At 33.6% G+C, this 72,089-nt stretch overlaps 1 protein-coding gene across 4 annotated transcripts; it reads right to left on the reverse strand.

Moving 5' to 3' along the window:
* Positions 1-14,320: 14,320 nt before the first annotated feature.
* Positions 14,321-55,443, reverse strand: LOC149570356 (lysine-specific demethylase JMJ27-like). Of its 4 annotated transcripts, XR_016362928.1 has the most exons (15): positions 53,988-55,443; positions 50,268-50,404; positions 49,650-49,755; positions 49,440-49,572; positions 49,299-49,359; positions 48,359-49,112; positions 41,584-41,913; positions 40,459-41,145; positions 40,274-40,346; positions 40,094-40,179; positions 36,130-36,202; positions 15,098-15,217; positions 14,897-15,011; positions 14,691-14,817; positions 14,321-14,549 (listed from the first exon to the last, which is right to left on the reverse strand). XR_016362928.1 is itself a non-coding variant. In XM_089823001.1 (13 exons), the coding sequence occupies exons 1-12, from the start codon at positions 54,942-54,944 to the stop codon at positions 14,931-14,933; spliced, it is 3,525 nt and encodes a 1,174-aa protein (XP_089679127.1). In that variant the 5' UTR covers positions 54,945-55,443; the 3' UTR covers positions 14,321-14,817; positions 14,897-14,930. The 4 variants fall into 4 exon arrangements, 1 of the variants encoding a protein (XP_089679127.1); XR_016362926.1 differs by lacking the exon at positions 36,130-36,202; XR_016362927.1 differs by having other exon boundaries at positions 14,321-14,817.
* Positions 55,444-72,089: the final 16,646 nt, after the last annotated feature.

Here is a 72,089-nt window from a genome sequence, read left to right on the forward strand (position 1 = left end):
CATATGGACATATGTTCCTTTTTACCAATGTTCTAAAGACCGAACAAGAAATGTCCTCAAGCTAGATAGGCTACCAGCATAAATAGGATTCCCAGAATCTACTGCAATAACATCTAAAAAGGCTTCTTCTGTAGCAGTAAGGTCTGTTAATGTAAACATAAAAGGGTGGACATATGCAGTGGTAAGTGCGGTGAGCATCAAGGAGTCAAGCAAAAGATTCATGCAGTTTGATAAAAATCGAGAGGCCACTTCTCAGTAGAGGGCATTGGGATTTAAGGAGAACCAATCCCGACCAGTCAAAGTCTTTACTGCAGCCTCAACATGATCGTAGGAGATATTGAAAACCTTGCCCAGCTTTTCTTTATCATACTATTTGGATCTCTTCTCTCCCAGAAGCAACGTGGTAGCTGAATTCTCTAATTGTCCGCCATGCTATCTCTATTGAAAGAGCTACGCGAAGGAAGCATACATTTCTCTCTACACACTACTCAAAAGCTTCCTTCTCTTTGTTCTTCTTTTACTTCAAATTCCACAAGGATAGAGGCAATCCGACATCATTGACCTTGTTCTCCAGACTTATAGGAGAAATTCTATTCACTTTCATGCTCTTTGCATTCTCATTTGGCTCAAGTCACATAAAAATGGTGTCAAGCTTAACATAAGGAAAATGCTTGGAATGCACAAATCTAGAATTATAATTGCCACCCCTCCATTTCCAAAACTACTGCTTTCGCCTCCAAAGCTCCTGCCGTGGAATTCTATGAGTTGTTCCTTACTATGATCTAGAGTAGGGTGCAATACGATAGTCCCACCTTCTTCCCCGATTTCATCATCCAAATGGCATTCTAAGGCCAATTCTTGTAGCCTTCGCAAGTATTGGAGATGCCCATCAATCAAATATCTATGTGTTCATTGGCATTTTATCAAATGGTTATCTTGCTATCTTGTCCTTGTTCAGGAACTTGCCTCTTCGAGTGTTTGACCAATTAGCATTTAAAGATTGGTGTTATTAATGAGGCCACAAATTGAATATCTTAACTCGACACCCCTCATCTCAACTTAAATCCTTTCTAGTGGACGCATTATAGCATTTTGATTCATTTCATCTCCTCTGTGTGTGGGCTCTTAGTAGATCACAAAAGGCATTTTGTATGATCATTCCTGAAGCAACTGTGCCCCTGTGTTTTATGTAACTTTCCATGATAATAATATGTCATTGAGACAAAGACACAACCTATTCATTTCCATTGATCTTATCATTGCTTTTGGATTTCCTTTGAATTTCACCGATCACATCAATCTTATCAATGAAGTTTGTCTTGGCTTGAATTACCTTGGTGGATTTCTCCTATGAGCTGCTTTTCCATAGACATTTCAATGGTCTTGACATTTTGTGAATCCATGAATTAGCGTAGAGCAAACATGGCATCTAAATCTACTAAGATCTGCAGTACATTAAAACGTAGAAATTTCATTTTTGCATACTTTTCCACCATTGTCTCAATGAACCACCTCCCAGGTACAAAAATTCAATTGCAATATACGAATATGCAGACACTGATAAAAACACAAGGAGGAAAACCCATGAATCCTGAATCGATGGGAATATTGATTTTCTGTAGCATTTTGACAGTTATATTATATTCATTTTGGACATCACCCACTGTTTTCTATTCGAATCTGAAGGTGAGATACGGGCCTGATCATTTTGTCAAACACTTAACTGCATTCTCCACCCCCAACTCGTTGAGTTATTTGTTCAAACTATGGTTGCATTGTGTCAAACACTTGAGATGCAACCTCTACTGCAAACTTTCTCTTCCTGTGGCCTTCTCATGTGTTTTATCTGTGACTTTATGGACTCAAAAACAACTCACTTGCCTTTAAATTCACCATGGCTGACCTGCGAATGCTTTCTCTACAAATAAAACAATCTTTCAAATTTTATCAATGAACTTTATTTCCAGCCAGCAGTTGTTTTAACAGGTAGGTTTTGGGTTGGGGAGTTCGGGTTAGGATTAGGTTAAAAAGTTGGAGTACGGGGAGAGAGAGTATTTTGGTATGTAGAGAGAGAAAAAGTGAAACTCAAACCCAAAACTAAAACCCGTACTTCTCTCTAAAGGTTGGAGTACATGGAGAGAGAGGATTGTGAAAAGGAGAATGAGACTCTAACTCAAACCTTGTACTTCTCTCTAAAAATTTTAGTACATAGAGAGAGAGAAGTACAGGGAGAGAGAAAAGTTTAATTTTTCTATGACTAATCTCTCTCTCTCTCTCTCTCTCTCTCTCTCTCTCTCTCTCTCTCTCTCTCTCTCTCTCTCTCTCTCTCTGATTAATTAATATAACTAAAACCCCGTGTAAAATGTTTGGGTAACAAGATGTAAAGATGACAAAAATTTGGTCTAACCTGGTCAACCCTCCACTTATATACACTAAGAAAAACCTTCAAACTCACAAAGAATGCATATGAAAACAACCCCCAATAGGGTGAAAAAAACTCAATTTTGATGAAGCATCAAAAGGAATCTGGGCATAGTAGAAATAAGTTGCATCTTACATACTGATACTGGAAATTGGATAGTTAAATGTTGAAAACCTATAGGGAAAGTGTCAAATAACATAGCCGAACTAGAAGCTCTTAAAGAAGGGCTAAAACTAAGTTTGGAATGTGGCATTCGAAAACTTGATATCGAAGGTGATTCCCAAATTATTCTCAATGCCTTGAGAAAACAATCTACCCCCAACTAGTGCATCAACTCCAAATTGGAAACAATTTTGCCTCTATTAGATATATTCGAAGAAATTAGAATCCAACACATTTATAGAGAGAGAAACAAAGACGCCGATCTTTTAGCCAATATTGGTGTGAATGGAATAGATTCCAAGATTGAACATTGAGTCCTTAGTAGTTAATCTTATTTTTCTGGTTCATTTCCCTATTCGGTTTCTTGTTTGGTTGATTTATTTTCCTTGATTCTCTTCTTTTATTTCGATCTCATTTGAGCTTTCTTTTACCTATATCTATAGCTCTTGTATAGCGAGACTAGACTTATTCCCTTTTATTAACTTTTGTTCTTTTTAGCCTTCTTAAGTATGACTCCCATTCTAATCATTAAAGGTTTCTTTTTTAGGCATGTATCCCCATTATTAGTCTCCCCCTCTCTCACTCCTTGCTTGGAGTCTAATAGGACTTTCTTCAATGATGCATTTTTCTCTGTCCATGACATTAGCATATTCTAGATGCTTTGAGGATTATCTAGGATTCATAGAAAGTAAGTTGAATTGTCACTACTTCTTTCACTCTCCTACCCCAACACCTAGCATCTTGTATTTTATCAGTGACAAATGTGTTCAGGCTTAGTACTATTAGTTAGGATGAAGTCTTCAATTAGCTTGTTTTGTACATTTGAAGTGTGTACCATGGGTTTTAGAGGTTCGATGAAGCCAAAACGATGGAATAAATTGCTCAATCTGATGGATGATATGACCAGGGTAGCCATTATTAGAGTTTTAGGAGAAAAATCCTTTAACTATGATTTTACCTAGCGTACCAACAACTCCATAGTAGGCTCCTTTATTTCATGTTTTGCGAAAGCCTAGATAGTCCATTGGGATATCATTCGACTTTGCTACAATGTGTTTTATCGTACATGGTTAGATGCTCTAGAAGAAGCAATTCTTGGTATAGATGAGAATTTGAAGATCCCTTTTGTTTAGGACTATATTTCTCACCCTCGCAACAACTTTTCCCATGCCATCGTTCCTAGATGCCCCATTTTATGTATTAGAGACTAGAATTGGTTTAATAAAGAATGGCCAAAGATGCAAGCCAATGCTACATTTATGCTAAGGTGGAGAGGCATTGTGGAGGACTAGGGAAAAGAATGGATTCTCAATTATCTCAAAATCTTTGACTCCTACATTGAACTAGGGATTGATTTCTCTGACCTTGACAAATTGGATTTTTCTTTGCCAAATTTCAACAAGTCCATCCGAGAGAAATTGGCCTTCATCCTATCTCCTGGAGCTCAACCAGTGGAATTCGATGAGCTTGACGACCTCATCATGGTTTATTGGAAACTTGAAGATCAATCTTCTTAGGTTTGAGTCGCTCTTGTATATCTTTTGTATCTAGGAATTTTTTTTATGCTACCTTATGGTTAGGTATTTCTTCGTCTGGGAAGCTACTTCCTTTAGCTATGGGTCCTCAAGTGGTTTTTGGCTCCCTTTTGCTCTGTTTTGTTTCGTCTCTCCGGTATCACTCTGCATATATGTAATCTTTTATGCAAATATATATAATTATGATATTTTTAGATTTAACTCCTTTGGTGTCACTTTTTTTTATGGTTGAAAGTTGATGTAGTTTCAGAATTTTAAGTTATTTCACCCTGACTCAATACTAGTAGTTTCTATAATTCTAAAGAAGATTTTATCAAAACTTAAAAATTAGACATTAACCCTAACAAGCATAATCACATTTTAGCATTGAAAGATCACCCAATGTTTTACTCGTAACTTGACAATGTATATTGGTATTTATCATTTATCATAATCTAGAATTTGTTGGCCTTTGTATAATCATCGCTTCAAGCCTTTATTATTGTCATCCATTCATTTATACAACTGTATATTATTCCTGTGATTACAATCTGGGTACAAACTTTATTGATCTTCTCTTTTTTCATGGATTAGTGGCTCCCCCAGTCCTTGCAATTTTACATTTCTTTAACTTTATCTAGCATTAGGAAAGGGGATTGAAAAGCCTCTCTATCTAAAGACTGATCGGACTCCTCTGCAAGCAACTCCAATACATCAGGCATTATGAGTTGATTAGTCTTCTTGGATTTCTTGTGATTGTTGAACATGGGTCCCTTGACTCTTTTATGATAATTGGTACTATTTTTCTCCCATTGGTATGATTGTGGTCAAACCTTCCAAATAATGGTATCTAAATGGACATTCCTATCACACTTGATTCCTGTAAGATGACCTTCCTTATGTTTCACTTGATCACACATTTGATTCTTATTAGGATAAACAACAACAATAACCTTGTGCATTTTTTGTGCACATATTCTCTAATAGGTCCAAACACTGAGTGTACTACTCCAACATTGACACTTATGTGAAGAGGGATTCTCTCAATGATTGTCACAACTAAGTTCCTTATCTCTATATTTTTCAAACTCCGAATAATAAATAATTCCTTGAGGTCTTGATTCATTGGTGTGATAAGATACCATCTCTATGATATTGTATGCCTCTTCTACGTAGTGTGTTGCATCATGAGCTTATATTATTTTAACCACCTTAGGAGAAAACATCTCTTTGGATACTTTTATCTCATTCGATAATGGTTTATGGCTAGAAAGAAAGGATAATTCACTATTAACAAATCCATTGTCTAAATTATCATGACATTGATCAAGAGTAATGTTTTCATCAAACTTATCAATCTTTAAAATCTATTTGAAAATATCAATACCAATACTTTCCTCATTCAATTGTGATAAAGTGGTGTCACCCAATATCTTCTCCCTAGCAGCAATTCCTATATCATAAATATTATAATTTCCATTTAGCACAAGATGAATTTCAATGTTATGATATAAAATTTGCAACCTTCACAGTGGAAAACTTTCTACTAACTTGTGATGATGACCAACTTCAGTAATCATTTTGTCATCTTTCACAAGATAATCATAAATCTTATTACTTAGTAAATGCATTAGAGAAAGACACAAATAAGTTTATACCTTGAATTTTATCAACATGTGTTTCCTCTTTAATGACCAATGATGGACAAATAGGAACATCTTCTCCACATAGGAAGTTGTCATCTAAAGAATCAAGACATCACGTGGGATTAAAAAGAGTATGAGATTCACCTTGATCTATATTATCTTTATCTTCAATCATATGTTGTATACTTTTTTTACAAACATCTAATATATCTTCTTCAATCTCATTGGGATCAAGATGATTGAAGACTTTCTCCTAAGTTCAAATTTTTTCATAATGATGACCTAATATATCAGCATGACCTTATTTTTCCTTAGATGTCATTTCCTTACAATCTTTTTGAATAGTCATAACTACCTCAATTTCTTTCATCAATACAATTTTCTAAGGTATCCATTCTAACATTTTGATTGGGAGATGTTATGCTATCAATAAAAAAAATGCACACTAGTTTTCTTTCTCAATTTCTTGCAATGTTTGAAGTAAAGAAAGATGCACTATGTTAGGATCAAGGTATACATTACCATAGAAGCTTTTCAAAAACTTGACATGATTAGGGTCGCTAAGAGCTCAATTCTATTAAACAACACATGCAGGTATTGGATTACTTTCTTGATCACTATTATTTGACCTTGATTCGTACAAATCATACTTCTAAACAAAGTCTTCTTTATCTTTGCATGTAGAACTTTCTAACAAGGATTCTTGTTTTTGAGAAAAAAAATGATCATCTTGGTCATCCCCTTCATCCAATCTTTTGCAGAGTATAAAGCAAAGACGGATGATTTTTTTTTTTTGGATCAAGTCATGCATGAACATAAAATTTCTCAAGGAAGTCGACCTGTATAGGTTCATCAGGATCTTAATTCTTTCAATAAGGAAATTCTTCACGTCAATGTCACTGTCGCTATCACTTTCTACCTTTCCTTTGTACCAAACCATTATCTAGAACATTAATCTTCAAAGTGTTGCCAATAAGTAATCTTTTGAAGCGAGTTGTCAACCTTCATTCCAAGGAAGGTACATTATAATTTATGAGGAGCAATATGTATTGGCCTTGGATCCCTAGCAATGTCGCCAAAACCCTATTGGTCAATAGATTTGTCACTACAAGTGCTTCTCTGAAAATGACCTTGTATGCACAAGGAGCAGTGGCAATTGTGTCAACAATAAGATATATTAAAGCTTGATCGCTATCAAACTACAACCTTACTCTACATTTGAGAGGGGAACTCCCTTGTATGATTAGAATATTTGTATTTTTTTGTACTTGACATATGAAAGTACAAAAAGCAGCCAAAACAACACTAAACGAGATAATAGCATAAATCTCAACTGTAGACATACAAATACTTTAGATTCAAAATTGATGATGATAATTACAAAGGGGTTTCCAACATGTGATACAATTATGAAAAAGTAAGAATAACAAACCTTGGCATATGAAAAGAAAAGCTATTTGTGAACACATTTGTGACCTACGACTAAATGCATTCATTATCATCTCTTCAGAAACATGTAAGTTCAAAAACTTTGTTATACATATTGAAAGCCAAAAATATCTTTTGAAATTTCTCCATAGCCCTTGGTGCAAAAAGTGTCACCTTCTCACCCTCGCCTCCCACTCATTACATTAACAAAGATTTGTATTTATAGATCTCAGCATAACTAACTTTCCGAGTTCATATCTACCGAAGTTAAAGCTAGAGGTTGCTATTCATATCTTTTCAACCTCACTATAATTTTTTACAAAGTCAAAGTCAAAATCTTAATTTAGAGAACAATAAGTGACACACTTCACCAAAATGAGAACTCAAAATATGTGATTTCAAAGATAAACATGCGATTGGTCTTGTTGAAGTACTCTTCCATTATTTGTACTTGTGATCACCGTGTCATCTAGCCATTTGAGAACTTTAAACAAATATCCTCCATCGTCTTTGCCAAAAAGCATCCATTCACATATAACTTTCTTTCAATTACACATAATGCGCGAGCTTTCCCGAATATGGCACGAGCTTAGTATGAAATGGTTGATATATCCAAGGAACCGTGGGTATCAAGTTTCATCATTAAAATCGCCTACGGATGTCCAGTGGTTTTAGTTAGGTCGTACTCCATATTTACTTGCATTTCCTCCATGTTATTAACAGTTTTAATGACATTTTGTCAATCAATTCAACTCCATCGTTTATGACTCTTCATTCCATATCAGTTTCTCCATATATAATATCCAATAAAGATCTCAAGGAAATGTTAGAATGTATTTGACAGTGCTATTGAGCTTCCATTGCAGCCCATGAGGTAACGACCTTCATGTTATTTTTCTATAATTTGTGTGCATACATAATGCATCTCTATAGCGCCCCGGCAATTTTGATAGTGTTGTATTATGTTGTTCATAAAATTTTACACCAGACACGATATGGAAATTCACTCTGATGAGAAGTTACAAAACTAGAATACCAAAAACGTATACGAAGTTAAAGAAAAATCCAACGGTGCAATGAGATGTTACGACCCCTATACCGAGACCCCATTTGATTGTCAAGAAAAGAATGCAAGTGCGGTCCATCAGGGTATCATTAATCTCACAAAATATCAATTATATTAGAAATTTCTGCTAAGATACTCCAAGGACTTTTTAAAGAAGTTGATGAGTAATATGAACATGGGTTGATTGCAACATTATCGGGTTTGAAAAGTTTTTAAATTTTTCTTTTATATTTCTGGAGCCACTTCGAAGGATATAGTTTGGGCACAGGCCTGCAATCATTACAATCTCCGAAATGATTTCTCCCCAACGCGCACAGATATTCTTCACACGTGATTCAACATATCAAGTGTGTTAACCGTGAAGTGTCAACAAGGATTTTTTTTTACAATTCATACTCTTATTTACCATTTGAGAATTGCTCGCATATTTCTACAATTACAATCTGCTATGAAAGGTTGTGAATTGATTTTATAGTTGTCAATGTGCATTTTCTTCAGAAGTTTGTCAAGCTTCAATATCATAACCATTCTGCAAGTCCCCTTCAAAATTCTCAATGACATTGTCGTCAAGGGATTGATTGCCTATTGCGTTTTACCTTTGAAGTTCCACAACTCGGTTATTAGGCAATACACAAAATGACAAATTATCTTGAATGGATTTGATTTGTGCCAGCTTCCAACTTGTGACGATGCAACAAGAAGCAAAGTTAAAATCACTGTAGTTGCTAACTGAGGATTTGCACCATCATCTTCACCTTCTTGAAGCTCTGCAGCACGCTTATGAACTCTGAGAACGCTTTCCAAGTCAGGAGATATTGTTGCATTATCAACACGTCGTTTTAGAGCTTCTTTGTTGGCTCGAAAGATACTAGCAATTAGAGTAGAGACTGGTGTTACCCTGCCGATTGAATTTGCATAAAGTCTTCTCCATTGAATCATTAATGAATTAGTCTTCTTGCAGAACACGCAACTATCATTTCACTTTCTGTAGTTATTGGTTCCTTGAAATCTAAATTTCCAAAACCAAACGAAAAGAAGGACAAGGTTGGGGTTTGAGTTTGGGTTTTCAATTTCAAAAATTAAGATCTTAACTAAATTTTTAGAAATCTTAAGGTTTGATCAAAAATAGAGAGAAGTCGGAATCCTAATTCTTAATCTCGGTAACTTAGTATCTTAACATTTGATGAAAATAGAGAAAAGTTTGAATCCTAATTCTTAATCTTGGTTTACATTTGATAAAAATAGAGAAAAGTTTGAATCTTAATTCTTAATTTTGGTTTAGTTAAGATCTTGACCATTTTATTTAGTTAACTTCTTGACATTTTTAACAAAAGTTAATATTTAATTTTTTTATTTTAAAAACTAGCATCCCAACTTCAAATTTGCACTTTCGACTCAGAATTCTGATTTTATCAATTCAAAATATAGGACAAAGCTGGGCACAAGTCGAAGACAATCAACTCACAAAACCAATGAAATTTTGACTAGTTATTAGCCATTTTAACGGCGAAAGTTCAGTGTAAGTTTATAGCCGCAGAACTTAAAAAGATAGATTTTTAGCAAATTTGACTTGAAATTGCAAGTAATTAAAGAGAAGGAAATGAACTTTAAAAAGGTGAATTCACTTAATATGAATGAAAAAAATTGAAATTTTCACTAGATTGAATTCGAGGTCAACAGGGCTAAATCATTTTTCAAAAAAAATCATATCCGCAATTATCTTTCTAGATCGTTTAAAGTTATGTTATTTTTGAAGGCCTCTGAGTAATTTGATATTCATTTTATTCGCACTATGGTTTCACAATGAGAAATGGAGACTTCTCTGCAATTTGTTTTTGCTCAAATAGGTCTGTTTTCTGATTTAGGTTTAGGGTTTGTGCATAAAATGGATGTAGTGAATGCGTGTGCTCTGCAAAAGTCAAAATGATCTGATACGACTGAGGTAAAATTAAATGTGCATATGTTTCATATGTACATATTGTATGTTCGTTAATCCAAAAACTTCGTGAAATTGCACATATTATATTAATGTTTTAAGAAATAAATGGGACTCGTGAATCTACTAGGACGGAGCAAAGATAAACTATTATGACCCTCTCTTATCTGTGCAGAGTAGGTGGTAAAGATTGTCAGAGAACGAAATAGATTTGTGGTCCCATGGTTTACATCCTGGCTATGTAGACAACAAAATAGATGCAAGTGCTTAAAACCTTTGAACTTTTGGACATCAATCAACGCATAATATTTGTCCAAATTTCACAAGCCATGACAAGATCTGCATAAAGAAACGGAGACTTTGGAATAGAATTTGAACATCAATCAACGCATCATATTTGTCTTAATTTGAATGCACAAATCGGTATGAATGGTTTGTCTTGGCACAACTAGGGGTGCTAAACATTGATATCAGAAATGCTTTTTCCAAATTTGTTTGCAGAATGTGTAAACCAATCACGGCACGTACATTGCTCTTGCAAAGTGCTACGAATCTTTTGGTCTCATAGAAAGTGTTCGTAACACAATGTGCTCAGAAATTGATTGGATGAAAATTGTTTAGAAACTCGATGGAAGTACAAAGATATTATGTTTCCAAAGTATGAAATGGGAAATTCTTTTGTTCAAAGAATTTTTTTCTCCAATGCCGATAAAATAAAGCGTTGACCTAGTTTTTAACATTAGAGGTAAATATGATACTCACGAGAAAATAAAGAGACAAAAGCGTCAGGGTGCTTTTGAAAAAATTAGTTTAGGTTTGCATGGTCTTTCAATTTCCAAATTATGGAACCAAGGGCAGAATATACATCTTCTCACAATGAATTCTAGATGAATCAAATGATTCCAAGTTCCAACCATATTCCAAAAACTACTATACGAATTCAAAACTTTCGTACTGATTATTTAATTCCACCAAAGAAAAAGAACCTAAACGAATTTTGAAAAGATTTTAAGCTTAAAGGCCATGACCTCCTGTCAAAAAAGATAGAATGAAATTAGCAATGATCGTTACTAGTATACCAAATAGAGCTCTCGTTCAAGAAAAAGGTTAAGTTTTGCATTTAATAATCCAAACAATGGCAGAATTGTCACTTTTAATAACAATTTGAAAATATAAGACAAACGATAAGGGACAAGGTATACAACAAAACGGACCAAAGAAGCATTAGGGTAACAACAACAAAAAATGACAATTACAAATTAATAATTATTATTAAGATAGCTGAAAATATTCTATAGTAATTTTGAATTTAATCAATTATAAAATGTGTAAAAACAAAACAACGTTGTTGTTTGTGCAATACAAAAACTTCGAATAAATAGTAAATCTGCAAATCAACAAAGAAGACAAAAGCAAATCAACAAAGAAGAGAAAACGCAACAAGGCTTGAATAAATTATAAACCTGCAGATCAAAAAAAAGACAGGAATCAACAAAGAAGAGAACAAGCAACAAAAAACAGAGCCACAAAGTTCATGTAAAAATGAGCATTAAAAAACTATCAATCAGTTGATAAAGAGAGTAATAAATGTTTGAACAAGTATTGACGGCTGTGAAAACTTAAAAGTACAAGGGAAAAAATTAAAATAAATGAATCGATGATTTTAATAATGTCCGTGAGGCCAAAGCAGCCTATGGAACCTACAAGACAAAGACAAGCACCCCCACATGATAAAAACATTAGGTCTTTTGGAGTTTCTTTTTAAGTCTGCCCTTTGACAGTGAATATTGACCACTAAATTTGATGTCCTATTCTTCCTCAAAATGTGTATCTAAATTGCTATTTTCAAGAATATCCTGATACCTGGAGCAGATGTCACTGTATGCCAGGCACTCCATAAGAAAGTGTCACTCAGTCTCCACTACTCCCATGTTGCAAAACAAACATATTATCTCCTCCCATTCTTCCTTCGGTATTGTCCATCTGCCCATTTCGACCTAAGTTGCGCTATGAGCATCTTAGCTCTCCATTTGATATTTGCTCCTATGTATGCTTTCTCCTCACAGGATCTTGTTGGGCTAAGTTCTTTGATATAATAGTCTTCTTTGTGCCCATTTTGTTTTGACTATATGCAACTCCTGAATTTTCCTTCACGAACTTCTTTATGTCAACATTGTTAGTCGGACATTCATGAATACTAATATTCCATTAGCATAATAACCGAATCATTGCTGATGCCTTTAATGGGAAGATGCTCTTTTTTGCCAATAGGATCTCATAGGGAATCGTGGTTTTAATTTTGAGACAGCTGATGATTAAATGCCTTTGGATTCTTTCCAACTGTCTCCATTTCTGATCCAACATGCTGCTGCCCCAAATCTCACATCCATAGAGGATCACAAGGGTAACTAACAAGCCAAAGAGTAGTTTTTTTGTTTTCCAATCCCATAATTCCTCATTCCTGCATTCATTTGTAAGGAGTATAGCACTTTCCATCCTCGAATTTGTTTTGCTCGACAAGTTTCCCAACTAAGCTTTGTTATTTAAATCTACCCCGAGGTACTTGTACTCGTCCACCATCTCTAATGGGTTGTCATTGAAAAGAAAAATGTTTTGCTTCCTCTTACCTCTTTTCAAAGAGAAAATCATCACCTTGGTTATGCTAGGGTTCACCTACATCCCTATCACCTGAAGGCCTCAACCACCTTAAAGTGTTCCCTTAGACCATCCATAGTATTAGCAATCAAAATGAGGCCATCCGCATAAAGAAGCAACTTAATCATGTACTTAGCCACCTGAACCCCATCACCATTGTCCTTGTCTAGACATTCCACTAATTTATCAATATATAATCCAAACAAGGTTGGTGAAAGGGGGCAACCCTGTTTGACCCCAATATCGCTACCAAATCTATCTGACATCCCTTCCATAGTGCTGATTTCAACAATACCTGCTCATATAATCTATGTGTCACAGCCCTAAGTTCAGTAGGAATTTTCAGCTCTTCCATTCTACACCAAAGTCTGTCACGTGGCACCGTGTCAAAGACCTTTTTAAAGTCAACTAAGAAGCAAAAGGCCTCTTCTCCCTGCGTGTTCCAAATCATTTCAACCAAGAATCTTAGCGCTACCCCATGATCTATAGTGGAGTGTTTTGGTCTGAAACCTGCCTGCCCCTTAGCTCTTTTACCTTCTGATTCAACCCACTTGCTGATCTTGCATTCTACCATGGCACCAAAGTTGATGCATTTTACCATTCATGCAGGGTATCACTGACATTATTCTTGAGTGGTGATGAACACCAAATGGCCTCTTAACTCCAATTTAGACAGGCTAGAAATAAGATTATAATCAGCAAAAATATAAGTGTAACAATTATATTAAAGAGCAACATTGACATTTTGAAGCACAAGCTGAAGCAACGTTAACTCTTCAACCTTCCTATATGATAAAAAAAGAAAAAGAAAAATAAAACCATCATGTTCAAATAAATAAACATAAAAGAAACTTGACTTTGATTCTCCCATCTTGACAATATGTCAAGACAACGTGGGCTTAAGACTGCCATCTCCAAAATAAATTGCCAATTAAGAAGTATGTAGTAGCATGTTGGGAGTGCTGCTATTTTTGTGTCAAGAATCGTATTTGAGTAACTTTGTTTAATTTGAACATTCTGAAATAGCACTATGAAATAATTAACACCAAAGTTAAAATAATTTACACCAAAGTCATCAGAAATCATCTCAGAAAGCCATTGATTCAAAGGCTGTGACAGATTATCGGATACTTTTTCAGCTTTCTTCCTACAAAAAAACCATATAAAGCAATGCCTCGAATTTATTGATATGGCGTGATACTAATTTGAAACCAGTAATGCCAAAACCTAAAAATGCATTTGTAAGTTGCAACATGACGATGACGAAATTCCACGACTCTGAGAAATTAATGCTTTATTACAAGGGGACAGTAATTGTAATTGTTTCGGTCACTGCAAAGTGAAATACCTATTTGATGTATCAGAAGCTTACCAAATCTCCCCGACTACCACCCAGAAACTCTTCCCACAAGGCATTTCACAAGGGAATTGGTTTTCCATTTAACTTAAAACATATATAAATCTTAACTTTTTAATTTGAATAACCAAACAAAAATTTAAGCTTTTTAATTTGAATACCAAAACAAAAATTTAAGCTTACAATCGTTATCAATCACCCTGATTCTGCCTGCAAGCTTTCTATAATACAAGGATATATTTTCTACAGCGAATGAGACATGGATTGTAATTTAATGAATTGGCAAAGAGATTGCCCATTAGGTTTTCATAGAAATTTCAGGGGGCTGATGATACTTTCCCGTATGGAAAATCCAATTATCCTCTGCAATAAGTTCATAGGATGGGATCACCAAGTGATTATAAACCGCAAAATTTGAGTTGACAGGTAGTAGCTTGACAAAAAGACGATAAACATAAATTAAATTTTCTGAAGGTTTACATGCAAGCAACTAATTGTTCTTACACAAAAGCTTTGTTCTTTCATCTGTTTTAGAGACACCTGAGTTCACATTTTGAATCCACTCTTCCCAAGAATTCCTACATATGCCATAACCGCACCATATCTGTAGACGCTTGTATTGGTAAGGCCCCTGAAACCGAATGTCAATGAGAAAAATGATGATACTCAATACAAATTCAAATAGCCAAAAATTAGATTATGCTGCTTACATCATTGTTATGATAATCTGCGTCCAAAGCGACATCATGTGTCATTTGAATCCATTGTCAACTTGTTAATTTCTCGTACAGCAGCACTAACAGCATATAAAGTCATTTTCTTAACCTGATCCAACATTGAACTACATTAACAATAAGAAAGAACACTTAATAAAAATGATTATATAAAACCTGTTCCAGCTAGGAAATCACCTCTAACTTATCTTCCTTGGCCCTATGACTCTTTGGCAGCAAGCGGAATTCCTCTGTCAAACGCACACACTGTTGTACATTTTCGGGTGAGACAAAATCCATTGCTACCTTTATACATGACTGCAAAAACAGTGTATGTAATCAGAAAATATGTCAAATTTTAAAAAGAACTAAATTCTAACATGAATAAAATAACCATTCAAAATGAGTCTTAAAATGAATGGAAAGGAATATAAATATCATTTGAAGAAGCTTAAAATTTTAAGATGAACAATTGTGCCCGTGAGAGTAGAAATGGAAGGCAAAGGCTACTAAAGTAATTAATGACTAGTCATATATTTGGTATTATGATCTAGCTAATTTCCTGTTTCTCAGGGTCCGGGTTGTCTCAATTCAAAATATTTTGGTGCTCTCCCCTGTATGTTATTCTCAAATGTTAATGCAAAAAAGAAAATCCTCAAAATTTATGACATTTTGATTTTTTTATTTGCGTACAATACTGTTCTTTGAGCATATCACTCATTTTTTTTAAATAAACATTGGCCTTAATAATGTGTTTCTGCTATCAAAATCAGCCATAAAATGAACAGATGTAACTGGCCAAACTAATCCAAAAAGTGACTATAATGCATATCCCAAACCCAGTTTGTACAAAACATTGAATATGACGTATCCAGACTAAACAAGTATAGCACAATGTTCCAACCATCAAACATCATATTTCTTGTAAGATATTTCTAGCTGCATTTTTTTAAGGAAAGATATAATACACATTTGAACTGCTACATCCATCATACAATCAGAATTTTTTTTAAAATACTGAAGAATAATTTCAGGATAAATTATAAGTTGTTGGGATGAAAATTACAAATCAGCATTGGAAAGTCACCCCTGATAGAGAAGGAGAAGAGGCTGAGAGGATAATAACATTTCATGGGGTGCACTCACATTGTCTCAATCTCCAACTTCATGATAGTACAAGATAGCTTGGTTTATTACGAACCCAAACATTAATTCAAAGAACACAATCTCTTATGAAAAACAGACATATAATGACTTCAAAAAGCAAAGAAAAGCACAAGTATTTTTACAATTTTTACAGATCAGATTAAAAAATGTAACTAAAGAATGTGTTTTGACTCGACTGATAAAAAAAGGTCAACCGACCAATTAAAAATTAGTTACATGCTAGTATGTGTAAACTACCTTATTTCTATTTTTCGTAGAGCAAAACAGCATCATGCATTTATCTCCGTGTCAATCTTTTAAAGCATATATCAATATATAGGATTTCATTTATAAACAATGTATTAACCATAGCAGCTATTAGAATAATATTTACATATTTAAGTAGATATTGGTTAATAATGTACCATTAAGTCGAGTTAGTTTCTAAATTAGTCTTCAGTTATCCTTAGTTTCTAAATTAGACTTCAGTTATCTATCATAGCTTAAGGAAACATTGTCAATGTAATTGCCTTTATATGTACATTTCATTCTTCGAATAAAATCAAGCGATAAATCATAACCATTGTGTAAAATGGTATCAGAATGGGTGGAAGAAAAATAAATTGAAAATTATTATAGCTCTTAATGTTTCCAAATGAAAATATTTTAGAGAAAATTTGTTCAAATTTTGTTCTAACCTTTCCTCAAATATTTTTCTTCTAGATTCGTTTTTTTTTTTTTTTTGCTATTTTCAATATTTTGTACTGTGTTCTCTGTGTTTCGACGGTTTGCTGTTGCATACCATCCCGTGGAAGGCTTTTCCCCTCTCAAGCCTTTCTCGTGAGAGCTGTTGTGTTCTGCATGTTCAAGAACCACATTATCTGGTCTTGTTTAGCTTCCGCTGGTTCCATTCTCCTTGTGTGTTTTGCAAATTGCGTAAACTGATTTTTACACACATTTTCACTGTGTTCTTTATAACGCAGACCTGTGGTTTTTCAAGCTTGTTCTGCCCACGCGACGGATTCTCAAAGCTGCACAAAATTTGAATTACAATCTATTCTGCTCAGGATTTCTCAACAACAAAATGTGAGTTCTTTTGAACTGCTAGTAGTTTTCCCATTTTTTCAGAAATGCATCAGTAAATTGTTTTTCTGGGCAGTTGACCTAGGATTTTGGGTCGTTTTGGCAGCTTTCTGTCAAATTTTATTTGGTGTTTTATCTGCAGTGGCTGGGGATTTTTCATTTCAGCAAATCTTTCTAGATCTAAAGAAAATTTTCGGGGACAATGAAAGCGTGTATATGTTCCTTGGAGTTTGTGCTAAGGTTTATTTGTCTTTGATTTGTGTCTGCATTCTATACAAGCCTCTATTTTCTGTGCATTGAAATTCATCCCTCCGGTTCCATGCAATCAGAGTTCCAAACTTATTTCTTCATCTTCCTTTTCATGTTTCAAAAAGTGTGAAAGATGGCCTCTTTGACCAACATATTGTTGGAAGCCTGAAGTTCAACAGTCATAACTACAACACCTGGAAGCAGAAAACCATGACATTTTTTTAATATCGGTGCCTTGACCACACTGTCCTAGGCAAGTATTCTCGTCCAACAACGCCAAATCCAAATCAGGATACAGTTGATGAGAGAAGTTGGGAAAATTTTGATGATAATTAAATTGTCAGTCAGAGACAATTAGTTGCCTCAAATTCCATTTGGGCAAGACAGCTGCTGAAAGATTATGCAAAGAGCCTATATGAAACATCTGACAAGAGCCATGCATTTTTTTCTGAAAAACATATTTTTCCCAATCATGATAGATGAGTATGTCCTTTCCAGAATATCTCAAAATTAAGAATATTCATGATCAGGCAGAGGTGATTGGTCAAACAATGGAGGAAGAAGACATGGTAGAAATCACTCTCAGAAGTCTACCAAAGACTTATTAACACTTCTAAGAGACACTCAACATTACATCAACTGATGTGGACTCCAAGATTCCGAATCTTTACACCAAACTTTTGCAGCAGGATCATTACACACAGCAGGTTAGCTGGAGACACCAAATTTCAATTTTGTCATCGGTTACATCTCTCATTTCATGACAGCAACTAGAGTTTTAGACTGGATTGTAATGAAGCATGTGTTATTATCTGTAAAAAGCACTTCCACTTTTGGGATACTATATGGCAAAAGCAATGATCCTAGACTTAACGATTTCATAGACTCGGATTGGGCAACATTTGTCCATGAAAGGAAGTCAACATCTGAGTATGTCTTCTGTCTAGACAGAGGTGCAATCTAAGTCTCACAAGGTTCGAATTCGAATTCGAGTTTTTCGACCATAAAATTTGGATGAAATTTGGCAATGATAAAAATTCGGAAAAAAATCGACATTAAATTGAACTTATATAAATTTATCTATTCTTAAATATAAGTAATATATCCACAAAATTGGCAAAATAGTTTGACATTGCTATATAATTAAATTGAATAGCTTAATATTATTTTAAAACAAAATAACATAGTAACATGGGGACGTGTCCCCCTCTTTTTGCCCCACGTCCCGGAGACTTCAACGCATCGAGAACTTGGGGACTCTGTCCCCCCATCCCCAACAGCGCCACTAGATTCTGCCACCTCCACCAAGGATGGGGAACATCCTGATGTTGACTATTTGTAGATTTGGCTATTTATGTTTAATGTTCGATGTTCCAATTCAATGCAATGTTCAAGTATTTACTCTTTTACATCTTTATATCTTATATTGCAATACATATTTTCATAACTAGCATTTTAAGTACCATATGCATATATATATACCCCTCCTCTTGTCACTCGCCACTGTCCCCCCATCATCCCCTCACCATCCCCAAATTAAGGCCCCTTTGCCCCCCCGTCACAAAAACTTGTCCCCCCAAGGTGGTGTAACTATGCAAAATAATCTTATTATAATCAATATTATATTAAATATCATAGAGTTAGGAAAGGGTAAAAAATCGCTCAAATTCAAACTTTGCGGATGAAATTCGGCAAATCCTATGACTTAGGGTGCAATTACATGGACAAGCAAAAAACAACAAGGAATAGCTCTTTCATCAACTGAAGTTCAATTATGGGGAACTAGTAAAGCAACTTTTGAGGCAGTCTGACTTTGTACAATGCTTTGTTACATGCATGTGCCTCAACCAATTCCTTCAACTCTCTTTTGTAATAATCAAGGGGTGCTTGGAATTGCCAAAAACATCTTTTCATGAGTGGACCAAGATTCACTGTCATTACATCCCCAAGCTTGTTGAAGAAAAATCAGTACAATTGCAATATGTTCCAACTAACAATCAGACTGTAGACATGCTTAACAAGTCTCTAGACCCAGACACGTTTGTAAATTAAGGGGATAACTTGGTGTAGTTGACAAATTGATCATTAAGGGAGGTTATTAAAATTGTATTTACATATTTACTAAGTTAATGGCCAATAATGTAATATCAGGTCTAGTTAGATAGTTTCTAAATTAACCTTCAATTATCTATTGTTTCTTAGAAAAAGTCCTTTAGGGGAAAAATCAACAAACAAAGTTCAAGGAAGCCTTTTAAAATTAAGGATTTGCATGATTATACTTGGATTTAAAACAAAAAAAGTTAGATACCTCTTGTTTTTTTTTTTATTTAAAAATATTTCAATAGCATAGAAAACATGTGAACAAAATAAAATTGAGATAGCTTATGAATTGTGGAATATAAATTGTGTCCATGTTCATATAACTTGATGACATCACATTGCAAAATGCATACTTAAAATAGTGTGTAATTACTAATACTAACTAAACACTGACTATTTTCAAATTTTCAATTACAATCTAATTTGTATGAACTCAACATGGAAAATAAGTTAAAAATTTCAAAAAGCAAACACAGTCTATGAATTCTTTATACAAAACAAGTTCCACTAGAAGATTACAGAGCTTGATGATGAAACTTGCAAATCAAAGCCTCTCCAAAGTCATTCAACCACATTACTCTCATAGTTGCAATCCTTCAAAAGGGGATAATAATTTGCAATCCACTCAAATTCTTAATCAATTTCATCCAAACCAATTGACTAGTCGACCTTGAGAATGTCCACTTTCATTGATATGAAAATTATTCTTGGCAATTAAACGATGAAAAACAAAGATAAAAATACCACTAACTATTATTGCAACTATATCAGAACTCGATTTCTTTTCACTTGAATCACTGTGGTAAACAAATCGCAAGCGGATGAAATCATTGCTGGAACAAAGCATGTCTTGCCTTGAACAGACTTGATTTCTTGGCCAAGAAAACATCACAAATGTACTAATTAACTCAATGTATTTTGAGATGATATCATGTAAGAATATCTTGCACAAAATAAAGTGACTATTTCTACTGTGCACAACAACCATACTTGAAAAGAAACTTTGCCTAGATGACAAATATAATTTTATCTTTTGAAAACAATTTATTTTCAAAAAACTGCTAACATTTTTTTTTTTGCTCGGTAAGAGGCTGAAGCCAAGGCTAATTATTATTATTTGTTGTGATTAATTATTTCGATTATTAGTTAAGCTTGAGCAGATTTGAACCCAAAACCTCCCAATTAAGAGGCTTCCAACATTATGCAATCATGGCTAGTATTTTTTCAGGTCTATTTTAAAATTAGTTTTCTGTTCATTAATTTCAGATTCAGCACTACAGTTTTTTTCACCTAAATCTTGGTGAATTAGGCATGGCTAAAATTAGATACTCTTAGGAAAAAAGAAGACACAATATCAGGTATGGAAGTACAATATCAAGTATAGCAGTGCACGTGCATGGAAAGATTAAAGCTGTGGTCCCATGAAGCAGTGCTTTGAACAAAAAAGAGCTCGAGCAGCTAAGGTATTTTAGGAATATTTTTGAAGCTACTGGTTTAATCCATTTTGTAGTGTAGTTGAGCTTAAAAATTTAGGCTCCAATATTAGAAAAGCTTGTGGTCACATGATAAAGTGCCTTCATTGCTGGTCTTCAGTGAAAAAAAAAAGGTAAAACAATAATTTCCCCTCCAAAATTATTCTTTAATGGAAATCTAAACTTAGACAATTGACAAGCGGCAGATAATCTTTGTTGGCTAGCCCCATGATATAAATGTAAAGTTGCAGCTGGAAATTCAACTAAGATCATATATGTACATATATGAAATGGGTGACGAGAACAAATCAACTTTACAAGAAAATTCGGTATCATTTCAGGCAAGCAGAAGTAATGGTTTTGTAGAGCAATTTGAAAAGCAAGTCAAATATCACTCTTTTAAGAAAAGGATTCGGAAATATGAATGTAAACATGATGAATTCAAAGCTGATTTGATATTTTAAATGGACTATGACCAAGACTCAGAAATGTCAAAAGATAATCTGAGCAACCTACTCCAAGAGAGAGCTTGCTACGGAAAGTATATAAAAGTCATTTTAACCTTTGCCCATATCCTTCTTGCCTGTGCCAAACTGAGAGCTTTGGAACAGGGCAAGTAAATCTATGAAAATGTATTTGAAACAGGGCTTTCTTCAAATTCTATATTTGGAAATGCTCTAGTAGACATCTATACAGAATTTGGAACAATAGACAAGGCTCGTGAACTATTCGACAAAATGCCTCAACGAGATGTCATCTCATGGAATTCCATGATAGCAAGGTATGCACAAAATGGATTCATTAATTTAATTTAATATATAATAATTATAAATTAAAATGAGATCTTCAAAGAAACTGTCATGCTTGTGCAAGCACTCTGAGGCTCCAACTTTTGATCATATTGCCCTCTTTGAAATGGCCTTGCACAATCCAACCTCATTGAAAGCTCAGAATCTTCCATTTTTTTAGATAGGAAATAAAACATGAACAAGAAGAAAAACTGGGTTATGGGCCTTTTCTGTTTACTTTTGTAAAACTGTAGGTCGAATTGTAGAACAACATTGAATTCCTAAATCAGATCATTCTGCCATTATACATGTTGTAAGCATGCTTGTTATGACAGATGATTATAGACCATCTCAATTAAGGAATTTCAGTTCTATTTGAACACATCATTAATTGAAATGTCCCATTTAAATAGAAAAATCTGAAATGTGAGTTCAATATTCTAAGAATATGTAGCAATCATGGTCTGTTTACTAGTCAGCCCTCATCTTAGCATTGCTCAATTTTGAAAGTAGTTGGTAAAAGACAAAGGAGAACAGGTTTGTAATGTTTAAAGGAAGACAAATGACTTTTCTTTTGTTTTCGTTAAAAGTGTCTAGAGATGTGTACTTGTAGAAGCAAGTTCCCAATAGAGACCTGAGTTCAAATCCCAAGAGCACTGCGGCCCATATAAAATCTCTATTATTTAGGCATGCATGAATTTGCCTTCTACAAGTGCCTTCATAGCTATACAATCCTGCAGCAAGCAAACATAGCAATTAAGATTCTGATGGGGAGCAGCAATAGCACCCTAGGGTTCATCCTTAAGGAATTCTCTGTTGCCGCAAGGGAACCGTTCATGTGCAATAACAACACGAGAACGCCCCACAATATCATCTTTGACAAGGATGTGGATTGCACTGGAACCGGAAGATGTTCGTTGTAAACATGATTAGAAAATATTTTGAGGGTGAGACATTACATTTCACGCCCACAATTTCCTCTAGAATAGCCTATCAACTAATCAATATTCTCAACAAATATATTGGTTAATAATATGCTATTAATGAATTATATTGATTAATGATATTATATTGACTAATTAATAACAATTAATTTGGTTAGTATGGTATCAACCACAATAAGAATTTAATTATTATTAATATAGCAATAACTAGACAGGGTATATCCATCGATTTGGGCTCATAACACCTTACTGCTCTATCCACCTTTACCTCTACTATGTTGAAACTTGGACCATAAAATTTGAGAAGGCAACTTCTTGTTACTCTTTAATTTATTAGGTAGTTCCTATTTTCGTCTTCAATTCACAATTGTTTCTTTTACAAACATGCCTTTGTAAATCTACATAAGGAGTTTTCATCCCCTCTATTTAATACAACTACAACAACATCGAGTCACCATAACATGGTATCAAAGGTCATTGGCATTCATAAAATTTGGAAATTTTTCAAATAAAACTCGAGCCTCTTCCGATTTGGAATTTTTTCACAAAATTGTTGTTTTGATTTTTTGAAATGAAAATCATTAGAGGCATCTTACGAAATTGTGGTTTGTCTTTGAAGATTTTTGTTGAAAATTTCAAGACTAGTTGAAGGTTTTGATTGCGTGATTTCTTGGTTTGGGCAAAAGTCTCTAGTTTTCAAAGGTTATGTATTTGCATGTAAGTTGCATGTTGCTTGCATGTGCATTTTGTTACTTGCATGTGTTATTTTACCATGTAAAGTCTCATATTTTGTCGCATTAAGGTTTCTCTAATGGGTTTTCATCATTTTCTCCCTCAAAAGATTTTTTATGGGTTTTCATGAGTTTTTCCCTTTAGAAATTTTTTTATGGGTTTTCATGATTTGTTTCCTTCAAAAAAAATGTAATGGGTTTTCATAAATTTTTGCCTTAGAAAAATTATGACTTTGTAATTCACAAAGTTGCTTGAGATTCCTTTGTGGGTTTATAATTTTTTCCTCAAAACTTATACACTAGGTTTTACCATTTTCCCTCAAAATCGAAGCTTTGTACTCTCTAATGCATGTCTCAGATTCATTGTCTGCTCTTTATCAATTTTCACCTCAAAAATTGTGTTTGGTTATTCTGATTTTGTCCTTAAAAAGTCATGGCTTTTTGTTGTATGTTTTGGGCCATCATGCTCCTCTACAACATTTGAAGGGTTTGCCTATTTTTCCTCAAAATCATGCCAATTAATTCTCAATGTTTGTCTCTAACCAAGAGACAACAATTCGACACAATGACAATTAAAGGAGAGTATTAGAATATTATAATATTTCTTTGATGGTCATCTTCATTAGCTTTTAGTTTATTAGGTAATTTCTATTTCCATCTTTAGTTCACGATTGTTTCTTTTAGAGACATCGTCTTTGTAAATCTATATAAAGAGTTTTCATCTCCTCTATTTAATACAACTACAAAACATTGATTTACCATAACAAGTATATTGAATTGCTCAGGCAAATACATCTTCACGGACCCTCATCAACCCATGTCTCAACTTAGTGTCATCTCGAGGGGACTTTCCAATCTTGGGCTCATATACCATATAAGTCCAATTGTTTATACTTGTTCAAAATTACTCCTGCTTTATGTACCCCTCATATAAGTCCAATTGTTTATACTTGTTCAGAATTACTTCATCTTTCAAATCATAATGTCAAAAACTCTCATATATCTATCCAAGCTTGGCAAAGTCTATATCAAGATATTTGATGAAACCTACAACATGTGAATTGATGGAGCAAAATTATTTGCAATATATAAAGAAAAATTCAAATAAGAATAAGGACAAAATCAGAAATTTATTAATTAAATCTCAAAATCGTAATATTTTTTAATTAAAATAATAAAATTTATTATATTTGGAAATTGGCAATGTCTTACCTTCAGGAGGACCACCAATCCATCCCAATTTAACAATTTGTCCTTATTCAAATCCTCATGTCCTCCACCACCAATCTCACCTTTGAATATGTTTTTTTAAGAAGGGCACTCCATAGTTTATAATCTTGAACGGGTACAAAAGAGGGACCTACATTAGTTACAACTTTGATATTTTATGCAGTACGCAAAACAGACCACATATATTGGAATGGAATGGGCATAACAAAAATCAGCAATGGAAGTCTCTATCAATTCCAATGCCTGCACATTGACCAAACCTAAAACTGTCCCTGGCTGCCCACTATCACTAGCCTACCTCTTTACATTTTTGGCATTCACACTATGAATAGCACTGCCACTACCTACACTAGATGACATAGGGTGACTGATGTTAATTGAAACTTTCCAATCAAAATGGCAGTAATATAGGCAATTATGTTTAATGCTTATGCTTAAAATTTTGTAGAGATTCTCTTATCCCTTAGCCTACAATGACTCATAACATATTCCATCCTGTCGACAAACCATTTTTCTACAGTGAAGAGCATAAAAAGTATCTCTGACACCTTTCATACAGAAATAAAAATAAAATGCATTGCTTTTAAACTTGCACCATTATTACTATGTTCAAACTTAAGTTTCCATGCTGCCATGACCAAGTATCAGTGAACATAGATCAAAAAATAAATAAGTGGCATGATTGCTAACAAAAGAACTCAAAGAAACAAATGGTTATCAGTTAAAGTGGCTGAAAATCCTCAAAAAAATTATGTTGCCAAAAGTTGCCAACAAAAACAAGCTCTGAAGTTCAGCCAGCATATTCTAGTTGTCCTACAATAGCTTGGCATACAAATTATCAAAATATGCATCAACTTGTGTGCCTTCCATTCTGATTGGAAACATTCAACTAACATACCGAAAATGTACATTAGCTCTGAAGATGAAATGTTATGAATCCTTCATCCAGTTTTCAATTTACTGCTCCTACTTAATCTTTTCTTTTAAAGATTCAATAAAAGTTCTTGAAGAAACTTCCAGTCCTACATCTTACATGAAAATGTGAGGTTACATCTTTAATTCAAGACTGCTTGTTGCAGTGGATAAAATATTCAAAATCTCCCACCCCTTAGCAACATATTTAAAACATGATAATTGACCCAATGCTGCTTCTGTTCCATTCATCTGTAAATTAGCATATACTACAAATGCTATTTTCTTGGAAATGAAAAATAAAGAGATTGAACTCATAGAATTGATTTAATATGGCAGTAGGTTTTTTTTTTTTTAAATTAATATTGCAATCAATTTTATAATTGGTTCAAACTCAAAAAAAGTACGCAAATTTTTCATTGGATGACATTAAAATGTATGTAGGTGGTAGTTGAAACTACCCACACAGGATGTTCCTGATATTATCTTGGCTGTTGATTTGCAGTCAATCGGGGCCCTCCATTTCTAATTGGGAGGTCAATATAAAGTTTGGCCTTCTCATGTGTAGAGTTAGAAATCATTAGTATTAGCCTTAGGCCCAAACAGGTAGCAGTAACAATAAGAGGAGATCAGGAACTCCTGCCAATACTATGTGAAAATTAATATACAATTTTCATCAAAACTGTTAATAATTGGTAGCAAATATATATTAAATGTATGAGTTATTTATTATATTAATTATATTCTAATGAATAGACATGTCCCGTGAAGAGACATGTCTATCCATACTTCATCCTCTATTAGAGAGAGAGATGGCTGCCATTTGGAAAATACGTACCGGATACAATGGCAGTACTATTATATTTGCAGAAGATGCAGAAAACTCAACCTGGTATCAGAGCCTAACTACAAATGTAGAAATGAAGATCACATTAAGAAGGGCTAAGACCCGTGTTCTCTGTAGACCAGATCAAGTCAGATAAAATATGATCTCAAAAGGAGGCTCATGCAATGGACGAGGAACTCAGATGCAATATTTAGCAGTGATCCATTCGGGACACCTGATGTCTGGTTGCTCTATCCAGATGGATAATTATGCATATAGCAGTGCTATGTATGGAACATGGATGTGATAAAAAAATTATTATTAACAAGTCTGTGATGGAAATAATCAAAGTATGATTTGTAATGAGAAGAAATTGAGCCTCTGCAATAACTATGATGTTGACGGTTAACTTGACCAGTCTATGATATTTTTCCTAATAATGCAGTCGAATATCTAGATCTCTGGTGTATCAAATGGGTTGCAACATTGATGCTGGTAATTCGAATTAAATTAGTGAAATGAGATTAGACTCATATTATGAATAAAAATATCGTATTTGTGGATATTGTGTCTCCTTGAACCAACATCCTGAGTTACATTGTCCTGAAGTATTATCATGTTTTGAATGGATTATCAAATATGAGCCTTCATATTTTGGAGTATTGTGCTATCTCCTCGGAGGAATTTTCTCCATTTGTGACTAGCAACTATGATTTTCTTGTGTGAGCCCTATTTGGCGTAGAATCAATTTACCAGCACAGAAGTGTCAAATCTAGAGAAAGTCATTCATTTATATCAGTGCTGAATAAAGGATTGTATTTAAGAGGACATAAGTGAAATCAATTACGAATAAGGGGGCTCCAAATGGCAGCGATCTGCAAGAGAAGAAAAGGAGACTGAACTAACTTGAAACGTGGAAAGGGTTATATACCGCCACCACTCTAAGGATACAAAGATAAGTATTGGTTTAGGAAAGCGAGAACCCAATGGAATATTGCAAATACAATAATAGATTTGGAATGTCTATTAGCGAGCAACGTAAGTTGAGGGGATAATGGGCATCAACCTAGGTGGCTCTTAAGTGGGAGAGTAGTTGATAATGAATGCCTGCGTGGAAAGAGCCTTAATATGAACTAGCTGCATGAAAAGGATATTTTTTAAGTCATTTCTTGAAAAATTGTGTTTGTGCTCATACAAGTGAGTTCACATTTTGGTGGTTCCTGAGTACTTGTTTAGTAAAATGACCTGTAACCACATGGACCCATTACTCACCAAACAGAGGTCACGGGGATCTCATAAGGAGGTAATATAAATTATGTTTGGACCAATCTTCAGCCACGTGGGAAAGACATTCACGTTGGAAAGCACCCAATGAATACAACGCACATCGGTGTAAAGTTGAAATTTATATAATTCAAGGTGCTAAAAGAGGTGCTAAAAATGACATGAAAATATTGCCTATTACCTTTTGTCACCCTGAGTGAAGGGAGACGGATGTATTGTTTACCAGAAGAATATACATGTAAAACAATTTCAATTGAGTTTATCTACAAAGTATTTAAGGGCCTGTTTGGTTGCAAGCATAGGAATAGAAAATTAGAATGCGTATGTGGAATAGGAATGAAAATGAGGAATGGGAATGGAAAAGAGTAATCCCATTCTTGTTTGGTTTGCCTAGTATTTGACTGGAATATGTTACTCTCTTGTTTGGGATCCAGTGAATTTACATTAAAACAATGGGGTTTCACCATTCATCCATCTAAAGAGCTGCTCTCTACAGTCAAATATAGATGCATCTTCCCCTTTTAGATTTGATTCACTGAAACAAAGAAATCATGGTAGAAATGAGCAATAGAATAGCGACATTTTCAAAAACTGAACTGAGCCCCGAGGTTGGACTGCATTACAATGCTTGGTGCTGCGACGGATCATGACCTTTACTACAATTAGTGCCACAAAAAAGGGCACACACCAATTATCACACAGGACTCTTTTTTCGGGCAGCAAGGCACGATTTCTTGGGGGACGGCATCTTCAACTCTGATGGCAATGTGTGGAAATCGCAAAGGAAAATAGCGAATATAGAATTCAACACTACATCCTTCAAGGCGTTGATGGCGAGGTCAATGGAAGATCTAGCGCAAAACTAGAGATTGCAACAGTGCCAAAGCAAGGCAAACAGGCCAGGGAATATAAATTTGTCAAGAATGATGAAGATGGTCGAGACCTATGGGAAGAATAAAATGCACATTACAGTGATAATATGCGCCACTCACGGACCCTACCCTTATGCACTCGCTCACGGACCTGAAAATTTATAAAATTTGGTATAATACAATTGAGAATAGGAATGGCCTATTCTAATAACAAGTTTTTTTGGCATAGACTTATGCTCGTTTTAGGGGTCAAATTGGAATACGAAACCCTATTCTCTATTCCGATTTGACCAACCAAACGGAGAATAGAAAACATATTCCAGAATGTCTGTTCCTATTCCAACAACCATACGGGCCCTAAAGGAAGCAATTGGAATCCGAATATGTTATTGGTTACAAGGGAGACTATCATGGGCATAGGATAGGCATAGAGAATGCAATCAGCACTCTCTTCCAATTAAGTGGTTTATATCTCTACAGTCAGCAACCTTATGGTTTGGAGATAGAATAAGAAACGCAGAACAATCAGCGGATGGTAGAATCAAAGCGATAAGTATTCAATGAAGGATGAAAATTGATTCATGCGATATATTCCCTATATGGGCTCACTTTATGAAAGGAAATATTTGAATCACAAGGACAAAAGCATATGGAATTCAGATTCAGAGGGAGTCTGGCATCTTCAAAGAGGTCTAAATATCGATAAACTCGAGCTTCAAAGGGAGCAGATGAGTCTAGTCAACTTGTGACAATCTTGATCATAGTGATTGAGAGGGAGTTTTACTATTGATTATTATACTACTGAGATCATTTAATGCCTTATGGGCACTGTGTAAATCATGAGGAAGTGACGACTTCCAAATGATTATCACTTATATTTGTTGATGTTATTGGAAGATGACAATCTTACAACAACTTAATCTTCTATCATGATACACATCGTGTGATGGCTAAAACAAATCAGCATAGATGATTTCTAGCATAGTGGATTCATTTCCTTAAACAGACCATGACCTTCTAGATTGTGATAGACATCGTATGCTGGCTGAAACTGATCACATTAGATTATGAATGTTCCTATGGTAAGTACACATTACCTTTGAACAATTTTGAGTTGTGGTGAATATCATGAGACTCAATATTCTTGATCAGACCATATCTCTAATATCATATTGAGATATCTAAAACTAGGCATCACGTATTAGGTGATTCCTCATATCACGTGTTAGGTGATATGTAAAACTAGGTATCACGTGTCAGGTGATGTAAAACTAGGTATCATGTGTTAAGTGATATGTAAAACTAGGTATCACATGTTAGGTGATATCTAGAACTAAGTATCACATGTTAGGTGATTCTTCATATCACAGTGTTATGTGATATGTAAAACTAGGTATTATATGTTAGATGATACTTCATATCATGTGTTATGTGATCACAAGATATGTAATATGATTATACCATTTATCTTCCCTAGCTAAGAGGGAGTGTTAATGTTTGTAGCATCGATCAAATGTCATATGAGTTGACATTCTAGCAACCACTATTTATGTTGAGCTAATATGTTATTCATATTGTGTATGAATCTTGTTTATCCTCTCTAAGCTAAGAGGGAGTTAATAATTGGTAGCTTTAGTTGAATAAACTATAGTGCAAATATATATTATATATATGTGTGATATAATATATATATATAAAATATGAGTTATTTATTTTAATAATTACATTCTAATGATAGACATGTCCTGTGAAGAGACATGTCTATCCATACTTCATCCTATATTAGAGAGATGGCTAACATTTGGAAATTACATAACAAATACAATGGCAGTACTATTACATTTGCAAAAGATCCAAAAAACTCAACAAAAAACATAGATGATCTTTATGTGTTGCTTTAATATTATAAATGGTCTCTACTACTCAAGTTTTGGTTGAAGTTCAGTCACTATAGTAGTAGAAAAATATGGAAATCCGTGATGAATCTTTGGTTCATGCCGTTTGTATTTTGATGATTGCAATCACAATGTATGTTAGTTTGAACCCAGTTAAGCACTAGTTCAATTGTAAATGTTCATTTGGATTGTGCCAAGTTTGGGTATTTTGATGAATATTATAATATGAAAACCCTTTGTTATATTTAGAGATTGCATCAAGTTGTGTGTAGTTCTTTTCCTCATGGTGAACCAAAGCTTGGTTTAAGGAATCCATTTATAAAAGTGTTATCCATTATCATCACTGTCCTTAGATGCTAGACTAGATTCAGTAAAACCCTAATCCCTTTTTACCCGTTTTTGAAGCTTAAGTCAATTAGTATCTACATTTCATCTACTTTTAATGGAAAAGAATTTATTTATCCAAGAACAATTGTGTAAGTCCCTTTATGTGTTACCAGCAATATCATATTATTCCACTGAGAATGTATCTAAACAAAGTCACATGTTCATAGTACATACAATTGGGGTTAGCCAAAAAAGAATCAAAGAATTCTAACATCAACTCTAGGAATCATCAAGAGAATAATCATCAAGCAAAGAAGCTATCAGCTGAACTAGTAAAATAACGTAGGGTGTCCTCCTATTTGTGTTTCAGAAGTAGAATTTCCTATTGGGACTAGAGTATCTTTTTCAAAAACACATAAACTAGTAGTATTGCAAGACCAAAATCAGATTTTAATAGATTCAAGGAGATGATCAAGAAGGGATTAAGCGTTGAGAAAGATGAAGGTGTAGGAAACATTATCCTCCCTTACTGGTGTAGAATACACAATGTGTTGCATTCATTTTTCATTTGTCCATCACAAAAAGATGGCATCAAGCAAGTCAAGTGCCACTTTTGGACTATCAATGTTGTCAAAAGAATACATTAGAAGACCATCCAATAGTTTAAAAATGAGTTTAAAGAAGATAGTATGATTGAGCCTAATGATCAAGCTATTGCAATAGAACACGACTTTTCATGCATTGAATCAAAAGAAAAATGCGTTGAAGTGGAATTCAAAAACGAAGATCCAAATCAAAGAGATGAAACATCAAGCATCCTTGGAGAGAGTTATCAAGTGTATGTCTTAAATGATGACTAGCATGTTGTCATAGAAGTAAAGAATGTAGAACAATTTGAAATGGTAATACAACTAGAGATTTTCTCGACAAAAAACTTGCATTGCTCACTCATAGATATGATATGGGTGCAAATGGAATAAACTATCATGAACTTCGACCTCCTGAAGTTGTGAATGACAAACAAGAATTCCCATTCAAGGACAACACACACCAAGTTGTTTCTTTCCTTACCACTAGTTTCCAAGATTAGCAATGTAATTAGGGAAATCTAGAAAAGGTATCTTGTGCGTGGATAGATCATGGACCTAATGAATTATCTCAATTGTTGATTTTGCAATATGTAATTCACGAAAATAAAGTTGAGGATTTGAAACATTTTTTAGTATAAAGATAAATTGGCATAACTTTGAACCATGATTAGTGACATGTTATTGTTGGACATTTTGAGAAATCATGGTAGGACTTGTATATGTTTAGGTCTTCTGAATTTTGTTTGCTCAAAATTTATTTTGTGCTTAGCTACAGGGGCTTTCTTTCCATTAGTTCTTGTCAAATGTGATGCTTCAAGATGGGGTATAAGAACAATTTTGAATCATTGATTTCAAAGAAGCACTGTATTGCATTCAAGAGCATAAAGTAGAGGTGTGAAGAGTAAAAGAGTAGTTACTCGATACACAATAAGGAGATTTTGGCCATTATGCATCCATTGGCAACATTTAGACCATATTTAGTTGGAATGCAAATGGGTTTATAAGGTTAAATACAAGACTAATGGATTTTTGGATAAGTACAAGGTTTGTGTCATTATCTTTGGATAATACGAGGAGACCATTTCTCCAACAACAAAGATGAGCACCATCAAACTAGTCCTAGTCATGGCAACTCAATGTGGCTGCAAGCTCCGTCAAATGGGTGTCAAGAGTACCTACATCAATGATGAGTTACAAAAAGAGGTGACACAACCTCCTACATTCAAGATTGTTGGTATTTAACATCAATTATTCAAATAAGTGAAAGCACTCAACTAACCAAAACAAGCTCCTTGGACACAGTACATGAAAATTGATAAGTACCTCATAGTTTGAAGTTTCCAAAAGAATTCTTCTGACTTAAATTTGTATGTCAAGACAACTAGCAGTGATTTCATCCTTCTAGATATATGTTGATGATCTAACAATCACTAGTAGTTCGACATCTTTAATTCAGAGAATAATAAAGAATGTATGTCAGTCATTTAACATGACCTAAATTGGGCTTCCCCACTATTGCCAAGATCTTGAGCTTTGGCAACAATCCCACGACGTCTTCATCTCTCAATCTAAGTATGCACGACCTCTACAAGACATTTAAAATGCAGGATTGCTAACCTACATTTACACCTATAAAATTTGGTCTAAAGTTGTCAACCAAAATTGGTTCTCCAATTGAGAATGAGTATGTACTCAAGCAACTAATGGGCAATTTAATCTATCACGTCACCTTTAGACTTGATTTTCAGATTACAGTGAGTCACATATCCTACTATTGCGATTAGTGAGCCATAAATTACAATTACATGAAAATATAACCAATATCACAAAAAGAATAGAACACACGTAAGTTATAACTGAAGACACAAAGATTTAACGTAATTCACCCAATCCCTAGGCTACATCCACCACACAAGAAGTCAAATATATTTTTTTTTATTGGTAATATTTTGTTTTTATCTGGATCTAGAAACCACTGAGGCCACATATCTGGGGGACCTCATCCCCTAAGTCCAACACTGAAGACCTATGAGCACGGAAGCCAAACAAGGACTCTGAGCCCGATGAACACACTCCACTGTGGGTCCAGCATAGTGTTCGCCAGCACTCCTAGCCCAACAACAATCTTGAGTGTTGAACAACATTGTCTCCATCTCTATCAGCATAAACAATAAACGACATGAACAACGCCTAGCTGACGCCAACCCTTTATACCTCCCTACCACCTTATCTCTCCATACTGGCAATCTCCTTATATCTCCCAACAGCCACAACAACGAACACTACCATTCAACAGTCATAGACAACCAAACCACCACGATCGAATCCACCTTGGCATGAGCCTCCAAGAATATTCAAGTTGCCTCCAGTGCATGGAGCCTACCACCTGCCTCATCTAGAACATTCGCCATAGGCGCCAGTGTATACGCCAAGTCTGTGAGATTTGAATGAATGATGTCCCTATCAACAGGGGATGCAACTCACCATTGCATTGTTACCTCATGCCCAATAGCAAGCCCAATATTATTCTCTAGTGATTTCAACATGATTACAATTTGCAATCCCTTGCAACTCAATACTACCACAAGAAGCTACTAAATCATCATACATCATAAAATCCCTAACCCTAGCTCATTTTATACAAGACTTGTACGACTTACAAACTAAGGGTCCTACCCATGGAACCCGTCAAGGGGTGTTGCCCCTTGACCTCTAGCATGGGGCACTGCCCCAAGTCCCTGTAGGAAAAACAAGGGGGAAACTACATCGAACAAAGTGGGGAGAAATTAACCTCTAAGTTTGATTAGGTTCCACATAACAACACATGCTTCATTACAGCCCCTATTTCATATCAATGGGCTGCAACAAAGAGAGCCTCTTGTGCTATACCAAAGACATTTCAGACTTTGGTATCCTCTATGGACAAAATAAAGATCCCAGTCTCATCAGTTACATGGATTTGGATTGGGGAGGCTCTAACGACTACAAAAGGTCCAATTCCAAGAACGACTTTAGCTTGGACAAAAGTGCTATTACTTCATTTAATGATCAATATCGTAAATCTTTTGCATATTAGAATGTTTCTAATTCTTATTATTGTTTCATTACAAACACATCGTCGCTTTGTAAAGTATAAATGAACGTCTTCTTCATTCATTAATTCATTCATTATTTTACCAATTACTTTTGTAATACATGCCACCTTAATGTTGGTCATACTTCATAATACCAACCGCGCCATTTGAAGAGCTCGAATGCAAGGGTTTTATCTGCATTCTTGGTGTTTATTATTCGCTGCTAATAAGTTCAACTCCAGTCATACCAAGAGTCATTTGGTGAAATATCTAGGGTTTCTACACGTAATTTATGGCATTGTTGTTGCAAACTTCTATTTCAAGGAATCAGCAAATTGGTAGGTTGGATTATTAAATGTGATACTCTTAAATTAATTCTTAAATTTTCAGCTACTCATATTTCTGAGTTTCTTTACTTTTATGAGTTGTACATCTATTATAAAGTACTTTATTATCTACACTTTGGTTGGCGACTCTAAACTATTGCAAGCACAGAGAAACAACAAACACAAAATATGGCTGCTTATTTCAGATGTCATTATAATTTTTTTGAAGATTACTAGATTATAAAAATTAGTCATACCAGTACCAATCTCAAGGTAACCTCATGTCTTGGTGACCTGGTTCTATGCTAATCCAAAATGGCCACCAATTCCATGTGACAACTTACCTACATCAAGTTTCTTATCTTAGAAGTACTACTTTTTCTATGTCCATGTTAGTTCATTCTTCACGTGTTATGGTAATAAAACATGGAGTGAACGAAATATTGAATTAAGAGATTTACAAATTTTAACTATAAAAAAAGGGTATAAGAGTTTTTTTCTAATCCAAAAGTCAATTTTATGTGTAGGATCTCATTGAAACAGCAACATGGCACATCTTGTGAAGTAGCGCACACAAAGTCTACAACATTTCATTCCAAGTAACATGTGGCATAACCTAGTCAATAATCTAATATCATTGTTATATTAATCGGTCTTCATGCACCTAGGTGACAATACATGGATGTTCAAAATTCTACCGAATCCCAGCCATTTCCATCTTACGTTAGTGCAAAAAAAATTAACAAAGATTGCTTTCAAAAAATTGATAGAGAGAATTTTCAATATTTTTGAAGAGTTCTGCCTAGTTTTAGAAAGTTTTCAAAGACTTGAAAAATTAATTTGATTCTTATTAATTTAATGAAAAGATGTTTTCCACTAAGTACCCACAAAGGTAAAGGCAAGTGGACATAGCACAATTGATCTGCAAAATTATTTTGAAATTAGTGTAAAAAAACAGTAAACTCCTAATCAAGAAACGAGAAAAACAAGAACATGCGCAACATTGCACAGCCCTATAATTTTAAAAAAATTATATTGGTCAAGTGAGATATCTTCACTTATCTCTATGGATACAATGGATATAAATAATACTAAAACAGACAATAAGTTCGGCAACTCATCAATAAATTCTTGGTATTTCTTAGATATACTAGGCTTTTTGCACATTCATAGTGCAATCTCAATCCTAGTGGCACAAAATTATAATCCTTTTTTGAAACTTTAACACTTGTTATAAATCAAATTTTATACAAAACCATTACCAATTGAAATCATGGCATATCCTAAAAAACAATCAACAATTATGCACTAAATAGTACTATTTACAACATAGACTAGCTTTAATAAAACTAGAAGCATTTACAAGAGCATGTGAAATTACCAAAAAATGCCCTTGTGCATGGATATTTGATGGGCTTTATTCCTCAAATGAATCTTATAAAATAGTGTCAACCCTGCATTGCATCCAACAAACTATCAATATAAAGCAGTTCTTCATTATTCTTATCTTATATTTACACTCATAGTTTTCATGCATTCCTTCTTTGTTGAATCTCAAATAATAGCTAGAGTTGGTGAGGTGGAAAAGCCTTATCAGCCTATTCTTCAGCAGCATTTCATCTCGCCTTTTCAATCCCTATCCGAGTTAGTTTATATCACAAACCTCACTCAACTCTAGTCGAATCCCTTCACCAAAATACACACTTCACAAGAAATCGGCACACAACATTCATTTCCAAGCTTCCTTCTTTTTATCAAACTTCTTTTGCCATGCTCAAAGAAATATAATGAAATAATTGTGATCAATGGATAATATAATCGCACTAAAAATCACTGTTTTAGTTCCAAATACAATTTGATTCACACTTATACTATCATAACAACACCTACTATAATCATATGGGTCAAACTAACAATTTAGCAAGGCCCTTCACAAACCGACAGATTTTGCTTCAAAAAGACCACAAAATATGAGCTTCAATTGTTGCTTGAAACTCTATTCAACCATATTAGGTTATTTAAACAATAATTCTTCATCTTAAATGATGAGAAAATTACAAAATTTGCCAAACCAACTTTTGATTTATGCAAGCATCTTGCCGTGGGGTTCATCATTGTCTTATTTTCAAAGACATATTGCACATGAAGGATGACAATAGACTATGGATGTTTCAATAACACCAGTATCAAGAATACCTAGCATCTCCCAAAAATTGATGACTTACTCAACTACATGAAACATACAAAGATCTTAATGAAGTTGGACCTGAGGTCAAGTGAAATCGTCAAGGGTAACATGCATGCATTATCAACTTCAACAAAAAAAGTATTGATACCAATAATTACCCACACTACCATTTAATCAATGAAATGATTCACTCATTCATCAATTCAACAACATGAGAAAACAGCATATACTTCATTTCCAACAACTATTGTAAACATTGAAGAAACTAAAGAGATGAAAATTTATATGACAAACATGCATATTTTATCTAGATGATTCTTGTAGAATTGGTAATTTGTTGGACAAGGTTCAAACTATTCTAATGTTGGCAAAGACTCTAAACCTTGCAATAAGAAAAAAGTAATGCACTTACCACATGATTGTCTTGAAATATTCAAAAGATTATTAACCAATGTAAAATGAATCTCACATAAACTTGCATCAAGTGAGGTTCTTTGATGAATTTATGTATATAATCATCATTTTGAAATTACTTGAATTGCAGATACGTTTAGAGATAGAAATAGAGCTATTAAGGAATTCAATATTAGTACTAGAATGAAGGTTGATGTTCTAGGAAATCAATCTTGCTGACATCATAGTTGTATGCACTATTGCAACCATTGCAGAAAACTTTATCTCTAAACGAAATCATTCAACAATGCCCATCATTCGAAATACACTGCTTTGTGTATTCTACTTTGATTATGAAAGTATTCAAGTGGCTTGTGATCAACCATAGAATTGAGGTGAAAGCCTTTGTACCACCCTCTAACTTGGTTCATGGTAGTTACTATTTCACATATGATATGTAATGAAAGTTGACGATCTTTCATTGACATATATAAACAGAAGCTAACCATTGTAAAGTGACGATCTTATAAATATCATCACAGACTTCATTAAGTTGTTGTCCCAGAGTGTTGGAAGTCATGATAACAAACATATCAACCTGAAGGTAACTATTGTAAGGTGACGACTTTATCAATAGTTGATCTGTCTCCTAAACACCAAAATGTGTTGGAGCAAGTGTTGTCATGGTTCTTCACGCTAGATTTTGTTGTACACCTTGATAACAAACTTATCATGGTTCTCCGAGCTAGATTTTGTCGGACACCTCGATAATCAACTCATCGTGGTTCTTCAGGCCAAATTTTGCCAGACACCATGAAAATCAATTGTTATGGTTCTTCGGGCCGAATCTTGCCGGACACCGTAACTTAAATCTATCATAGACCACACTTAAAGTGGTGTTCAAATCTTGCTTTATAATTACTTCGATTCTTTTTGCTAAAGAGGAAGTGTAAAGAAATTTAGCCTTATAGTGAATTGAATATCATACTAAGATGATATCTCTTGATGTACTTGAGAACATAATGTGTTCTACAAATCCTCCCTAGCTAATTGGGAGTGTCAAGTTGTAGCTTCTGTCAGATTGATTCGACATCATTATTGTTATTGGTAAATCATCATTTCCTATATATACATATTCATGTAATAATAATATATATTATTATATAATATATTTAATTATATTATATACATTATACATATATATATTCATGTGTATACATATCTATATATATTATACAAATTATTATTAGTAAATATATTAATTAAATGATGATTAAACCTTAGAGACATGTCTCTTCATGAGACATGTTTCCTCCTCTCATATTATATGAGCTCCTAATCTGCATTTGGAACATATCTATAACAATGGCAATATAATTACATTTGCAAAAACCGATCCATGTTTTCTAACATTCATCAATGTATGCAAAAATTATAACTGCAATTTTGAATTATAAGTCATAGTGGTGAGTAAGCATTTATGCAAACTTCTCATTCTAAAGCCAAGCATGTGGTTACAAGAAAATTGAGATTGGAATCTATTAGAAAATCATTAGAACTGATAGTTTTGATTTAGTTTACTAAACTTTCAAACCTTACAAACAAGTAGGCTACAACGTCACCAAGTACACATTATTATTTTCATACCCAAAACTCAATGTTTAGAATTTTTTTGAAGATTTGCAATAGCTATAAGATTTTTTCCTAAGTTACCTATTTGGATGCGGATTCAAGAGCGGATTTTGGAAGCGGATACAAGATGTGGGGAAAAACATTTGGATGTGGATGAGAGAGGAAACATATATATATATATATATATATATATATATATATATATATATATATATATATATGCAGAGAAATGCAAGAAATATACAAAAACAAATCATTTGATAGTATGACTAATACTTCACCTTTCATCGAAATTCAAGATATTTCAAAATTCATATGATATATCATATACCAATATGTGCTTGTCCAACATAGGAGTTTAGTCTTAGACAATAAGTTCAAATAGGTCATGTTCCAAAATGAGTTCTGAATAAATTCACCTTTAGGGTCATTTTAGGGTTTCATAGGAAAAAATAACCTAAAAAAATCAATTTAGGCACATGCATAATAGGGAACCAAATTTGTTTTTGGGGTTTTCTTTACATTATTGGCCACTGGGCCTGCGTGTGTTGCTTGGTGCTTCCAAAAGCCCTGTGGAAGCTGGCCGGAAGCCAGCACACGTATCCCAAAAGCTTGTGGCTGGCTTCCGGACAGATTCCACGGGACTTCTGGAAGCACTACGCTTCTGTCCACTTCGGATGCAGAAGCCTGGCCTATGCAAGAAGAATCGGTATCTTAGATTTTTTCCAAAAGAACCTACAGCATACTTAGTATATAAACTAAGGCCAGAAAATAAAAATCTAATTGTGATTTTGAATGTCAAATCATCAAGGAGAACTAATGTTATGACATCCTTCTCCCTCATTCTAAAGCCAAAAATGTGGCTGCAAGAAAATAGGCAATAGCACCTATTGGAAAATCTCAGAACTAGATTTGATGGTTCTAAACTAGTTAACCATGCTTTTAAACTTAACAAACAGATAAACTATTATTTTTTCCAAGAGGATTTAAATAAGTCAGCCAAAGGCTAATTTTTGAATATTCGATACTCTTGATATATTTGGAAAAGCACTGCAGAAACTCCTAATAACCACATTCCATAAAGAGGAAAAAAGGAAAAAATATTAAACATAATTCAGTATCAATATCTCACCTTGCGATTCCTTACTTGATGAGGACATCCTGCCGGAATAAACACTGCTTCACCAAGATGCTGCTCAAACGTCCACGGCTCAACTTCTGTGAAGCAAATAGATTAACCACACAAATAATAGTTAATAGAGAATTTGTGTCCCATCATAACAGCACCACACAAACCTCAAAGACTACTTACGGAACTCTTCCTTCAGCTTCTTTTTATGATCTTCATTCAAGAAGAGTGTCTGATCATGAATGGGATGTACAACCTGTAGACATAAATATTTTTCTAAAGATTCAGAAAACAACATGTCACACATGACATTTCTGCAATAAAATTATTCTTTTAATAAAGAAATTAAGATGAGAATCAACTCTTACAGAATTTACTGGGGCGCCATTGAGATGCCTAAACTCTTTCCAGTGTTTCCGCAAATAAGCTTGTAACTTTGGCACATCCTCCCTGCGGAAGATGTCCCACAAAGCCCCACCATATTCAAATTCTGAAGTGTTCTCTTTACCGGAAAACACTTCTATTTTCGTTTTACCCACAGTATAAACTTCAGTCGCTGTGCTTTCATCAGATCTCCTTTTGCCCAGACAAGAGGTCCTGTTTTCAACTATATTTAAATCCTGTACCTCCAAGTTCTCAACTAAATCTCCTGTTGCACTGGCCTCATTTTCATCAGAATTTAATTCGAGTGGGAAAGAAGAGCAAGGTGTTCTGTCCTCACGGGGAGATGAGCAAGGTTTTTTTTCATCAGCAACCTTGAATCCAGTAAGTTCACTTGTTTCTAGCTCCGGATCTGCTAGAGATGTTCTGTCCTCATGGGCAGATGTGCAAGGTCTTTTTTCATCAACCACCTTGGACCCAGCAAGTTCACCTGATTTTGGTTCTGGAATTGCTAGTTTATCATGACCCTTTTCATGGATTTTATTTCTGCTCCGGTCTGAGTGCCCATGCAGTTCCTTTAAATCCTGCGCCTTGAACTTCTTCTTCATTTTTTCTATCTTATCTTGTTGCCAACGTGGGAACTTCACATTGCCTGTGTGTGTTAAAACATTTACCTGAAACAGTAATATTAGACAAAAGAAATAAATAGATAGGTTATTAAAAGGTGCTAACAAGAGATCCAACTCAGTAAAGACCTATCATGCAAACTGAGAAACATGAGCCATAACAAACAGCATATACAAAAGTAGAGGCATCTCTGACAAATACTACACAAGTTTGCTACATGTGATGGCAATGAAAGAAAACATTGCACTCATGAATCTTTTAGATCATAAGATACTCAGTGCTTAGCCCCAGTCCCCAAACAGCAAACCATTACCAATTGCAGAGCTACATATAGTATGTACATGCCAGAACAAACGACAATACATAATATAAAAATAATTGCAACAGCCTCAAAGCAATTTGCTTAAATGTCAAGGAATTAGAAAATTAGCAAATGATCTAGCACAGCCCAGCAATTTCAACCATTTTAAAGTCATTTATCCTACCGCATCAGACATATCACAGTGCAACTTAGTAACTGAATCGCCTCTGCCAAGTTCATCACGTGTTCCATATGCAATGTATGTTTTTGGACCTAAGTCAGGCTTCAAGCAAGTATCAGGAAGTTTGCTAGCAATATTTAATAAGCCCCATTTAGGATGGGTATACTCATGAATTGGCAATGCACTAATGAACTCAGCTCCATGTCGAGGTAAGCGCTCTTCAAATAAATTTGATGGTGGCCAATCTTTTAGCTTCAACATTTCAGGCCAGCCATTTTTATGCATACGGCCCTCCAAGTATCCTTTGAAAAACTGATGAATATTGATTTCAACCTGCAATACAAAATACAATATTAAAACATTTTAGGCCATTATTGTAATTTTAAATAAAAAACACAGAGGTCAACACAACTACGAACAATATGCATATTTGAAAATTATAAAATTCCACCTCAACTGTGATTGGAACCTTCAACCTAGTAGATAGCCAAATCCTAAATTGCATATTCCATACAATAAATAGATAACTTAGGAATAACATTATGGCCGATGAGTACAAGATATCAAAATCGAAATTGCTGAGGTGCATCAAAAGATAAATCTCTAAAATGAGACTTCAAAGGAATATTTATGGCATATTTGTTTTTAAACAATTAAAATAAATACTAGGTTTTTGCTTTTATTAACAGTGAACTACTGTAAGAGATACAACTTAAACTGTGCCATCACCGCTTCAGCCAGAACGCTCTTTTCCCAAACTGTTTCAAGGACATCACTAGACTGTAAATTGTCATCACTGAGGACCAAAACACATGTACTACCTGACAATGATACAAGCTCTATCACCCACCTTCTCATAGCTAGGAGAGCCATTATTCTTACTAGGAGAAATTCTTCTACAGGGCAGATTTTAGTTGTATATAATATATCCTGACAAATAAGGTTTTCCTGATACTTATTTACCCATCTTATATGATTACTATGCTTGCTCCCTGTAGATGCTTTATTCTCTATCATTATATTGTATTTTAGCACTCCCAAGCAACTATTATAGCCTCATAAAGAATCGAGCCTCATTTGATCTACTTTGATCTGCCATAGATACTATAATCAAAAAAAATCTTTATATAACATAATATCTCTTATTCACTTGGTAATCAACAGCCAACATCAACAACTGTTCCTTATTTCTAAAATTAATCATCTTGATTTAAATATAATAAAGAAAAATTAAATATCTTAGGCAGAGCCTGCACTCTGAGAAAACTTTGAAAAAAATTGCCTATCAAACTTTGACCAAAAGCAAAACCAAAAAAAACACAAGAACAAATAAGCTAACAATTCCTACAAAAAGACTGAAATCAGCATCAATCCCATCTCTAGTTTGTTAATGTTTTAGCGTCAGTAGAAGTAAAACATTGATTATTTGATATATTAATCTGTGTTTATGTTTTTCAGATAAATTATTATTGGTGATTCTTATATATATAATATATATTATATATGTAATATATTATATATTATGCATTATATATCTTATATATATAATATATATGTTATATGTAATATAATATGTATTATATATATTATGCATTATATATTATTATATAATAATATAATAATATTATATTATATTACATATATGGTTAATATATTAATATTATATATATAAGATGAGATATGCATATAGTTATTTATAAACTAAATGGTGATTAAGTATAGAGACATGTCTCTTCATGTCTCTTGAAGAGACATGTCTCCTCCTCTCATATTATACATATACAAGATCCAAATCTGCATTTGGAAATCATCACTTACAATGGCAATGAAAAGTACATTTGCAGAAACGATCTCAGTTACTTTAACATGGTATCAAAGCCAGACTGCAATTGTAAGAAAACAAGAGATTAAAGTGGTTTCAAATGTTTGAAAAGGTTAAAAGATCAGATTGGATGTAAAGAGCCACCAAAACACAAGTTTTTCCATCAGATGGAAATGGAAACTGAATCCTATAATGCAGAGAACCAACTATGATAACAAAAAAAGGGAGTTTTTGATGGACATTATAAGTTATTGATTAAGGAAGGGGATTATCAAATGAATGCGACATGAACTAGCGATGTAGAGTCATTAAATGTAAGCGTGTTGCCAAATATATCTTCTGCACCAGAGAGTTGATGTTCATGTTCATGTTAAAACATTGCTAGTTAGCGGAGCCTTTAAAAGTGATTATAATACTGTGATCTATAGTATTCATTGAGAAGCAAATAATGTTGTTGATACTATTCCACATGCGAGTTGGTAATCATTATGGAGAATAGGGAAGTCGTTACACTACAATATTACCATATACCACTATTTCTAAGTTCCATACCTTATAGTTGTTACAAAACATTCTCTATTGGTGTACATTTGCATCATATATAATGGATTTACATACCTGAACTTAATACCGAACATTTAAATGTTCATTGCCATCATTTGTTTTTGTTACTATCTGAAAATAAAGTTCACGGGTTGTGAAAGGCCAGTTTTGGTTACATAATTTCCATATGGAAATTGGAATACACGTGGTCTTGTTTGAGAAGTTCAATAACAATAATTGAACCGCTGCCACCTGTACATGCGTGTAGACAGATATTGTTTGGTGTATAAATTTCAACCATTAAATTATATGTTAATCTGAAATCAATTGGCAGTTTTAGTTGGTTATAACTTCTTTTGAAATTTCCAACTATATGCTCTTACTCGGCATATATGAAGACATATATTGAAGTGGACATCTGCGAGCAGTTTTCAGGCCATGGGGAGAGACGAGGAAACAGAAGAAATTTTTAATAATCCTTCTCTACGTTTATTTTTGGTCATCATCCGCTCTTATTAAATGGGCGACAATTCTGGAGCCTTAATTTTGGAATCGTGCATCATTCGAACATCTTAAAACATTTCAGAATTTTATTTCAATATAATAACGGACAAATGTCAAAATGGAATTGGCCTTGAGAAATGTTAGAATAGATCTCAGATTATGTGAATACTATATACAGATTTATATATCAAAGTGACAGAACAGAAGCTACCTTGAGAAGTGCACATATACAGCGATATGGGAAAAATATCATTTAAAATTGAATTACCACCAAAAGAACATATGCACTATCAACAGCAGATCATCAGAGTGCTCAATGTGCAACATTCAGTTTGTGACATACATATATTATGGATCATATCTACAGGAAGAAAAGAAACCATTACAACCGGTGAATAAGGAGGGAGCAATATGGTCAAACTTTAAATGCAATACAACCAGTATCGGAAACATTTCATTCAAAACTGATGAAAGGATTCTCAACACTAAGAAATGGAGGAGGACAAGATAGAGGCATCTAATAAGAGATACATATCCATTATAATAAAGCAGGTTCTGTATTTAGACGTGGCTAGTAGGGAGATATTCACCATAACTAGCGAATAACAATCTTGAATTTACTAAATAGCATGCACTATTAAAAGGTAGAACCATGCCTGTAGTCACACCACACCAGTAAACAATAATTTTGGACAGGAGGAGCTGAGTAATTGCCATATGAAATGATATATATCATGAATTCATATTCAACTATTGGAGATTAGACAAGAAAGAATCAATAATTGGAAAATAATACTACTCCCCACATCTTGTCAAGGAACCTTTCAATCGCAGATACACTGACACTGTTTGGGCAGCTTAAATCGGACTGTGCCTTTATCATCTGAAGAAATACATTATTGTATACAGACCATGACCAACATCGGATGCATTGAACTTATGTATATGACTCTATAGTGAGGTTTCATTTCATTGACGGGGAACTGAAGTAACATACAATACATCGATCCCACATCAGATTTGTTGAGCCTAGGGAGAACATCCATACATCCTAATTTCTGTTGCTATCATTCTATTTTCTTCAACCGACATCATCAATCGAGATCATAGGAGTATGATTTCTAATCATCAGTTTCTATCGGTTACTCGGTGTTTGGGCAATCCTTAGAGAAACAATGAATACATCTGATGTAGAGGCGAAGTACACTGCAGGATCAGTCTTCTTATTATCACAATGTACATGAATCAACTTTCCAAATCCATGGCCATGCTTGAATTCTGGTTGAGTGTCGCTTATAAGGACATATTGAAATTGGAAGATGATGTAGGAGTAGAATCTTAAGTTGCAGCTCAGCATTGATATAGAATGAAGGATTCGAGTATGAGTAGCATCTGGTGGACTCTATTCGGGCATATCATTACGTCTTCCATCAAGACTAGACCGATCCTAGAGAGAGGGTCACCACATATAGAAGAGGGGGATCATAAGATTGTAAATCAGAGTGGGAATTTTACATTGTGGGGGGGAATAATAGTCAATGTCTCATTCCCACTTGAACACATCCTTAGAAAGGAGATGGTGCATTCTTAAATTTCTATGGACCCTGACATGTAGATAAGTATTTATTATCTTTGAGTATTATATTTACTTAATATTGTAGTCTCTCTCTTATTTGTAATTCTATACATGCTATAAGGATTAGTTGCCTTGATCTTTTCCTTTATGTTTGAGGATTTTCTTACAGGAAAACAAGGTTGGTACTTTACACATGCTACCAAATATTGTGCAGACTCAATTTAATGATAGTAGCCCCAAAGACCCCAAGATGGATGAAGGGAGGCTCTTGATGCAAGTATCTTTGATGATTGAGATTATGAGATTCTTCTACATTGAGGGAGTGTGGCACTTCTTCGAAGGCAATGCTGGAGCTTAGAAGATTGATACTCAAAGTGAGTCTAGAAATCCATGTGGGTGGCTGCATGATGTTGATAGGCCTACTCCTACATATATCATGAGGGAGTGATGAGTTTGTTAAGCATCCTTGGGAAAAGAGAGTTTTTTTTTTGAGTAACAAGAGGACGTGACATCCCAGGATCTATATTCAAAGGGAGAAATTTTGAGATGCAATCCCTTATGGATGATATCTTTTCTATGAGGAGAAGTTCTAAAGGGAAATGTTAAATTGAAATATTTCAAAGGTAAAAATTGATATGTTGATTTCAATCTATATCTGGTTATATAATTGTTGTTTCAGATATGTAATGAAAGGTGTTGTTTCAGATATGTAATGAAAGGTGACGATCTTTCATTGGCATATTTAAACAAAAGGTAATCATTGTAAGGTGACAATCTTACATATGATAGTGGTTCTTTGGGCCGGAATCTACCGGACACCATGATAACAAACAGAAGGTAATCTTTGTAAGGTGACGATCTTACAAATGATAGTCCTGTTATCATGGACATCTCTAGATATTGTTTTCGGACAATTACAGATCATGGATAACAAATCTATTATGTCATCATAGACATCTCTAGACATTGCTTAAGTGCAAGTAGGTATTGAAAGTAAGTTTGATGTTTGAATGGAATGATAATTGCTTTTTATAGCAGATATTGGGGGGCATATTTAAGTACCAATACTAATGTAAAACACAAACTAAGCATCTTTGATGCTGGTATTTGGTATCAATGAGGAATTAAAATACATTGAGTGAGAAAAATTACAAGAATGAGAAAGTAAATCAACTTTAAGTAATATACCATTGCTTCTGTAATTGGTTGTGTTTATAAAAAAAACAAAAACACAATCAATTCCAGAAACACCGGCATATATCTACAATGGATTGTGGAAAACTACTATATTCTATCAATTTGAGGTTTCAAACTTTTATTATCCTTATTTTCTAATATTTAGATTTTTATAACACTGTCATCTACTATTTCTTCTGTTATATTTTTTCATTCCCTGAAAATTGTCACCAAAGAACTTATTTCCAGCCAAAGAAAACATCTCCGTCACAATTCCACTAAAGCACTTACAACATATCGATCCAAACATGGAACAAACATTGAGCTTTGGATGAGACTGTCACTAAATTCAATCAGAATGGCAACTGTTGTGCTTGGATTGTTTCTTCAGCTGCAGAATGCGGCATACACTTAATGTCATCCCCATTATGACTCAAATGAAATGTGTCATAATGCAAGAAACTTAGAAGTTCTTTGACAAATATATTCCAGAAAAGACTTATGAACTTTGCAATACATGTGTGTTGCAAGGAAGTTCTTACATTCTCCCCTTCTGAAAAAATCTGGCAGTTCTAAATCATCAAGTTCAGCCAACCAACAATGGATGAGTACGGAGAAATTATTGAAAACAGAGACTTTCATTTACTTTTTCTGGGTACTTCAAGTTACCAACATATGTGAAAAAATTCTCCTGCTGAGGAATTTTTCATTCTTATATGAAAGATTTAATCTAATTTAAATGCCAAAGAAACTATGAGCAACCTTTTCACCTATAACAGAAAGTTCAAAGGCAATGCTGATACCAAACACTAGGAAAGATTGGGCAGACACAAACAATATAGAGATTTTCTGGTTGTCCTCAAAAGGTAAACATAAAGTAGTATTGTGCGAAGAATTTTAACATTTTCAGTTCTTACAACTTCTCAAAAGCTCAAAAGTTGCCAACTCTGAGTAGGTGGCCGTGGTCATATGTATATATGATCAAACAAACATCACCTAGTACATCCATTTCGTGAAAAACTGTTTAATAGCTGCAAAGTGCAAGGCACAGCTGGGTGCTTCAAAAGTAAGACAAACTGAAAAGATGCTTTTAGAAAGCACAAAACATTTCATTACAACTCAAATATCAAAGTTACAAGATTAATAAAAAGCATTACCTCATTCCAATCAAAGCAATCAAGGGCTTTGACTGTTCTTGTCTCTTCTTTGAATTTGCCTTTGGTCGTCTCCCGAACAGCTCGCCACATAACCATCGGTTCCCAACTCAAACCTGATGTATCTTCAAGAACATTCCGAAATATTACCGGTTCCCCTTTGAGCCAGTGCTTCTGAAAATGCTTAAAACTTTGATCATCTGTATCATGTGCAGTTGGACAATACAAAAAGTTATCACTGCTACCTTCTCTGAAAGCTGCACGACGTAACATGTCACTGGATAGCCCTTCCGCTCTGTGACAATCATATTGAAGACATAAAGAGCAGGCCTTTGCATCTTCTAATACCTCTTGATCTTTATATACATTGCCCTCTTTTTCAGCATTCTCCTCAAGTCTTTTAACCCAGTTTGACTTAAAAATACGTTTTAATTCTAGCAACTGCTTTCCACAACCCCCTCGTTCCGCAGGGGGGCATGGTATACTACCATCACTGTTTGCTCTCCAATCAGGTAATGGGCACAAATTGTTCTCAATACTATTAGCCAAGGCATGGGATTGGCTCTCCCAACCAGCACCAAGAGCACCTCTAACTTGAGCATAAGCTCTCTCCTTACACTTCTGCTGAGCTGATTCTGCTTCATCTCCTCCAGGCTGGCACCCTTCCCGAAGTTCTTGACAACAGGTGAGACAGAGATCATATGAACACTCTGCGCAACTTCTATGGTAATCAACAATAGATGTGCTGCAGTTATCACTGCAAGAAAAGTTGAATGGAAAAATAGCTCAAAAACCAATAAAAGGCCTGTCTTAAAGATATCGTACAGAGAAGATGTATCATAAAGAAACTCATAAAAAGAAATTGTGCCAATATCAAAACAAAATCATATGCAATCCAGGACATTATTGGAGATTTAAATATCAGTCTTTTGCACATTCATACCAATACAACCGCTCGTCTGGATTCAGTTTTGCCCTTTGAACATCAGTCACTGCTTCTACCCCTGATCAGTAATGTAAGACCCATTAAAATTATTATATATAAGAAAGTAGCATTACAACTTCTGCACGCCTGTTTATGTACCTCTTATGTTAGCTTCCATCTCCTGTTCCAAAGACTGTTCAGCACGAATACGTTTAAGCACTGGATGAACCATAGATAGCATATACCTCAGACGAACCAACTTTTCAGAGTCATTTGTTTTTGTTTGTGGGGGCTGCATTAAAATAACCCAAGTCAGATTTAGAACACATATCTGCATTAATAATATTTACAGTCATATTTAACACCAACCATAAACTTGACATGCCCATCTTCACGCAGGCATGCTTTACAATTGCAATTTCCTCTGCAAACAGGGCATGCCTTCTCAATATCCTCTCTAGTCTGCTCTGGATACCTATATTTCCAACATATAAAGATAATATTGATCAAAACAAGAACAAAGAATGAAAATGTACCCCTTCAGCATTACGATAACAAACTTGTACAAAATTGAAAAAAAATCACTCAGTTCTCCTTAAGATTGAGACAATTTGAATAACAAGATTCATGATACATTCTTTTAACCATTGTTATTTACTCAATTAATTTGACTGAAAAATTATTCAATGGCAAGGACTTATACAACACCGCAAAACTGTAATACTTTAGTATAACTCAGTTATTTTGAAACGGTGACAATTTGAATAACAAGATTCATGATACATTCTTCCAACCATTGTTATTTACTGAAGTAATTTGACTGACAAATTATTCAATGGCAAGGACTTAGACAACACTACAATATTGTAATATGAAGTATAATAATGCCAAAATATCTGGAACATTTTCAAAACAAAGACTGTAATATCATGCATATGACAATTATTCCCTTCCTCCTCCATTAGCAAGAAGAAATAACTTTCATACCATTTATGAATACAAGGAAAGCAATAACGCTTCCTTTTGCATTTGGAACAGAAAACAACTCCCTCCTTGTCATTCCTCTGACATTGGTGACACATCCGGCTGTTCCTGATAGAATCTCCATTTGTTATAGACAAATCCTGCTATCAAAACCTAATGTAAGTATTCAACATTTATGATCAATTAGAGAAAATAAAAGAAACAATAGGGAATGTCACACTAACAAATTCAATATTTATGTATACAAATCAAAACAAAAAGGGATAACAAGCTGCAGTACAGATTTTACATTGCAATTACAAGCTGCTGTAGTGATCTTTAGTGAATGGGCCTAAATAGATCTAAATCTATTTGAGCAAACAAAAAGTGGCTCACTTGAACCTCAGATGCTTAAATGGAAGATAAGCAACAAACCACAGATGTCCATTCCAATGTTTTATGACTTATCCCATTAATTGCCTCACTTTGGATTATGGAATCGTACAGAAGATTAAGGAAAAAGAACGAGAGAAAATTCTGAACTTTTCTATTCAATGGTTTGAAAATTACCATTTCGATATTTATTTTTCTAAGCTTTCCCACAATATCACAAGGAAAACAAACAATGCATTCCCAAGGTAATAAAGCATAAGAGAAAATATATATTTTGATAAAGATAAAAGATTCAAACTCTTCTTCTCATTTGTAAATGTTTGCATCCAACACTCATTTTGTATTAAAATATTGATTTTTTATGTTTAATAGTCAACTTAATTTTATACTGACATAAAAAGCAAGGGGCAAAAACATAAAGGTGAAATTTTAGGAACAATTTTACTAAAGTATAACTTCTGCAATTCAATTTACTTGTTAACATCATATGTGGCAAAAAAAAGGGTAAACAAAAAAGCACTGTTTTAAGAGACTTTAAGTTCACCTTACTCAAAGAATTCTTTGCCAATTAAAAGGCCTCTCAAATGTAATAACTTGAGCAAGAGTGGAGGTCAATTTACTTTTCATTTTTTAAATTTATTTCCTTTTCAACTTACAAAAATATGGCCAGGCAATAGGATGCCAAGAGTTCAGAGAAAAAGAAAATTCAGATTACAATATGGAGAGTAAAACCACCACAGTTCAATAGCTGTGATATCATATAAACAAGGCCAGTGCTTTACAAAACCTTACATTTATGTTATCTTCAAAAGTTAAAAGTTTAGTAGTGCAAATTTTGTCAACAAAAGACAACAGTAATCCAATCAGACAAGATCCTGTTTAACCTAAAATTCATTGTCCTTCAAAAATATGTCGAATATTTTAATTCATGTTCTTCCATTTCCATGTTAGTGTAAAAAGAAGGGCAAAGGGCAAGGGCAGAGATATTATAATACAGATATTTTTTGTAATTGGAACATTGTCTCTTATCCATAAAACATATTTTACCATCAAAGGTTAATGCTTTGTCAACTTAGAAAATAAGGTCAAATCAGAAAAAAAAGGTTATAGAGTTCACTTACCTGAACTTCACCTTAGTTCAGAAGATGTCTAGAAGATTTTCAATTGTGCAGCTCAGTTGAAAATTTGACATGGAAAAAAAAGCCAAGAGAAAGGTGGGCGGAGTGTTTAAGAAACTTAAAACTCACCTCACTGAGAGAATAAACAGATGCTTTAAAAATTTCAAATGCAGATAAACATTGTTCAATTAAATTCTTTTTATTCATAGAAAAAGTGACACAACAGAAGTGCAAGGTTCTGGTGAAAATAAGAATTTCCTTAAAAAATTGCTTTTACTGTTCATTTTCTTGTTGGCAAATTGGTAATAGATCAATTGAAAAACAGAACGTCCAAGTTCTAAGAAACCCAAAGCTGACCTTGCTTTGACAATTCTTTTCTGAATCAACCATTTCCTTCAAAATATTACAAAGACAAGGATTTAATTTTCTTGTTGACATAAGAATGAGAGGGATAAAGGGTACAAAAAAGAAAACGTACATTATGTTGAAAAAAAATTGAACTTTGGCAGTTCAATTTGTTTGTTCTTTTCCATCACATAAACCAAAGCAAAAGAGAAACGGAGTTTCCAAATACATTAAAAATGTCTTCAGAATTTAATATTTTTCTGTTTACTTTAATTTCTCACAATAACAGCAAGGTCAACCCGACAAAGGAAAAATTTACAAAAAATAAAATTCACTGCACTCGAAGAATGTCATTCACAAAGCACAAGAGCACCACTTTAAGAGACATAAGAAAATCTTGCATAGAGAATTGTTTGCTCATGGAACTAGTTCATAGGCTCAACATATTTTATCATGATTAAAATTCAATGCTCTTGCTGAAAAATAATATGAAGAGCAAAACAGAAAGAGCAGATTTTACTTATTTTAAACTTCTCCTTAATTTATCAAATATCATGAAGATTTGCTCAGTTGACACACTAAGGGTCAACTGACACGGAACTTCTGTGCCAATCAAAAATTGCAAGAAAAAAAATCATAAAAATTCAATTCTCTGTTCGCATAAAAACAATAGGAACAGAACAATAAATGCAAGACTTCACTGAACATAATAATTTCCCTAATATTTGAAGTTTAGATGTTCAATTTCTCGCTAAGAGGAAAAAAATTAGTGCTACACACAAAGGCACAGTTTTAGAAGCCTTCAACCTCACCTTTCTCAGGAAATTGGGGTTCCCGTCCATAACAAGTTTTACCATGATCAAATTTTCTATAGATAGCAAATCAACAGGGTATTGTTTTACAAACCTAAAAGTTGACCTTGCTCCTTAAAAACTTGAACCAAGAAATCTGAATTTTTTTATTAACATGTAAAGAAAACTTATTGTGAAAACTTGCTTTACCGAGAAGACTTTAATTAACATGTAAAGAAAACTTATTGTGAAAACTTGCTTTACCGAGAAGACTTTAATTAACATGTAAAGAAAACTTATTCTGAAAACTTGCTTTACTGGGAAGATGTATTGCTTATAATTTACAAATTGGAAACTCAATTGTCTTGTAAGCATAAAAAAAGGACCAAAGAAATCAATTACCCACATTACTGAGAGAAAACACTGCTCAAGGAACAAACTTTGGGAGCTCAATTTTCTTGTTACCATTAAAATAGGAAATTAACCATGATCAGAATTTCTATAGATAGTAAAACAACAGGGCATTGTTTTATAAACCTAAATGCTGACCTTGTTCCTTAAAAACTTGAACCATGATATATCAATTTTTTTATTAACATGTAAAGAAACTTATTGTGAGGAATTGCCTTACTGACAAGACTTTGATTAACATGTAAAGAAAACTTATTGTCAAAACTTGCTTTGCTGAGAAGACCTACTGCTTATAATTTATAATTTGGAAACTCAATTGTCTTGTAAGCACAAAAACAGGATTAAAGAATTCGAGAACCCCCATTACTGAGAGAAAACATTGCTCGCTAAACAGATTTTGGGAGCTCAATTTTCTTGTCAACGTTAAAATAGGAGAATATCTGTTTTTAAGAAGTATAATACTCATCTTACAGAACTCGCTGCAGAATACTTTAACTTTGGACTCTGAATATTCTTGTTAACGTAGAGCAAAGACAAAGCAAGCAAAGCACCCAGTTTTAATTAATCCATAACTCGTCTAATTGAGAAAATCCAATTGCAGAAGATTTAAACTTTAAAAGCTCAATATTTTTGTACGAATATTACGACAAAACCAGAAAAGAAGCCGATTTTGAAAAATCACTCACTCTACTAAGAGAATCCTTTGCCGACTTGAGCATTGCAGAAAGAGCCGGATCTTCATTAGCACTGCTCTTCAAATCTCGACTCTTGTCCTTAAAAGAGGGCCGACCCCTCTTTTTTTTGAGAGCCTCGTGACTTGTCAACATCTTCCTCTCACTGTCCTGATGAAATGCGTAATCCTCTGCTCTTTCCTTCTTCATCCTTTTCCTCAAAGGCTCGGAATCATAAAACAGAAAATGATCATCTGCAACTCTTTTACGTGGACTTCCTCCATCGTAACTTTGCTCAAATTTCTTGATGCATTTTCCATTGTCAATATGCTCAATTTTCTTGACGCCGTCTCCATCATAATCATACTCAAATTCCCTGACGCCTTTTCCAACGTCATTAGACATAAATTTCTTGCAGCCTTCTCCACTGTCATGAGGTTTCAATTTCCTGAAGCCTCCTACATCATCATTCAGCTTAAATTTCTTCACCGCTCCTCCATCGCCAGGCTGCTTCAATCTCTTTAAAGTTCCTCTATCATTATCGCCCTTTAATTTCTTCAAACCTTCACCATCGCCATTAAACTTCAACTTCTTCAAGCTTCCTCCCTCAGCATTAGTCTTAATTTCCTTAAGGCTCCCTTCATCGACAACTAAATCAATTTTCTTGAAGCCTCCTCCATCGACATTTGCCTTAATTCTCTTCAGGCCCCCTCCGTTATCATTTGATTTAGCTTTCTTCTGAATTTTCGCTGCATTAGGGTTAGGGTTAGGGTTATTAGACTTTCTCGCGGCTCGCTCCTTAGCCTGTAAATAATGTTTCTCACAGAAGGTTTTTCCATCCATGGCCTGGCCGTTGCATCTCCACTGCTTGCCATCAGATCTCTTGCATCGCTTGTCGTCCACAGCGGCCTCCTTCGCAGCCGGCGCCACCTCGCCAACAATTTCTCTTCCCTTAGTCACAATCATCTCCATCTCTACACCAAAATTTTCCTCCCCTTCTACAACACCGAATCCTCCTCAAACCTTACAAACGCTCTAAATTCTAAATTCTAACCTAATTCAGCAAACTGTTTCTCCGCCGATATCACACAATTTTACGACAATTAAGATCTAAATGAGAAAAAAACCGTGAGCTCTGACCTGTTCGATTGCAAAAGAAACTTCGATAGAAAACAAGTCTCCACCACCATTGTATTAAAGGCAGATTAAACGATAAACCCGGAGCGCGGAGGACAAATATAGAAAGCTAATCCCGCTATTTTTTCCAAACTCCTTTTCAAAATTAAAATATTGAACATGATAAAAAAAATAAACAAATTAATTAAACCAGGGGCGTTGCGCCTTCTGATTTCGTACGATGTTTTTAATGTGCCGTTATACGACCTCCCTTCTTGGATGGAAACAAACGCAAGCGTGTAACGTCCCATTATCCCTCTCTTCTTAACATCATTCTTTAATCTTGTCTTGTTTTCAAACAAATATTGAGCCATACTACGACTATATGCAAGTAAGAAATGATAGATTTTTACTTTTTTGGATTAGAGAATAATATTAGCTATTTCCTAAAAAATCGAGAAAAAAAATCTAAGAAAGAGATTTTTCAATTTCTAGTGCAAATTTAAGAGAGAGGGTTTTGTATTTTTTTCGAGAGCATACGAGATATGATCTCAAGTCAGAATACGTGGTGGGCATGCGGCAAAGAAACGAATGTAATTATGGGTGTAAGATGCTCATAGCCCATTTAATCGGAAGATTTTATTACATTTATAGAATGTGCTCTGAATAGCAAGACTAATACGTGGTGGGCATGCGGCCAAGAAACGAATGTAATTATGAGTGTAAGATGCTCGTAGCCCATTTAATCGGAAGATATTATTATTACATTTTTAGAATGTGCTCTGAATAGCAAGACTAGATATAACTGCTTTTCTCCCCTCTTTATTTCGACAATTCAAGTGTCTTAATTTGAAAAAAAGCTTCAGATCAATACAAAGTTTCAACGTTCAGGATTTCCTATCCCACGAGATATCTTAAGGGAATGATATCGAAGCAGTGTAACTAGAACTAGAATGAGAATAGAAAGTTCTTAGACTCGTTTTGATGCCAATTTTCAGGGAGGCTTTCTAATAGTTATTTTGTCTTTTTAGGCATGGGGATACCAATAATATATACTCAAGTTTTTTGGGTTAGGGAATGTGTTGATCGTAGAATTGGCGGGTAGGTGAACAGACAAGTTTCAAATTGTAACAAATTTTCTTTTCGTTATCAAACATGCTTGGGGGGTAATGGAAGGACAATAAGTTTCATGTTTGAACTGGTCTTTAATACTGACAAGTAGGATAGATTGGACGATGAGAGTCTCGGTTTTAAGATTCTATAAATATTCAAGAGTAAAATTAAGACGGTAGAAGAATCCAATCGCGTAATTTTCAAAGTCTATTTTTAATTTAAATTGGGTGTAAGATTTTTCATCTATAATACTTAAATATTAAAATTAACCAAAAAAATTCAAAATTCAAAATGTTTTGAAATTATTTTATGTCATATATACTGAATTATTAAAATTAACCAAAGAAAGACAGAAAAAATTCAATATGTTTTGAAAGTAATATAGGTGTTAGATAAGAATATTTATCAAAATTGTACTCAAGATATTTTTCTTTTTTAAAAAAAGAAATTAATTAACTTGTAGATCTTTGTCTTTTCAGAAAAAGGAAAGAAAATAATTTTTTGAGAATTATATTTGGTCAAGATGAACAGAAGTATAGCTAAAATAATAAAGAAATATAAATATTATAAATTTGAAGGCAATGGGAAAATATAAAGATATTTAAAGTAATAAAAAATTTGATAACATATTTCTAGTATATTATCTCTTCAAAAGATAAAATATTAAAAATAATTTAACCATAAATAGATAATAAGAAGAGTTGTGTTGCATAGGTGAAGTCCCACCTATAGTGAGAAAAAAAAAATATTGTGATCAATCTTTCTATGTCTATTAGAGAGAGTGGGATCAAAATTAGAGTGTGAGTTATTTAGGGTTCGTCTTTCATCTCTTGGATGAATTGTATTTGGTGGTGTGATTTTGCATCAACATGCTTTTTGCAGTATTCTTTTCTTTGTCAAACCTTTTATACAAGTTCTTCTTCCTCTTCTCATGAGAATCATTAGATAAAACAAAAATGTATAAATTCCTAACAGTTTGAACATTACTAAAGGGAGCTAGTTGGATTTTTGTCTTGGATGCTCATTGTGGCAAAAATAAATGTTTCATAAAAACATATCAAAAGGTAGTATTTGAAAAGATTAGGTTAACCATTTGTGCAAATTGTCCATGATTCTTGGATGAGTGTGCTGAAGCAACAAGATTTTCATCCTGGTTGCACTAAAGTCATTAATGATGTCCCTTTCTTTCTTTTATTATAATCTAAATTAAAATTGCTAGCTTTGTGTTCCTTCCGTATTTCCATCTTATCTCTCTAGTTCAACCATCAAATTGTTATTCATCTTTGTCAAAATGGGAAATGTGTACAATATTGGTACATAAATTCCCGTCTACAAAATCTAGAGTCAAGATCTAAAAAGTTTATCCTTTCCATTGGCATAGAATTTAGATTCATAAGATCTAGTAGGGATTGTTGGTAATGTCAACTACTAATCAATGTGATAAATTTATAACTTTTGGGTCATTCTTTTCTATTATTTCAAATAACAAGAAATTGGAAAGAAAATGGTGCAAAATGACACTGAGAACCTTTGGGGTGAGTAACACTGAAAGAAGTTATTTAGTACAACAAATTTTAAATTCATAAGGTTTGGTTCTCAATTTTTTCTAGCTATTTGTATTCATGTATATGTGTATGTTGATATACTTGGAATTAAATGCTTAAAGATTTTCGTGGTAGTTAATTGAACAATTTGTATTTGAGTATAAAACATGATATTTGTCTCTTACATTCTTTGTCATTACCCCTAAAGATAAAATTGTTGCAATGCAAACATTTGTATTGAAGGTTGCCATGTCCTGTCAAGGTTGTGTTGGGGTTGTAAAGAGAGTACTCAGGGAAATGGAAGCCCAATATTCTTTTAGATGGTCAATACAAACAACAAGGATAGAATTTCAAAAAAATGAAATGTAAAAACTAGAGGAGAATGAATAATAGTAATTGATTTAATTGGGAATATTTCTGAATTCTTGGAAATATAAAAGACTCACCTTACACACAGAATAAATTAACTTGTAGAATATGAGAATGCAAGTATGTCAGTCCAATAGAAATCTTAGAGTGTTTATTCAATAGAGATAAATGAGTGCAAACCAACAAATTATTTTTTGTCTTTTAACTGACCCATAATTGATAATAATTAGCCTAACCAACTTTGGAAATTTCTCATGCTCACCAAAGTTCATTGGTAGTTCTCTAAATCTCCTATCACTTCTCAAAATCAATGAATGCAAGTTGGGCATGTTTTGGAGCAGTGGATAATCACTACACTCAATTAACATGAATACTATCATATTTATACTTTCTCAAATGACAAAGAGGATGGAATTTATGCTTTTTTCACCCAGGTAGAAAGTCTAATTCCTTTCTTCCTATAGGAGAAAATTTGAATTATACGATTGCTTTTAGGTTCAAAAATGATACAAAAATACAGTTTGTGATTGGATAGGTCTTGGAATAGAATTACACCTTACTAAATATGAACCTAATAGAAATAGAAATTTATAACATTCAGTAGTGAAAGTTTGTTTAAAATTACATTCTAACTCAAGTCAGTACATGCAAAGTATGAAAGCATGAGGTGGGGCACATGGATTATTGATCCAAATTTCTCAAAGAAGTGTTTTTCATGGCATGCAAAATATCAGAGAAGTGAATTAATATAAAGCTGACACTTTTCAAATGATCCCCTATACATGTAGTGTTCAACAAATACCTTATGTTCACAAATAAATTTTCCTATTTTTGTAATAGAATAAATAACTTTAAAAAAATTTAAATTATTAATTTAAAAAATGGCAAAAATAGTGAACAAGTTACGAACTTCAAGGAAGTCTCCCACATGTGCACCATCCAATCGGAGAGCATCCCTCTATAAAATACTCCATGGAAATGTAAAGAATTGGCCACCTACGCTTTTGGAGGAAAGTATGTGGAGCTCCTACAAAGGGAAGACAAATTCTAGATCAAGGAATTCAATGTCATAATAGCTTTGATGCCCTAACTAAACTACATTAAATCAAAGGGATAGAATTTGTGAATGCATAGGGCAATCCCAATAAAGGCACAATTACGAGAGCCAAGGAATTTCAACTAGACACTAACAATCGAGTCCCTCTAGTAACAAAATGCGCAAAAGAAGGATGATAGCTAGTTTACCACAAAAAACCTCCTAGAAGATCCATGGCCATATCTAATCATGTGAATAAGGCACCATCTCAAGGATGACCTCCTCCAAATGAATGACTGGAACAAATTTGGATTAAAAAGACTACCTCGAAGAATGTGTGAAGAAGCAGGAACAACATTACTCCAAAACAAAGTAAGCCAGACGAGCAAAAAATGGAAACCAAAACCATATTCAACTTCCTGCTCAAGTAATCAAAAGGCAATCCCCCAGCCTCTTCCTTCATTAGTTTATTTTGGAGCACTCATTAGGGAACCAAATCTAAGCCATCCCCATCCCAAAAGTCTCTTAGAAGCCAAAAATATTCCTATTAGTGGATCTAGACTTAACCCTAACAACCCTATCCCTCACCACTCCATGGCTTCAAACCCTCCTCTCAACAAAAAAGACATATATATCCTGCCTCACAGGAAACTAGCCCCTTTGTTGAATAACCAAAATAGATGGGATCCCCAACCCGAAATTAACAAAGACGGGTCTATTAAATCCATCCGTAATCACCAAAACCCTGAGTCAGGAAATGTCCAAATCATCAGCAACATATTAGCAAAAGAAGATGGATGGCTTGCAAGGACTTATGTGGATGTATGCCTACTAGAATGGACCAGAAACCAAAATCCATAATCTAGTTAAATGGCTAAGGGGTTGTTGTGGTCAGCAAGTAAGTATCTCTAACTTTACCAATCGCTTGATTTACTTTCATTATCAATCCAAACATATTCAAAATGAATTTACATCTATTCATGTTGTTTATTTAAGGGGCACTCTTTGAAAAAAAAAATGGGAACCCAACTATAATGAGAAAATGGTTGAAAAACATCAATTACCAATCTGGATAATCTGTAAAACCCTCTCGTCTAAACTCAACCATATTCAAATTTTAAAAATAATTGGAAATGCTTTAGGTCACCTCATTGGTATAGATATTTCATCAAATGATGTCAAATTCCTTCTAAACTTAAAAATAGGTTAAAATGTATCCCAGACCAAAATAATCATAACAAATAGATCTATCTACAAACTATCCTTCTCTAGATACGAAGGGAAAATCAAGGAAATTACATCAATAAACTCAAGTTACATCAATAAAAACTCAAATCTTAAAGGCTCTTTGAAGAAGCCTCATTTGGAAGAATGGAAGACCCAACAAATAAAATCCATAGTAATAACTAAGATGGAACAAAATCCAAACTTGGTTAATAGCAAGGAAGGAGATAAGGGAGGTATAGAGGAACACTGGAAGAAGGAGAAATTAGAGAAAAAGAAGGATATAATAAGGCTTTAAATCCACAGGCAAACAAAGAAGAAGTACTAGGTAGAATGAGAAAAAGGCAAGAAGAAAAACTTGATATACACAACAATAATGATCTACAACAAAAAAAAAAAAACATAGTCATGTAAGTATGATGTCAGTGTCAGAAGGACAACTCCTTCTTTGAAGACATTATTAATAGCTTACAAATTTATAATAGGTTATTCCATGAGTTACTCCTAACACGAACGGATATAAATGATTGATTGACATTATGGGAACAAAATCACATGGATCATCAAGGCATAGCTAAAACCATTCAACAATTAGAGATCCAAAAATAATAGGGAAATGGAGATAACAAAGGAAACTCTAGAGAAAGGGAAGAACAACATGGATATAACAATACAAGGTAAAGGAATTCATAGAATCAACACAAGAAATAAATCAAATCCTTAACAGAGATCTAGGAGAGAACTCTAGATCAACAGCCTTGAGAGGAACTCATAAAAACAATGATATGCATATGATTAGATAGTCACAAGGAATGTAGGAAGGAACTGTAGCACCAAGATTAAGGATTCAATAAAGCATAGAAGGGTAGAAAATCTCATCCAAATAACACACACTTACAGTCTAGCAGATAGCATGAATGACACGATCTTAGATCATGGGAATAAATAGTCTAAAATAACATCATTAACAAAGAGGAAAATGGAAAAGGAAAAGGTTGGATCTATATAGCAAACATAACCACTTTCTCAGTACTTCACCATCCCCCTAGCTTCATCAGAACGATGGAAAAACATTACAATTAGGAAAAGAACAAAAGAAGGGAAACATATCTCTCATAAGTTTTAGCAAACCCCCTCAAATGGGAAGGATCCATTTGAGGAAACAAATAAATTTATGAATAATCACAATGGAAGAGTGGAAAACAGGAAGGAGAGATTTTACCAATAGAGGTGGATTCCTTCACAAGTAAGCTCGATTCAGTAAGTCCATCAAACACGGAGAATAGTAACAAAAGATCAAGTAGTGGAGGAAAGAAACAGAGGTAAGTCAATTTTGGAAAGAGTTTAGGGTATATGATGTATTAAAACAAAACAAAACAAAAAGGTACCAAAAGAGAAGATAAGTGATACACAAGAGATGGGAATAGAAAATGAAGAAACCAACATAGGGGAGAAAATACTACAAGCTCTAAAAGGATATGAAGAAGTAAAAGAGGATGAAAAAAGAGCAACATGCATTAATAATGCAACCAAATATACTAAAAAATTAGGCATTTTGGCCAACCAAGATGGAATAGAGGCACCAAAATGTGGCAAGCAAAAGAAAAAACAAGGCAGGATGTCACTGGTTGAGCTGAGATTTTCCTCAAGAAAGGCATAGGATCAAAAGAAGATAAGGGACATACCACATGTAAGAAAGGGGAAGTTCCTTTCCACAAAATAATAAGGATAACAACATGGAACACTGGGGGCCTAAACGCCTCTAGCAAGAAGCACTTATTAAAGCACAATCTAGCCCTCTTTGATTCTAAATTAGTTTTAATTCAAGAAATGAAGTTGAATAAAGATGAAGAAGATTGACTGGGGTACTAGAAATCAGATTAGTAGAATCAATTGGGGCATTAGGAGGTATAGGAATCATATGGAACCCTACGAAGATAGACTTTATTAAAATGTTTTCAAGCAAAAATTAGATGGTGGGAAAAATACAAAGCATCATAAGTAATCTTCAACTAACACTCATTAATGTCTATGGACCAACACAAACAATAGATAAGAAAGAGATCTAGAATGAAATTGGTACATACATGGAAACAAACCATATGGAGAACTTTTGCATCAGAGGTGACTTTAATGTAATTCTAAACTTAGATGAAAAATATGGCTGCTCACAGATCATAGCACAAGTTACAACAGACTTCAGAGATTGGTTTGAAAGGAACAACCTACTAGATATCCTACTAAATAATTGAAAATACACATGGAACAATAGAAGACAAGGTTTTTGTCACATTGTAGAGAGGCCTGACCAAAAAAATTATCAAAGGTGATCTAAGCACCATAAACTCAACAATTCACTCCAAAATCCTCCCACATGTGAGCTTAGATCACTTTCCAGTTATAGTTGAATTTGAAGAAGCCCAAAAGCTAGCAAAGAATCCATTTAAATGTGAAAATGTGTGGTTTTTGGAGGAAGATTTTATGATTAATATCAAGAAGTGATGGCAAGAAAGTTCCTTTGAAGGGTCTAAAATGTATTGTTTTGTTCCAAACTAAAATTACTTCAAGGAAAATATTCTGAAATGGAACAAAGATCATTTTAACAATACATTTAAATAGAAATTAGACAATGAAGATGACTTAAAGAAGCTAAATGAAGAGATAATTACGAATGGTATGATTAAAAAAAACTATATCAAAGAAAAAGAGCTATTAGCAAAATGAGAAAATATTTTAGCAAAAAAAGAAATCTTTTCGCAAAAATTCTTTGCACCAAGTATTTAAATAACACACATCCTCTATCTATCTTCAAAATTAGGAACCCTCCCAAAGGTTCTAAAACCTGGAACTTCATGATTCAACGTCGACCAATAATCAATAACAATTTAACTTGGGATACAGGAAAAGGAAAGAAAGCTCTCTTTTGAAAAGATTCTTAGGACAGGATCCTAGCCCTCGATAACTATAATCTTCCAGATAACATAAAAGACACTCTAATTACTCTTTGGGGAAAACAAGTCTATAAACAAGCAAAAATAGAAGAAGGCAAGGAGATATGGTAATGGAAATCAGTAGAAGGAACCAACCTTAAAGAACAAGAAAAGTTGATGTTTAAGAACTTCCTCAATTAAAGGCAAGTCAATCACAAAAGTAGAAAGGATAAACTAATCTAGGGAGCATCTAAGAACGGTCACCACAACATTAAATAAGGATATAACCTGATAATAAACTCTTAAAGGTGGGAATAGGTAAATATCCCTCTCAACCTATGCTAGGATCCAACATACCTTCCAAAGGAAGGTATTTTTCTATGGTTGGCATCACAAAATAGAATGCTAACAATAGATAGATTTATCAGGATGAGCTTTGAAGGCCCCTCCAGTTGTCTGCTATGTAAAAATGCCTCAAAAATAGCTGATCAATTGCTTTATCACTACTCCTTCATTGAGAAATGTTGATAATGGCTATGTCAAAAGCTTAATTTGTCTACAGTCTTACCAGATAAAATCTAGGGGAGCACCTTAACAGTTGGCCCAATTCTGGAAAGAAGAGAATTTACAGTAAACTATGGAATATATCACCCTCAATCTTTTTTATGGGAGATTTAGAAGGAAATAAAATATATAATATTTGGCAATGTAGAACTCACAATCCCATCCTTCCTCGATAAGGTAGAATCAAGTATCATAGAAGTTATGATTACTAATCTCAAGAATACAGTCAAAGAAGAAGGATCACTTTTGGATTGGGATGCAAAAATGCAAAAAAAAATGGAGCAAGCTAATAAATCCACCACTAGTGTACCCTAAAAACAATAAGAAAGCAAGAGAGAATTACAAATGGGAATCTTCCCTGGCAAGTTGGTCCAAATTGAACTTTGATAGTGCATCTTGAGGCAACCCGGGAAGGCAATATGAGGATGTATCCTATGCTCAAAAACAACGGAATGGTTAGTTAAGAGAGCCAAAATATTTGGAAAAATATCCAACAACATTGCAAAAAAAGAGGCCCTTATGGAAGGTTTAAACCTAAGTTTAGACTTGGGAATCAAGAAATTATGCATAGAAGGGAACTCCCAAATAATTCTAAATTTTATCAAGAAATGCAACACCCCTAACTAGAAAATTGACTCCAAACTTGAAAATGCCCTCATAATTATTGATAAGTTCAAAAAATTGAGAATTCAACGTATAAATAGAGAAGGGAATAAGCAAGTAGACATCCAAGCGAACAAGGGAGCAAATGGAGAGGATCTCCTCATTAGAAGAATCTAAAGCAATTTTAAATCTACCCCAATCTACAACAAAGGAAGGATTTCACCTCCTAAACTCTCCTTAAAATACTCCCTATCTTCTTCCTAGCTCGACTACACTAACTTAATATAAAATAAACTAGGTAGATTTCGATCAAATTTACCCTGCCCCCTCAATTTTATTGTCTCATCTCTACATTGAACCGTTATAGATAAGAAATCAAATTAAAAAATTAGGATTTATAGTCAAATGATTACTATCCACAAAGGTAATCACTGATCCATATTTATAGCAATTACTAAAGACCAAAATATACTTATAAAATCTTCGAACACGAGAGTTTGAAGAGTCATAAAATTTGGAGGCTTAAATTTCAACGATTGTCCTAGTTGTCATATCTCTTCAAGAAATGTGAAGCACTCAACACTTGGAAATTTTACTTTTTCATTAATTTTGTTTCATCCTGCTTTGATCTTTCAGGAAATCTCTTGGAGCTTGGAGAAGTTTCTAGATTTTTGGATTGAGCCTTATTCAGTTGAATCCTCTCCTATCATTTTTGTTTCCCTCCTCCCGCTTTCCTTAGATTTTAGCATGCCCTGTTCTCTAATGGAGTTTTTTGTTGTTCCTTTCCATGCCTCTAAGGATAGAACTATGGCTTTCAAAGGGTCATTCAAGCCATAGAGATGAAACAAGCTCTTGAATCCCATAGTTAACATGTCTAGGTTATTTGTCTTTAGGGATTTAGGATAAAAGGTTTTAAACTATGAATTCACTTGGTGCACCAATAACTCTGTTATAGGTGCCTTCATAGCTTGTTTGGGTAGAAATCAGATAGGGCATAGGGAAATTATCCAACTTTGCAGGTTTTTATTTGATTAATCTTGATTGGGGGCTTGGAACAAGCGATTCTTAGCATTATTTTGACTTTAGAGATCTCGTAGGTAGAAGACTACATGGTTTGTCTCCCTCGTTCATTGCTTGATGCTAATGTTATTAGGCGCCCTCTCATTCACATTAGAGACCACAATCTCTTTGATGATGCATGGCCAAATATGGAGGTTAGTATCTTGTTTCTATTAATATGGATGAACGTTATATAGGGCATGAATCAAAAATGGCTCTTTAACTACATAAGAGCATTTGGATTCTATGCAATGCAAGAGGTGGACTTCATAGACTTGGGTAAGCTAAAACTCACCACTCCTAATTTTGCCATATCCAATAGGTCTAAAACAACATTCATCCTAATGCCAGGGCAAATAGATGTCAATCTTGATGACGCAGAGGATTATATTCTGATCTTTATGAAGGAAGACTCTAAGTAAAGATTTTTTCTCCTGTATTTTTGGGTCATATTACCCTATTATGTATTTTGGTTATTTTGATATATATCTCGGTCTAAGGTTTATATTCTCCCTTTTATCTTAGCTCACTAGCAATCTCTTAATTTTTCCATTTTGTCTTGGCTCTTGTCTTAGATCTTTGTTTTCTTTAGTGTCTTTGCATCTCCCTCGACTTCTAGGGTTCAAGTTTTTCCTCGAAATAGCTTTTAGTCAGTACATTTTCTTAGAGCTCTGACTCTATGCATAAACAAGGAAAAAATATATTTTAATTATAACATATTAAGGAATAGAAATTTGTTGTCTCTTTCAAATTGATGATTATAGCAAATCGTCTATCTATAAACTATGCTCTATTAAATTCAAATGAGATGATAGTAGACTTAGTTTCTCATTAATAGTTTACTTCTTGGATTAAAGTAACAGTGCCACTCTAAATCTCAATTCATAAATCCTATAAAATATGCACGATTAGTAATGGTATTAAATAGATTTATTGAGAATCACTTCGATACACGCACTATCAATAAGTGGATTCCCTTCAACCTAAAAAAAAAAAACTCTTTTGTTGATTTTTGATAAATTTACTACCCCAATTACAGGATAGTTTCATGAAGATAGATAATGGTGGAATTATCCCCTGGGAATGCTAACCCCCCTAGTTTCCTTTAAAATTCTTCATGATACTATCTAGAAATCCTTCCAAATTACTAGAGAATGATTTATCAAGACCCTCCCTATTGGTTAAACTAATCAATTGACTCTCCCATTTTTTCCTACAAATATTTTGGCATAACAAGCAAAACCAAACTAATTAGATGGTTAACTAGATATAATAGTAAAAGTTGATAATGACTTATTAGCATAATATGTAATCCTCTCCACAAAGAGTTGTGAATTTGGACACTTCCCACTTACAGTATATAGGGAAATTTTGATATTTGGAGATCAAACACAATTGGTTATATCCAAGACCTGTAGATCTAATTTTTGCACTCTTGAATCCTATATGAGACTCTCCTAACATTCTCATTACATTCAAATCATTAATAAACTTCACATTTTTAAAATAAATTCACTATTTAACATTGTTCTTCAAACAAACTTCGTTAACACTCTTATAAGCAAAGGTGAATAGTTGAACATTCAAGCATTGGATGCAAATGCAAATTAACTTCAAGACTAATAACTCTACCTCACATTACTTAATATTGTCAACATACGTTCTCTCTTCTTTCATTCAAAACTTATTTTAGTATCAATTTTTAACACCTCTGATGATCTGAGATCCCTTTTGTAATGCCCACCCGTAGTTTTCTTTTATGTTCTTGTTGCCAAATTCTTTTAGGCCAATTTTATGTATTGATTAGTTTTAGAGATACTGGATTTATAGTTTTATGATATTATTTCATGACTTGGATTAGTGATATATTAGTGATGATTACTTGGTTGACTATATTTCATGTGTTGTTTAATGATTGTGGTTATTAGTGCATTAATGATGCTTTGATGATTTGTAGTTAATAAATGAGATTTCTTTCATACTAATGTGAGATGATGTTTTTAATGATGACTATTTCATATTCATAATGATTCATTGTTATATCTTAGCATTTGATGTTTGACTTGTGATTATTATGATACTCACTCCATAGTTGCATGTGTATGGTGCGCTTATTTATTTTATCTTTCTATCTAACATGTTTGACGTGGTTAAGGGAGGGAGTCATAGTCACCTACTAGTCGGGATCTAAACCATGTACCACTCCCTATCATTGCTTGTTTAGTTTAGATATATTTATATACATGTACATGCTCGTCTTTTGTGTAGAATGTAGGTACTAGGCATCAACTTCCTTGAATTGTCAGGATAAGGGTGCCCTATCACAATAACTCAATGGTAAGAATGGGGAGATAATGTCCAGGTCCAATCCCAACCATAGCCTAATTACTTGTCCTGAGAAGGAGGACATGCATTTGACTTTCCACCCTTTTTGAACCCGTCAGTTTATCTTTGTTTGTGTTATTTGATTTTGAGCTTTGGTCTATTTTGGTAATGTTGCTTTTATGTGGATTTCGCTATGTGATTTATTTAGTGAATAATTAAACTATAATATTTCAGTGAATCATATAATATTAAAAAAATTTAAATATTATTTGATTAAAAATAAAATATTAAAGCATGAGAATATTTATTTAATTAAAAAACTAATTAAATATGCACTTAAATTTAAAAGTCTAAATTTAGAAAATTCGTTAAAGAGAAATTAGAATATGATGATATTTAATTAATTAAATATGTACTTCAACTCAAAAGATTTAATTTAAAAGTCTAATTTAAGAAGTTGGACAAAAAAAGAATTAAAATATTAAAATATTAAAGATTTAATATTGCTTTATTATAATTATTAATTTAAATAATAAGTTATGCTTTAATTAGTGTTTGCATTGATTAATAAATTGGAGGAAAAGAAAATATAAAAGAATATTTTAATTAAAAAGTTCTTTAAGTGTGCATGAAATGATTAAATAATAAAATATTATCTTAAGGAGAGGCCTTTGCATGTTCAAAAACCAGGAACCTGGGTAGAGTTAAACTCTTTATGAAGAGATTCGAGCTCATTTCTACACACACAACTTTTGGGGAGCAAAATTCGAAATTGGATCAAAAGAATTGTTGAAAGTTTCAGGGGGTCAAGATTTGTATGTGTTCACAGATTGTCTTAGATTTTAACAATGGTTTTGAGGTAGGGTTTGCAAACCCATTGTAGAATTTTATTGAAAGATCTATCTACTTTGTGTCTTCTTGGGTGTTTGCATATTGCTTATTAATTTATTATATCGATTGTTGAATAAGGAATTATGTTGTAGATTTTGAAAAGGAAAACTTATTAATCGAGAAAACTTGACTAGGGAAAATTATGGAAAAACTATAGAAATTTATTATGATTGTATTATTTTAAAACCCTTTTAGATAATATATGGAATATTTGATTATGAAAATTTGGAAGAAAATAATAAATTGAATAGTTAGGGTTTCAACTTTAAGTTTGTCATTAAAACTATGATATTATCATGAATTTTCTAAATATAGATAAATATTATTCTTATATCTAAAATAATTTAATCACAAAATGTATTAGAAAAATAAAAAGATTAATTGAGAGGAAAGCATGTTTTAATTGAACTTATGCATGCATGTGAAAACAATTATGCTAAAAATAGGAAGTTAAGGATAGTATGGTTACATGCATGTGAATATAATTATGCTAAAAATAGAAAGCTAAGTATAGTAGGCTTACATGCATGTGAAAACAAATATGCTAAAAATAGAAAACTAAGTATGGTATGGTTGCATAATTTGAGAGATCAAAGACATGCGAAAATACTAATTACATGTGTATTTTTATTTTATATAGTTTAATTTTTAGATGTATTTATTTAAAATAATAATAATAATTTATTAATATTTAAAATGAAATAAATATTATACATTTAGTTATAAAATGAATGTTAGTATTAGTGATTATTTAAGTTTTATTAAACTCTTAATTGCATATAAATGATTTTATAATTATTAATGGAAGAGGAAAGTTAATAAATAAATATTTATAATTTTATTATATTTTAAGAGAAGTTGTGGTAGAGTTCATTTTGTAATCATTTAGTTAATAACTATTTGATTTTATGAGAAAAATTATAAATAATTAAATTAAATTTATAATTTTATCTCTATTTACAATATGAATTAAAATGCCAATAGTGGCATGTTGTGATGGTTAAGTTGTTGCGTTGTTATCCTTGCCATCAAGGTTCAAATCTCATGGGGATGAGGTCCCCCGTTTATGGCCTCACTGGTTCATAGCTCCAGGTCAAAGCGTTTACCCCTCTTTAAAAAAAAAACAATATGAATTAAAGAAAAATTAAATGTTAATACTGGACTAAAATAGAAGTCAAATTAATATTTAAGAAATGAAATTGATATTAGTATTTAATTTAATATTACACATTTATGTTGTTAATTAAATCATTTATGATTTAAGATTGTTTAAATTAATAACATGATAATATTGCATGATATTTTATATGCAAAGAGATTGGATATTTAAATGCTTATTGAATTAAATAGGTATATTAGCATAACAATTTATATTAACATGTATATTCTTACCTTCTAAACACATCCTTATGACCCAAATTAAACAAGAGAAATTGATGGAATTAAATCATGTGGCTAAAAATTATGTGTTTTCTAATATTCTATTTATAGTCTTGTGATGTTTATTTTCATGATGGTTTTTCTTTGTGGGTTGTTTAGTTGGCCAAGTTAGGATGTGAACTAGAGGCGTTTTTTAGATTTCTTTTATGATTATTTGACAGGATGTCATGATGAACTTTATGAGTTGAATTTAGATTTATGTTTTATGAGCATTATGTTATTGAGCATTTATGAGAACTTGGGTTTTGAGAACCAATGTTATTTTTGGGTTGCCTGTTAAAGAACCAAATTCAATCAATATTACTCTTGTGGTATGAGACATTATTATGGTTTGTGATTTTTGGGAGGTTGTCTGGGTACATATCCTTAGGAGTGGCTTACAGCAGGGGTCTAGGACCTGAAGTGGTCAGTGTTAGGATAACCTATTGTAAGTTATATAATAAGTGATAATCTAGTAATTAATATTTTGGAGAAACACACTAAAAAGATAAGTTAGAGATATTTGCCCCGCCCATGCCTTGAGTGCTTGTATGGACTAAGGACAAGAATGGGATGACAGTATGACTGGTTTGCCTCATCTTCTTGAGAGGGTTTTTTGGTTCCGCATGTGTCACGTTGAGGGTCCGGTGTTTAGAGTAACCAATCCAGGGTAACTCAGTGCTTGAGAGTCTGAGGTCTATTAAGAGACCAATCCAAGGTAACTCAAGTAGTTTGACCATGTGATGACACTCCCTAGAATGTAGCCCGAGTTTTCTCCGTATTTTTTTGTATTTGCTTTTGGGGGTGGTGTACTTGTCATTAGATGTATTTAATGTGGTTATTTACTTTCATCGGTGGTGATTGGTGATTTATGGTTGATGCACTTTTGTCATGTGGCTTTTGTCTTGAGGTGGATATCTTTCATTAACTTTATCTTATGATTTTGGTGATTTAATCTATTCTTGGTATATGTATAATGTTGGTATTGGATTGAGTGTTCTTCCATTTAGAGTATCTTATCTTCTTGGTTAGTAAGTGTTACCTTTGAGGTAGTTTTGGCTATCAAGATTCCTTTTCTAGGATTATTTTATGATTTAATTATCTGTGTGTGGATCGTACATTATCTCTCCTACATGGTGGGATGAGAGCCTGATTAGGTGACTATGTAGCCGGGAGGTAGTGTATTCTTACCATTTGGGTCCCCCTCAGATTGACAGATGTTAGATGCTCCTTGATACAGTGGTACCATTATCATTCTTCTTTTTATCTTGAAGACTTCTATTCATTTGATGTATCTATGTATCATGTGTTTTGAGATCCTACAAGATACTGTATTGTATATTGATGTACTTGTATCTTTTTTCACATACATTGTGACATATGTAGTGGATGTTATTCATTAGATGTGCTTTAGTATTATTAGTTGTACTTATGCATTTTTTTATATGACTATGTATGTGTTTATTCATTTTATGATTATGGATAATGTAATTGAGACTGAACTCATTAATAAAACTTTCTTAAATGTGACTCAAAGTGAAGGAACCCTCAAGGAATTGAAATTGTATTTGTAATTGATTACGTGTTCTTGATGTGTATGTATATATTGCTTCCACATTATTGTTATTTTGATGTTGTTTAAACTTTAAAAAAAATACTTTAGCAAACTTTGTAACATATAAGGTTTATTTCTTTTGGGTTCCTGAGCAAGGTGTTACACCTTTTCTTAAAAAGAGGAAGACAATCAACATTTATGGCCCTCTTAACCTAAAACTTCAACCTAAACAACTAGTTTCTAGATTTAGTCACTTTTCCAATTTATCCTCTATTTTTGTTCTTATCCTTTTACTAAAAGAGAAATTCAACTAACTAATATTTTTAAACTAGATACCTAAAAGTTCAAATCCTCCTAAAGGTCTCCTTT

The sequence above is a fragment of the Cupressus sempervirens genome, chromosome 3 (assembly GCF_028749045.1).
Source record: "Cupressus sempervirens isolate cs-2001-9-10 chromosome 3, ASM2874904v1, whole genome shotgun sequence".
Taxonomy (NCBI): Eukaryota; Viridiplantae; Streptophyta; class Pinopsida; order Cupressales; family Cupressaceae; genus Cupressus; species Cupressus sempervirens.

Coding starts and splice junctions, on each gene's coding strand:
- LOC149570356 (XM_089823001.1), bottom strand. CDS start 54,944: ATGGAGATGATTGTGACTAAGGGAAGAGAAATTGTTGGCGAGGTGGCG. Junction 49,360..49,439: donor GATGGAAGCTAACATAAGAG/GTACATAAACAG, acceptor ATTACTGATCAG/GGGTAGAAGCAGTGACTGAT. Junction 49,113..49,298: donor CCAGACGAGCGGTTGTATTG/GTATGAATGTGC, acceptor CTTTTCTTGCAG/TGATAACTGCAGCACATCTA.